Genomic DNA, 72,089 nt, shown 5'->3' on the forward strand with positions numbered 1-72,089 from the left:
TGAAAATTTATTAAACATAAACAGTGATATCTGGCAAAAAGGGTCTAACTATTATTCTAGTAGGCTGTCCATATTTTTCCCTATGCCACAATTACCCCTTTTTTCCTTTTTATCCAGTTCAATAAACCTAGAAATTGTGGATTAAAATTGGCAAAATATAGCATTTATTGTATTATTGTTATTATTATTGCTTCTTTTCACTTCAAAAATTTTAAAAAGTATGTACCTTTTGCCAGGGATGGCTAATCATTTTTTTTTTTTTTAAATGTCTATATTGGTCAAATATACTGTAGACACTGGTGAAATGATGGTGATTTAATGGGGTTATTGACTGCTAAGTGACTCCCAAATAATTCACCTTTAGTGTATTTTTATTGCCTTGAGTTTAAATACTGATGCCACAGTCATCCATGGCCAGGAGTCCAAGAAATTATAATTGGTCTTGCTGGATGGGTAGAATGGCACAACTGTGTCAAAGAGAGAGACACTAGCCAATTATGGCTGTCTGTCAGCTCAAATGTGTGGAAAAAGATTGTTAATGCTGCATGTTCAGCTGCCCTATGACGTAACATGAGCAACAGTTCTAAAAGATACGGTCACTGGCTTCATGTGTTTTGAAGAAAGAACCTCCCTAACTGGGAGCTGGCTTTTAGAATTCCTGGTAATTAACAGTGACCAAACTAAAGGAACATAAACTTGTTTCCAATTAGTATTTACTACATTTAAGTATAAAATAAAATGACACATATTAAGTAATTTTTAGTAATTTAAAACCAATGAGGTCTATCATATTTATAGGGTATAAAATATTCTCTTAACTCCCCCTTCTCGAACTGTTTTCATGACCTGAGTTGACGTCTCAATAGCGTGGAAAGAACGTAATGTGTTTTACATTTACATTCCTATGCCTCATTAAGACCGCAGAGGCTAGGTAGTGGTATTTATATACTTATGCACACATTTCTTTAGTTCATCATTTCCCTGGTGTGGAGAAGCAGGGAGCGCTGAGACTTTATTGAAACTGTGTGCCTAAGTTCATTTAGATGACTCCTTCACTGAGTTCAGGCCCACAGGGACTCTATCTGATAATGGAGTGTGAAATTAATATCCACAGGGGTAGGTGCTGGAGAATGCATAGAAGGCGAAGCAATGGGGTCCTCAAACAAGAGAAATGAAGGCCTACAAGCCAATGAAGTAGTAGTTAACATTTGGAGGCGCATACACATGCTGTGTCCAGAATTAGCATAATCATGCGTTTTGTATTTGTGCCGAGATGTGAACCGCTTCCAATGGTACATGCACAATAAATAATCCTCTTCTGTATTAGGGAACCGGGCGCTATGCAATCTACATTGCCAACTACGCCAGTGGGAACGTAGGACCACATGCTCTGATTGAAATGGATGAAAGCGCCAGCGACATGTCCATGGGGATTATTGCGCTGTCTAATGTGGCAGAGCAGGCAGGAGTTAACAAGTTTACAGGTATAACATGATATTATGTGGTGTTATGTGTACGAGAAATGGTGTATTACTAGAAAAACTCAAAAGCAGCCGGTCACAGGGTCAGTGTGCTTAACCCTGTTGTAGATTTACATCTGAACCCAGTGCTCATTGAGTCATTGAGTTAGGGACAGTGCTTATTGGTTAAAGCAGCCCTAATAGAGAGAGAGAGAGAGAGAGAGAGAGAGAGAGAGAGAGAGGCGCATGTGAGGCGCTGCTGCAGCAGCACAGTGGCAGCTTTTGGCACACTCAGCTGTTTGCTGTTCTGAAAGTCATAGGGAGGCACAAGGACGACAGAGCCATACTTCAACTCGGACTTGCTCAATGGGCCAAACATTCCATTAATCAGCACAGACTGTGAAGTGGACTTTGATTCTCTATTCAGCGCTGTTTTAGTGGAAGCAGTGCTGTTCACAGTTATGAAATGTTGTGCACTGAGTTCAGAATTATAGAGCAGAGGCCATTTTGGACATGTGATAAAAGCATGTTTAGTTTGTGTAGTTAAAATTTTGTTTTAATTTGCATTATGTTGAGTCTCAGGAACATTTTAGTTGATTAGGCATTTAAATATTTTGTTAAAGGACAATGCAATTAAATAAACTTATGTAACTGAATGCATTGCAGTAGAAATGTTCATAACGTTTAAAGATGTGAGCTTTAAACAGTCAGAGTTTTAGCATAGCCTCCGGGGTACTAAAGTGAGCACTGCAGTGAGGGGCAATATGGCTGTGGAGAGTGTATAATGTGATTGTAGTTTGTGTCAGCAGAAACTGTGGCATGCCTTCATAGAGAAATGGGCTGGAAAGGCAGTAATGACTTGCACATTGCATATGGTAAATGTGGTTGTCCCTGCAATGAACTATAGGTGGACGTGGCGTTGCAGTGGGGCCAATACTCAGTCAGACCCTTCCTGATATATTCTGTGACAATGAGTACAGCCCCAACTTTCTGTTCCGCAACAACGGAGATGGGACATTTACAGATGTGGCTGCACAGTCAGGTGAGTTGTACAAGACAAGTATTTGGACACTTGTCCACCACACCGTTTCAAAACCATGGACATTAACACAGAGTTGGTCTCAGCATTGCTGTTATAATAACCTCCACTCATCTGGGAAGACTTTTTACTAGATTTTGGAGTGTTGCTGTGGGAATTTGTGCTTATTTAGCAGTAATGAGGTTGTGCATTAATGTTAAGTAGGAAACCCTGAGTTGCAGTCAGTGTTCCTTTTTCATCTTTCAGGTATTCACTGGGGTAGAGGTGCAGGACAATGAAGCTTTTTCCAACCTTGGCAAAGCATGCCTTTATGGACCTCACTTTGTGCACAGGAGTGTTACCATGATGAAACATGTTAGGGCTGATTAGTTTCAGGGAAAATATCATGCTACAGCATACAAATATATTTTATAAAATGTGCACTACTCATGTATAGGTTTGATGAGCATGGGTGTCCACATACTTTTGACCACATAGTGTATTATTTGTCTTTATGTATACAAACACATTAATGAACAAAAAGTGAATATTTTGTCAGTAAATGTAAAAGTTTTGTGTACTTGTTGCAGGACTTGAGGACCCCATGCAGCATGGCCGTGGAGTAGCTCTAGCAGATTTTAATCGGGATGGGAGGACAGACATTGTGTATGGCAACTGGAATGGGCCGCATCGATTATACCTGCAATTAAACAATAACCGCAAGCAAAGATTCAAGGTGGGTTTGTTTAAGTGCATATATTTGCTTATTTGGATCATGTTTTTATTCAGAATGACTTACACCTGAAGCAGCATGCAGCCAAGCAGATGGGTTAAGGCTTTGTAGGGTAGCTTTAGTTAATTTTTAAAGGGTAGCTTTAGACACTTATTTTTGGCAACATAATAATATTTGTTTTGTTAATTATTTAACCATGTCTTGGTGTACCTCACTTGAACAGTATAATTAAGCCTAGATTTTCTCGTCCATTTATGAAATGACTTCTGTCACATATAGCAGATTTTTATGCACTTGTCTTCAGCTTCTCCTTTTTTTTTTTGATTAGAGCATTCTGACTGTTTTTGACTTGCACCAGACATTTAACGCTGTGACACTCCTCTTGATGCAAACATCGCAAGATTGTTACAGAATGCATGAGTTTATGATGGTTGCTGATTATGGAGTTCTGCAGATAGGAGCAGTGTTGATTATCCTAATGCTGGTGGAGAAAGATAGAGCTGATGAGCGAAAGACTGGCATCCTCAAAAGTGAACGTGTCTGAGGCCTTTGCTGTGACCACAGTGCAATTACACATACAATCAGAGGTCTACCTGATTACATCTGACTGATTAAAGTATTCAAATACAGTAGAGTAAAATGAAAGATGTGTAGAACATCTTATTCAGACACAATTTAAATCATGGCTTCGATTCAGTTGGACTAAATTGTTTGAAATTATGTTGGATTCACTATGTTGTGGTATAAATGCACCATAGTAGTATTCCTGTTCTGTTGATCTGGAAAACTAACACAGAAATAAAATAAAAAAATGTAAAGAAATCTGTTTATTTTATTCTGGTTTAGGTTGCTTGTATTGAATCTATTTTAATATCACTGATTTATCAATAATCACTTAAATCACCTCATATTATGCATAATTGCTTACAAAGCACCATAGGTCTATGATTATAAAGCTATAATAATCACAAGAGAATCTATTTATGAGTAGCAGGGGAGTTTATAGTATTTGTGCTCATGCCAGAATCAATGGTTCCTGTACAGTGCAAAATAATTGTTTGTGTCTGTGTACCTGTGTACCTGCAGGGATTGTAGATGATAGTTATCCATAAGTTCCACTGAAATAAAATAAACAAATCTAAAGGGCTTTTTATGCAATAGTTAGTTTTAGAAAGTCATAAATCAACCTGACATGTACTGTAAGTATGGTGCTGTACTAAATCCTACTATGCTACCAGAGATGTTGTCAGTACGGTTTTCTTTTTTTCTTTTTTTTTTTGGGTGAGAAAGATAAATGTCAGTAGTGAGCTGTTTTATAGGGGTCACATCCTGGGTTAATGTCCTGTGGGAGCACTTGTACAGAGACATCTGAAATGCACTGCTGGCTTTTGTGAATACTGCCATTTCTAATTAAGATGTTCTGTCACTTTGCTGAATTGCTAATTAAATCTGAAGTGACCTCGATACGCACTGGCACTGCAAACTGCTAAAGTTTATACATTAAAACTGTAAAGTAAACGTTGGTTTTTTTTTTTTTATCATATGGAAGTGATGGTACAAAATGGCAAAAAGCAAATTGTAAGAAATATTCGTCTCTCTTTTACTTACTATTTACCCCTTTTCAGTGTGAGCCCTTTCCCAAGCTGTCCATCGCATCTTCTTTACCTAGGGAGGACAAGGTCATTCTAGGGTACTCCTCACACAAAGTTTATGAGCCCTATAATTAAAATGAGGGGTAAATACTTGAGGGAGTGCAGTGCTCTATAACTCTTCACGGACTTATTGCTGCATCACTGAACCAAGGAGATATCAGTTACTTGCTCCTGCTCTTACTTCCTGCTGCTGCAGGTCTTTGAGCTCATGATTTAACTCGAGGTCTGCCTTTCATGTCAAACATACAAGACACCGGACATTAATTATTTACTTATCCAGGTGCATTACGGTTGAACTGTCAGTGCCTTTCTCAGTATTTGTCTTTACTGTGAATGTTTTTCTTTCACAGTGAATTAAGGAAAATGTGATAAAGAGGTGTGTGTGTGTGTGTGTGTGTGTGTGTGTGTGTGTGTGTGTGTGTGTGTGTGTGTGTGTGTGTGTGTGTGTGTGTGTGTGTGCATATATGAGTGCAAGCTTTACTGATACTCTCGTGTCGCAGGACATCGCATCGCAGAAGTTTTCCATGCCGTCTCCTGTGCGCACAGTCATCGCAGCAGACTTTGACAATGACAATGAGCTGGAGGTCTTTTTTAACAACATTGCATACAGAGGTCCATCAGCCAACAGACTGTTTAGGTAAACCAAGAGGACTTCAGCTCATCAAATATCTAATGAAGCTCAGTCAGAATAGACACTAAGCACAACATTATTTAATGCCAGAAAACATTCTTAAAAAAAAAAAAAAACAATCGTATTGTTAATTTATAAGAAAAGCTGGGAAAGTTTTCAACACAATGTTATTAAAACAAAATATACCTTATTCACCCATATGATTGGACAATATCCCACTGACCCCCTCAGTGATCATTTTCAATCAAGGTGGACAAAATATCCTTTTCAAAGCACCAGCAGTTATTTTGTTTTAGCCAAACAATAACAATTCATTTTATGATTCAAAATATAATAATAAGCATTCAAGAATAAGCATAAAACCCTATGGTTTTCTGCCTTGAAAAAATTTAATCAGCAACAAAAACCCAGTGCAATTGTGTTGAGGACAACTATTACTATGATGTAGATTTAAGTGCACTCTAGTGCACAGTAAAACTAAAGTGCTTGTAACAGTTTACTGCATCCACAGAGTGTCTCGAAGAGAAAATTCAGACCCACATATAGAGGAGCTGAACATTGGGGAGTCAGCTGAGCCAGAAGGCAGAGGAACAGGTAACTGCTTTAAATTATAACAGTATTGGTTATTTTTTATGTAAATGCAACAACACAATATTTTTCAAGTATAAAAAAAATTCCTTCAGGTTAAACTCCAGGTTAAATTCCTACAACCTGAAATGAAGCCAAGCAAAAATGTTATCTTTCTTTACCAGTGGGTGGCATTAGAGCTCTACTGTGGTGTGTTTCTGCTGCCATACCAAGCTGTTTACACGCATGTGGTATATATAATCAGTTACAGTAAAAATAATTACTTACCAATGAGATGAGACTCCAATCCAAGCAAAGAAGATTGATTTTGAGTGGTAAATGATTTTCCCAATTTCTAACATGATACATAAACCAAAAAGAACAATGTAAGTGACATAGTATCGCCATATGTTCCTGATTTATATCTCCATATGCTTCTGATATATAAATTATGTTATGCATGGAAAAAAAGGCTGATTTCATGACATGGCACTATCACCTGTGTTGCATTTGACATCTGTATTTGGCTCGTAGGAGCTGCAGTGACTGATTTTGATGGAGACGGACTGTTAGATCTGCTAGTGACACACGGCGAAAGTGCAGCTCAGCCTATCACTGTGTACCGAGTGAACCAAGTGAGCATTTGACTTCCAGCTGCTTATGAAACAGCTGCAAAATGCATTTGTAACTTGTGTTTTCACTCATGTAAAAGGAAACCATTATTTGTGCAATTGTTGTGCATTTTGTTCTCTAGTTACTAGTTAAATTAGCCATTTCATTTAATTAGTCATTAGTAAGCCCATTGAGTAAATACATCCTTGTAAACAACAATAAACCTCATTAATGTTGGTGTTGCTAAATGGAATTTATTTTTGAGGTTAACTCCCAGTCGTCCTATGCTGTTGATTGCTCCTTACAGGGATCATCTAACAGATGGCTCCGTGTAATTCCACGCACTCGGTTTGGCGCTTATGCTCGGGGGGCCAAAGTGGTGGTCTACACTAAAAGAAATGGCGTTCACACACGGATCATCGATGGAGGTTCTGGATACCTGTGTGAAATGGAACCTGTGGCTCACTTTGGACTCGGTATGTGCTGTATTACTATTTAATGTTTAGCAACCGTTTCAGTTTTCCAACGACAAGATTCAGAGCATCTTAACATAATCCCTGTTTGGCTGTTAATTTAGACAAATGTGTTGACTACATGAGTAAATAAAAATGGAATGTACTTGAGTTTAGGTCAATTGTTATGCCGTATTCCTTTAAAATACTATCTAGGGAATGGCATTAATAACCGTCATGGAAATATAAAGAGCCAAAGCCACAGGATATTAAATCAAGTACAAGCTGTAAACAACAATTAAAACATTAGGACCAATACAATAAATAAAACAAAATCCCATAATACTTCATAAAATTGCTCAGCTATATTAACACTGTATTAATTCTACAATAAATTTCCATAATTTCATTTAATTTCAGCATATAAGGGTCAGTGCACAGTGAGGCAACATGTGCTTTGCTTGATTCCACTCTGATGAGTGCACAGAAGTCAAGTGTGTTCATGCAGCAGTAACATAATCCATGTGAATGCCGGCATTTTTAATATCCTCACTGATTAGAAGTCTGTGATGAGATGCTGGTGTACAGGTGCAGAAGCCGGTGGTCAGCACAGGAACATGCTCACTCTCCATGGCTCAGTTACGGATGCTCTGTCGAGCGTGGCTTCATCAACTCATCAGGGAGTCATCAACCAGATTTGTACTGGTGCTAGGAATCCAGTTGGAATCTCTGAACTTTTTAAATATGCTGTGAAAATCAAAATGTTCTCAGTTATAGGTCAAATGATCACCCAGATGGCCTGTAAATACTACATGTGTGTACCCGGTATTGGGTACAGCCACGCATGCATATTTAGTGCTGGAGGGTGGATGTGTGAAGATTGTAAATCACATCGGATGACTTGAGATTCAAAGAAGTGCTAATTGCATGTTTTTGGAATAGCTGTTAGAGCACTTGATTGCTAGCCATAAAGTCTTACTTTGGATCTCCTGCAGAGCTGAAGATTACATTGCCCCCATATTCAGTAATGTACCTTGCTTTATTCATTTTCTGATGGCTGAATATTTTGCTTATGAACATTCTTTGCTGAATAATCCTGTAAGAAAAATGCAATTTTTACCCTTTAGGTGCTACATTTAGAATATTTAAGAGTAATAGTCTCATGAGCCTTAGCAGGTGAAATGTCCAGTGTTTTCTCCCAAAGGGGCACCTGGTGTAACAGCCTGGGTCCTGGCAGGAGCCCTTTGCGGATCTGTTTACTTAAGAAATGTTGCTTTAATTAAAGACTGGCAAGGCACTCGGAGCATCTCTCCATGCTTGAGTAAAAAGCGGAATGGCAGGAAATGGGAGCTGCTTGCAGTTGAGCTCTTGCCCCCTACCTTTCCATATCTGTCCCTTTGAAGTGCTGTGATCTTCTTTTGCCATGTTTCTCTTCTTTTGCGTGGATTTTCTGATGATCACCATGTCCTAGACTTTGCCATACCAACTGTTGTAGGCCTGCTTTAGCCAAGCTCTGGTTGTTGCACCACCAGCAGGGGTGAATTTGGATAGGTTGTGATGAGTTGGCGCCAGCTAAATGTTCCTTTTGCCAATAATTCAATAGAAAATTTGTGGTGTTCTGGCTTTTGAGCACAGTATACAACACAATTACAATCATTTCTAGTCTGGTGTTTGAGCACCTCTGTGGAACATTTCCTGTTATACCAAAAGCTCCTAAACTCATAATGCTGTCTTGTATGCTGTTAGTCATAAGAGTTTCACTTACTGTATCAAATCAGACAAGTTTATTCCATACTGTGCACAGCTGCAGCCCTGCACATTCTTGTGCATTTGTTAAGAGCTTGCAACCCTTGTGCCAAACCCAAGGCAGCTCCAACCTGGCTTTTGCCAAAGAGCTTCTTGGGAGGCCTTTTCTCCTGAGTGGAATTTTTCCATTGAGAGCTGTGCTTAAAGAGAAGAAATCATTCATTGTGTCTCCTAACTCTAAGGGGAGGTTACAAAGGCAGACTGTTCTCTAAGTGCTGAGAGGCTTTTTGCTTCCCTGCCATGTTCTTTGCCAACAGGGAAAGACGTGGCCACCAATGTGGAGGTGTACTGGCCAGATGGACGCTCTACAGCCAGACCATTGGAGCTCAGTGACCTGAACACAGTTATGGAGATCGACTATCCAACATCTGAGGAGGAGGTGACCCCAGCGGTCGAACTGGAGGTGTGGCCAGTGCTTTGTTGTCTTTTATGATTGATATTGATTTTAAATGGTTAACCATTTGCTCTATACTTATTTGTCTTTGATAATATGAATGATTTTTGAAATCTCACACACTTCTGATCAAACAGTAGAGCCTCCTTATGTCAAGTAAAATCATTTTTTTTGTTATGTATTTACAGCCTGTTTATTAAAAATTGTCTTTTTACTCACAAAATGAACTGAACATTTTGTTTTGAAATTAAGTCATTTTAGGAGATTGATTTTATGCTCCCTTTATGTGTGTTTTGCAGTGTGGAGATGGATTTTTCGTTAATGAAAATGGCCGTTGCTCTGGTAAGACTCGTAGGCATTACAGATCGTTGTTCAGTGCCATTCTAAGCCCGCAAACTGTGTTGTCATCTGTCACTTGGCTGTTGCAAAACCATAACATGCAATCCTTCATTCCTCTTCCCTGTAACTCCCAGATGAGGACGAGTGTACACATTTTCCCTCAGTGTGTCCCCGCGAGCGTCCTGTCTGCACCAATACATATGGGAGCTTCAAATGCCGCTCAAAGAAGAAGTGTAACCAGGGATACGAGTCCAACGATGAGGGATCAGCCTGTGTGGGTGAGTAGGAAACTGCTGACTCGGGATTAATAAAGGAAAGAACTGTCATGAGGCCTTCCAACTGTCATGCTGCTTTAAGCTTTCATGAACTGCATCATTTTTAAACTCAAACTGTGGCACATTTATGGCCAAATATGACTTCCTACAGCTTTCCCATGATGCTCTTTGTACTGTCTAACAGTTTCAGATCTTCACTAGAATGCTGTTATATTAAAATGAGTGAGAAATATGTTTTTTTTCTGCTTTCTGCCTGCAGCTCAAGTAGCCTACTTTGAGGAAAACAGATCTTCTGCCTTTAAACAGTGGCCTTCTCACTACTGCTTACTGTGTCTAACTCTGCTCGCTCTGCTCAGTGTCTGACCTGCTGACGGCTTCCTTCTTTCCTCATCATCACTCCTCCTCTGCTGTGCATTCTTTCTCTCCTGTGTATTGGGAGTCGCCTGTAAACTGAACTCTCGTTGGACTCCCAGCTCTCACCGTGAACCTTGCTGTGTCTTATTTTCTGCTCTAATACTTGTAGGATAGACAATGTGCATGCCCACAGGAATGTACAGGAGTTTCAAAGAAGAAAACATTTTGAAAAGAGTTTGAAAAAGAAAATAATAAAAAAGATTCAACACATCAAGCTTAAAGAAGAAAGGCATCATATGGCTGAAGAAATAATGATGTCAAATCATTATCCAAAGCCTGGATATCATTTAATGTAAATGTCCATATAAAATAATAATTAAAAAATATATATTTAAGGTCACAGGTTGTATTGTAATGTTTCATAAAAAAATGGACCAGCAACCAAAGTGCTGTTTTTGTTGTTCTATGAAATCTACATAAAGGCCGCTATTTATCATTGCACGGTATTTTACTGGTTAATGCATTGCCAAATATTATTTTTTAAATATTTATTTCATATATCTTATTTAATAAAAACATGAACTATCTCTCCCCAAATTATTTTTTGTAGATTTTTTTAATTTTTTGGCATGGAAATGAGAAAGTAAATTTATTTTGCTGTAAATATCATTTGCTTATAGGAAACATTAAAAGCCAGAGGTTGTTTGTTGGGTGTGGGTTGTAGATTGTCTGCAGTTTATCATTTAATAAAATGGATCAAAAAACAAATTCCTGGTGTTAATTCTGTCTGCATGAAGTATGCCAATTGCTTATTTGTTAATTAATTAATTAATTTAAATTTTTTTATTTTATTAGAGGTCAAGGCATAAATGGTTTGTCATTTATTCTAATTGTTAGGGTTTTTCTCCTTTTTCTAATTCTTAAGTAAAACAGCACAAACTGTAAACCATAGAAACAGTACACAGTCAGCATTGGTGTACGGCACACACATTATATTTTCGTACTATATCTGAAGAACTAAACGTCATACACAATTGTTTTTCCTCTTATAAAGACCCGCTCCACAAATTTCCACCAAGATGTTTTTGATAATTGTCAAAATATGCAAAAGCTACTTTTTTGCAATCTAGCTTTGGGATTTTTGATTGATCTTCACAAACCTGGTGTCAAATTACTCATTAGTACAGTACCTCCAAAATACTTGGAAAATAAGACTTGTTGAGATGCAAACAAAATGGCTGACACATGTCAATCAACCCTAACAAAATAGTACATACTTTACCTAAAGAGCTGTAACTCATGAATGTGTGTGCATTTGGATAATCTTGAATGCCCTATGGTTAATTCATAATAGTTTGCATAAAACAGAATCTATATTTGTAAACTACTATTTTATCAGATGATCATGTTTTGGGTCAAAAGGACTTAATAATTTACATTATTCAGGAATTAAATAATATCTGAAATTGATAAATGGTATGGCCAAATGCCAATGAATTCTATCAAATTCAGGTGGGATTGGGCTGGTTTATTCAAACAGCTGTATATGCTATATAATGCACTGGAGGTGATGTTTACTAAGACTGTTTGGACCCTGCACAGTGATACTTGCAATTATTATTATTGTTATTAATATTAATATTAATCATAATAATTTGTTTATCTTTTTTGTTTTCTTTGTTTAGTGCACATCAATTGTAGAAGTGGAACTGAGAGCTAAAATAATTAAAGCAAATTTCAGGTGGAGATTCACCTAATGCTTCAGCTGTGCAATGATCAAGCAAGTGTTTTTTACTACTAGCTAATGGTAACATACGGTACTTGGTATTTAAGTCATTAACATATTTGTCATTTTTTAACTTAATCTACAAGATTTATTCTGTAAATAAATATTTATTTATATTTTTCTGTCAATATTATTGAGCAGACCACATGTCCTTTAAGTTTGAGATGAAATTGCTGATCTTAAACTTGATATCACCATAAATACATTCTTTTTTTTTTTTTTTTAACAAAAGTGTTTCTCAAAACATCTAATTGTCAGGATCTTCCGGTTTCGTGGCGCGCACTTCCGGGTCGGTTTTTCCCAAGCCTCCTGGTATTTAGGACACCAAAGACTTTAGCTCTACCGGCTCCCTAGCCCTTGAGATTATTCTTGCCACCCTGCCTGTTCCTGTTAATGTTCCTGCTCCTGCTTCTGTTCCTAACCCCTGTTCTGCTTGGCTTTGGTTTTGAACTCTAGGCTGGTTTTTGGTTTGTGTTTCTGCCCTGCCTATATTGTTCTGTTTGCTGGCTTATAGATTTTTTGGACTGTTTTGGATTTTGGTTTTCCCTGCATCACCCTGTTTGCCTGTGTATCTGACCCTGGACTGTTTTGGGACTGTTTTTTGCCTTGCCCTATTGCTCAGTGTGTTTCTTTATTAAAGCCTGTATTTTCCTTACTCCCTGTCGAATCCTGCATTTGGGTCCTCACTCGCCCCAGTCACACCCGCAAGATTTCTGACACTAATGTTTTGATTTTGTTTACATTTGGGTTATTATTTGCAACATTTCATCTCTTTTGAAATGTTTTAGCAGGATATTATGTGGACTAACTTTGTTTTTGCACACTATATTGCCTGCATTGGAGAAAAGGACATGTGTTCATTTGACAGAAAATTTGCTTCTTACTGAAGTATGCTAACAGCAGTGACTCATGCAAGATAAGAATCCTGCATTCTTCTGTGCTGTTTCGTTAAAAAAAATTAAACATAGTCACATCTTATTTGAAATAGTTACTAACCTGTTACAAATTATAGAAATTGAACAGTTGAGTATGTCTAAAATTATATATATTTTTTTGATAATTGTTTATTTACTGGACTGGACAAAAGGTACTGGTCCCCTTTAAGATTTGTAAGGACACATGTGGAGAAACTGTTGGTGATTGCGTAGCATATGCTCAGCCATCTGTTTCAGACAAGGGTTGAGTGTGTAAAAACTGCATATTACAAGCACGCGCATCTCAGGGGTATTCAAATAAACTGCGTACAGATCCATTTACATACAATTCCCTTTGCACAAAGCTCTGAATAAATGACAACATATCTGAATGGTGAAGACAGTTCCCATTTAACACTTAACCATTATTGATTTGTTTAGGTAATGGGGACAAGTGGTTATCATTTGTTTTGCACTAGCGCTTCGCATTATCATTTTTGACTAACACCTTGGAAGAATTTTTTTTTACTTGAAGTAGACAGATATTGTGTCTATTCATCGAGGCTTTATGTTCTTAGCCTCAACATTTTTTGAAGCAAGCTAATCATGTATTCATGTCTTTGTACAGAACAGGGATGGTAAAACAAGACAAAATTAAATTAAATCAATAATAAAAGTCTGTAAAAACTCTTTGCTACTGATTTTCATTCAGGTATATAATAGTATATGTATAGTATAATATACTATACATAAATGTGTGTAATTTGGCACTACAAGCCACAAAAGAGAAACCTCAATAAACAAAATAGCTGCCACCTGTCAACTTAACAAGACAGCACATAATTTACTCAAAGGGCTGTAACTTGAAAGGCATATGCAATCTTGCACACACTGAAATTTCTTGTCAGAGGTTAGTGATTTTTGTCAAAGGGTTCTCCCGAAAGGGCAACCCACTGCGCACAATCAAGGTCATGCAGCAAGCTTTACGAGCCTTAGATATGCACAGAGATCCCAGGTTCTTGCCTCAGGGCCCCGTTTTGGGGGTTTCTTATCGTCACCCAATGTTAATGATGGATGCATCCCTCATGGGTGGGAGGGCTGTCATGAGGGGCTGCTCCACCTAAAGTCCATGGAAAGGGCCCCATCTCTCGTGGCACATCAACTGCCTGGAGATGCTGGCCGTGGTTCTAGCATTAAAGCATTTGCTCTCAGATCTAAGGGGCCATAATTTGCTGGTCTGTACAACACAGACAACAGATCAGTGGTCTACTACATCAACCACTAGGGGCCTGCGCTATCGCCTCTTTTACAAGCTGGCATGACAGATCCTCCTGTGGGCCCAAGGGAAGCTGCTCTCACTGAGAGCACTTTACATCCCGGAGCGGTTGAATCAATGAGCAGACGCCCTTTAAGGCAAGGGCCGAGGCCTGGAGAATGGAGGCTCCACCTGGAAGTGGTGGAGCAAATATGGAGATTTACAGAGCACAAGTGGACCTGTTTGTGACTCAAGAGATGTCACACTGTCCCCTCCTGATCTCCCTTACTCACCCAGCCCCTCTTGGGCTGGACGCCATGGTACAGCCCAGGACGTACATGGTTTCCCTCTGTGGCGCTGATCCCAGGAGTTCTGGAGAGGGTTTGCTTGGATGAAGTCTGTCTCCTCCTGGTAGCCCCGTGCTGGGCAGGTTTTCAAACCTTTTTGAACACCCTCCTTGGGAGATTCCTACCAGGAGGGATTTTCCCTTGTCAGCTGTGGAGGCTGTGGAAGTTCTTAGCCACTGGTTTCTTGGCTGAGGTCGTAGAGACCATTTTCCAATCCAGAAATCCCTTCACATTACCACATTGTGCATAGGTCACCACTTAGACCCAGTTAACTGCCCGGTTGGCCCAGTGCTGGAATTTATTTAAAAACAGTTCACCAAAGAGTTGTCTCCTTCCACCCTAAAGGTCCATATGTCCGCTATTGCGACTAATCATGCACCACTTGCTATTCACTCATCATATGAGTCCTCTGTTCTTCCAACTCCTTTCGGGGCCAGAGCTCAACCCGGGATGTGGCGGCCTCTAAGGCCTTATCCTCTGAGGTATCTCTGTATCTCAGACATTTTACCTACACCTACAGCCTTGACCTTGGTGCCACTCCTGTCCCCTCAGTCCTTCGACCTAGCTGTGACCATCCACACTAGGCAGGGATTGGTAAATCTGGTGATATTGGACACTGGTTCCCAAAGCGTTGTTGACGCAGCTCGAATTCCTGAAAGGGAACGTGTCTAGGTTACGTATGTAACCCTGGTTCCCTGAGGGAACGAGATGTTGCGTCTCCAGGCCACACTCCCTGTATCCCTGCGAGTGCTTCCTTCACTTTCGAAGATAGCGCTGTCTCTACGGCATGTGCTTTTATAGCTTCCTGGTTGTGACGTTGCGCTTTTCCGTTGGAACACTTACACACGTGATTCAAAACATGGAAACATTCCAAAAGCATTGTTGATGCAGTGTCTCGTTCTCTTAGAAAACCAGGGTAACATTCTCAAACCTATAACATTTTCACTGTCTCCCAGACAGCAACTGTGTGATTTATTTAGCTGGTCCAAATTTTTAAAAAATATAAAAATAACATGGCCATGCTGTGAGGAACACAATTACATCTGTACTCACAGCATTCCTTAAATGCATTTTATTAACATTATTCATTTTCTACCATCCTTATATCATGTTATATTGTGAGCTAGAGCCTGTTTCTCAACTCCAGCCAGTGACAGTTCTATTGTGATGTATGACTTTGGGCAGCAATAGCCTAGTGGTTCTCCAGAAGTGGCTCATGGTATGTGGTGAATGGTAAAAAAAATTTCCTGCTTCATGTTTTGATGTTTAGTTTTAGGAGCCAAAAAAGACAATGGCATCCATAGAAGAATCCAGCATTTCATTACATTTGATTAATTGTTATATATGGACTGAATAGAAAATTAATTTTTTTTTTTTTGAAGTTACTTCAGTGCATGTAAAAATTCTCTAGAGATGCAAAAATGAAGAAAGCATGTTAATTTTTTTTTTAAATCTATTAAGCAAACATTGTTCCAGGACATGCAAAAATTACTAATTAATTCTCGAAGGAGAGATAATGATCCTGAGAAATGCTGAGGTCAGTGTGTGGAATGAAACATTTCCATGATGAGGGCAGCTCAGGTTTTGAAGGTACAAGTGAATGGAGAAAGCAGGCGAGTGTGTGCTCTGGAAAGAACTACAGAGAAAACAAAGGCATAATTGCATCTAGATTATGTTTTTGTCTTTCATTTGTACTGAATAAAAGATCTGAATTTGCAGAATGAGCTGTTGCTGAATGTTTCCCCTGTATAATAAAATCTGGAATATTTTATTGAATAATGATATATAACATGTCTGTCTCCAACAATGCCAAGCGCTGGCATACATGTTGGAATGTTGAAAGTTATACAAATCGGTGTGTCATGGAGAATTTATAACAAATAATTGGAGAATCCCAAGTGTGTAGATAGAGTGTGTGTGAGAAGCTAGATTAGTAAAGAATGGAGGGGGTGTGGGAAGAGAGATTAGATCTGGAAGAGGAAAGCTGAGCAGACTTTGCCTGCAATGATGTGAGGTCAGTGTCTGTTTGTTGTCTTTGAATGCAACATTAGATTCCTAAGGCTGGGTCAGGCCCTCTGATGGGGCGATGCGTTTTGGAGGCTAAATAACGTGGGGTGCTGCTCTGGGCCATAAGCCAGGACTCCCATGGTTCAGTGCAATCGGAACATACTGCTCACACCACTGACATACCTGTTTACCCAGGTGTTGTCCTCTGGCCATTGCTGGGCGAGTGGCCAGAAAGGTAAACGATAGACGATAGACACAGTGTCTAGGCATTAAACTGAAAAATGCATGACCATTATTTATAGCACACGGTGAATCATGACCTAGACAATGGCCATATAGTTCTTTTCAAATATTGAAAGAATACCACTATCATTTGAATATGCACTTAGATAAGGATTGTACACTTTAAAGTGCCTTTTGGGATCTCAGGGTTACCTTTTCCCAAACTTATTTATATGGTTGGAATAAAGATCTGTCAACATCAAGGGACAAATCTGTAAGTAGAGTGTGTTAAAATCTTATAGAGCTACAAATGTGTTAATAATTGATTATTACCTTATAGATGTTTACATGTAAAGTTATTAATTAATAAGTCATGGTGAAAAGGAATATTGATGTTCATAGATAGTGTGCTTGAACATAAGGCATAGTCTAGTGAATAACATTGGTCCCATTGGCTACTTGAATCGAGGAATCACATACTCGAAGCAGAAGCATATAGATGAAAAAAACAACTGGGGCGAACTAGGGAAAAAGCAATCAATTACAAATCTATGAAACAAACATTATTACAGGATATGCAAAAAAAAAAAAAAAAAAAGTTACTGGAGTGATAAGGGGCATTATCTTGAAATTGAAATGTTATTTTCAAGATAAGAAGAAATCACTCTGGAGAATGAAGGGCTTCCTGTGAAAAGCGCAGTTCAGGGTCCATAGGTGAAGGAAAACATATTTCCTAAAGAGAGCAGGCAAGAAGTCTACCAAATATTTGACTAGTAAAATCTTGTATCTTTCTCTGCTGTGCAATGTTTTATATTTGAAATATTTAGACCTTTTCTAATGGCTGTGCATGCAGGTTTTTTTTTTTCTTCAGTATTTGCCTGTGTTCATGCTAACTTTTTAGTTAGACATTAGTTTAAAATAATTTGTCATTAAAATCTATGCTGAAAGGATCCCAGAGTTACGGGTACAGTGACATATACACCCACTGTATGGAAAGTAATACGTTTTTTTAGATATATTAGTCAAGCTTGTCATTGAAATTAAAATAAACAGTGAAGGGTGTTTTAGCAATAACTCAAAGACTATGGTTTGTGTGGTGGTTGCTTTCCACAGTGTGTGGTCATCTGATTATTTTGGGATTTGGAAGAACTTATTGAAGGTTATGAAAGGTTCAGGCTTTTACTTAGATACTTTCTATTATGTTATGTTATAAATCTCAGCACTGAAGGTGTCTAACAACAAAACGTACTTGCCATTGCCCTGTGTACAGATTTCTATAGGCACAAAAAAAAAACCTGTATCAGTATTTGAGGCTAAACTGAGTTCTAGCCAAGGACAACATGGTAGGCCATTCTGGGTCAAAGTAAATTTTGTGTTGTGTCCAAATGAAAAACTATAATAATAAGGCCTGCGTGGAGGCAGAGAAAGATGACTTGTTAATTATAGCTGTAAGAGAAAATTAAAAGTGTTTGAGCAATTTGATAAATGCTGTTGCCAAAAAGGGTGAACATTTGTTTTATATGAATATGTTCACTTGGCAACCAGAAAACAAATCAACTCCCATGATGAGCAACAAAAGATTCAACTGATACCCCAAGATCAACAAATGAAAAGGTTGAAAGTTTGAAACATATGTGCCTTCACCATTGATAGAGTCCTACACTGGCATGATCTGAAAGAAGAAACTTCTACTCCAAGAGTGACGTTCAAAAGCCAGACAGAAGATTGTCAGAAGGCTAAAATCCAAACAAAATTGTGAGGCTTTGGAAGAACATCCCAATTGTAAAGCATAGGCATGGAGCAAAATGTTGTGGCTTGGTTTCCTATTAAAGAGACTGGTGCATTTAAGAATAGGCTCTTTAGTCTGGCACTGGGCTCTTTAGTTTCATCCACATAACCCCGAAGTTGTATTTCCTGTAAGTCCCCAGAGTAAAACTTGATAAGTGGTCTTTACAAAGCCTTGACCCCTGGACCCCTTAGAACATTTTTAGAATTAACTGATGAAGCATGTTTGAAAACATGAGGCTCACAAACCTGACTGATTTACACCAGATCAGTTTGGCTGGATTGGACAAAAAATCTGGATTGTAGCATTGTGAAAAACTTATGAAAGGCATCTCCAATAGTTTGAAGTCCATGCAATTAAACAACAACAACACAACCAAATATTTATAAAGTGTATGTAAACAAAGAAAAACTTAAATCAATTTGTGTCAGAGCTATTAGTTTATACAGATGTTTATAAAGTATGGAAATTTAAAACTGTAATGAAATATGCAGAGAAATGTTTGGCCTGTACTGTAAATGTACAAATGTACTCAAAGATTATTAAAATGATCAGAGCTGTTCTACTGTCACAGCAGAAAAAAATCTTATTCTTCAGTTATGAGTTAGCTGATTGCCCATTGATTCATCCCAGGAATATTTCAACATGAATTATATTTTCTTGGAGTTGGAAACATTATTTATTCCATTAGGCTGTCAGTGCCTTTGGTCTCACAAATGTTGTCCTTGTTTGACACACATTGTAGAGCATATAGTCTTGCATCAGTTCCCTTCATTTGTTCCACACTCTGTCGCTTAGTGAGAAAAGGTATCATGTGTTAGAAAAATGATTATTGAATCCTGATGCTTCTACATCACCAAATATTCAGGATAGAGCAGAGCTCTACTACTTCTTGTTATGCAAGGTTAAATATTTGGGTCGGTTGATATTAGATATCTGGATAAGCTACAAAGAAATACTTTAATTTGTATGTGCGATTAAAGAAGGCCTGGTTGTTAAAATCCATTTGTCATCCATTACCATGGGAAAAAAAACAACAAAACAAAGAACGTTCAACACACGGATAGACAGATGGTTGTTGACCTTCACAAATCAGATAATGGACATAAAAATACACAAGCAGTTAAAAATACCATTAAGAACAATTAGGAGCAAAACAAAAAAGCTTCACATGTCAGAAACCATTGCCCAGTAATTGGACCCATAAGCACAAAGTCTCCACACTCTCTCTCACACATATACACACACACACACACACACACACACACACACACACACACACACACACACACACACACACACACACACACACACACAGTAAGAAGGGATGATAAAGAAAGAAAATAAAGTCTAATAATTAAAGTTTGAGAGAATTCATGATATTGTGTTGCAAAATGCAGTGCCTGGGCAGATAAAATAAAAATAAACTGCAGCATTTTTGGATATCAAAAGGGATTGCATGCAAGTAAAAATATCTGAAACCCCACTATAAAATATAGTAGTAGACACTTGATACTTGGACATTATGAATTATGCTAAATATCAGGATACTTCAGCACAAAATTGATCACTTCTGCCATGAGGTTTATCCTTGACCATATATGTACTGTATATACTTCTAAAGAAAAACAAAAAAACAGGCTAAATAAATAATTTAGTGTTTTGCAAAAACCATCTCAATCTCCAAATTGGCAGAGGAATATATACATGTGGTTTAAATTAGAGTGAAGTCCACTTGGTAAAGAAAATGAAGAATATGAAGCAACACAAAATGCATGGAGAAGAGAGACCAACAACATATAATTGTGCCAATCATGAAACAAGTTGTTGAAACAAGTGTTTTGTATAATTTATTCCTCTACACTTAATACTTAATTTACATTAAGTTGCCAGTAATTCCAGGGTTACTGTATCTTTTGTATGACTGTACCAAGTATGATGTGCATCTGAATATGAGAAAGAGAAACAGGCTCTATCATGTATAAAAGAGAGCCTTCTCTCAGTTAGAACAGAGCCACTGTTGTGTAACAGAGTACTAAAAACACTGGACGCTCTTGTCAGATGTCCTGAATTCCAGTAGTGACCTTTTGCTACAGGTGTGTTGTTCCTATTAGAGCACCCAAATCTGTTTCTTTAGGGTCACATGACCCCCCGAGGCTTATCTCAGCACAGCTTATGAGAGGGCTCTGACTGATGAGTTGCTTTGTATTTTTCACTTTCTTTCATTCTGACATTAAGGACAACAGAACTCTCTGTCTTAACTATTTCAAGTAAGTCTGTGGATAGAAAGTGTCTTTTTATCCTCTTCCAAGATTTAATCTCCATGGTAATGTCAAATCACTTTAGTTCTTTTTGCCATCGCAGACACATTTTTAAGGTTTTCCTCCAATCACACTAGAGATAGGCGAACGTCTTCTAAGCCAATGTTCTGGAAGAAAACTGCTCATATGTCGTCATTCCGCAGAACAAAAAGCTGTTCCTAATGCCAAAATCATAAATGTAACCTTCAGTCCCTGGCATGGCATACACAACTGTCAGATCAAGGACAATATCATTTCCTTTCCAGCAGAAATATATTGCTTCCTCCCTCGCCAATAACCGTGCCTAATGTCAGGGAGAAGATTCTATTTTGGGGTTGGCTTGATTTTGCTCTAAGGCATCTTGCCTATAGTGTGAAAGTGTCCCTCATAACATAAGGCACATCACCAAATACGGTTCCTTTCCATGCACATGCAAGTTTCAGTTGCTATTCTAGACAGTATCATAACCAGCATGAATCATAGAAATACTGCAGAGCAACAACCATTCAAAAGCCTTTTTTCTGATGCAATTGTTTTGAATAAGTTAATAATAAACAACAAAATCAAAGTTGGTGAAAGATATTGGATATTTTAATATGCTTATGTTTATGATTAGAGTCTTACAGTCCTACTAATGAAGACATAAGCATCTAGTCGTTTGATCGTTCTAGTTACTTTAAAAAAAAATTTTTTTACTTCAAATTTGTACTTGGACTTGTCTTCCTCTTTGCCATTGGTCTTATTAAATGTGGTCTTAGTCTTGATCATGTAAAAAAAATTTAGTGTTGTCCTTTTTTTCTGCATTCAAAAGTTTACAAAAAAGTAATTCCTTCTTCTAGGAACTGTATCCTACTTATTGGCATGATTCTGCTAAAAAAATAATAATAATAAAAAAATATTTTGCAATATTGAATTTAAAAGTCTTAACTCTGTTTCAGGTATTGTCTTGGTCTTGCATTTGTCAATTAATGTCTCTTTAGTGGCACCTCTAATTAAATTATGTAAATCATTATACTACAACTTAAAATGTGCTACATACAGTAATATACACAATATACTGTAAATCTATAGGTAAAATGTTAGTTACTGGTTACATGCACATCACTTCATTAGTGGCATAGTAGTTTCTATTCAAAGGCCAACTGCATTTTGATAATCCAATAATAATTTTTATTTATTTTTCAATAAAAGACAAATGCCAGTAACATTGTAGACATTCACTTTTTGTTTTAGAAATGAAAATTTTCATAATAGACATCATATTTTCTTAAGACTTTAAAATGTATTTTTTACAATAGAAAAAACAGCAAAGAACAATCTATTGCTACTCCAGAAATGGGATCTTTCTGATTATATATAAAAAATAGCAAGTCAATTTTTGCAATTAAATCCTTTTTCAATAAACATGCAAAAATGCAATGCCCTCCGCTGTATCTTATTGACATCCACAATATTTCTACATAAACATTAATTCAACGAGTGATATTGTGACCTCAGTGACATTGCTTACATTTTTACCACTAAACACTTCGCAAAATGAGCTATTTTACAAATAAACATTTTATACAATTTGTATTCCTTTTGAAATAATAACTAAGTCTCTTCCATGTCTAATGATGTCTAATAAGAGAAGACTTGTAGAGAGATTTTTTTTTGTCCACATTTTCTCCAAGAACGTAATTTCTATAATTAGTTTTGCATACATGGATTTCTCTCTTCACAGGTTTTCAGTACCTCTGAGAAGTGAGATGTACATTGCAAAACACTTATTTGTTTTTTCAAACCTATCACAATTTATTTAGAAGTTTGATTTGCTCATCATCCTGTTGCCATATCTATGGCCAAGAGTTTCTCATGTTAAGGGTTAAATATATTTAAGTACTTAACATAATTAATGATACCATTAATCTTTACCAGCCTCCATGAACTACCTGAGCAGCCCCAAAGCATCAATGACCCGCCACTATATTTTACAGTGGGATATCAGGTGCCTTTTCTGGTATGCAGTCCACTTTTTTGCCAAACGTGCTGATGGTCTGGCCTGAAAGACTGTATTTTATAAGAAAATCAAGAAGGTTTTTATTTGTTTCTTGCAACATCTCTAAATGCCTTGTTATTCATGAAAGTTAACTGTGAAATTTGATAACTACAAGAATCATAAAAAAAATATTAGGAGTTTTAAAACAGTGTTCTTTATTCTTTTCTCCCTCCTTACTGTGTGGGAAGGCAGAGTGCTCATGGGTTCAGTTCCTGCCAAATATCCTTTTTGTTATGCCACAAAATGTGCTTAATGTATTTTTAAATGTAAGATATTTTTATATCCATTACCTTATTTGTGCAGGTCAATAACCATCTATCTTGTGTATGCTGAAATTCTTTTGTGTTTTTCCAAGGTAATGGAAGACAAAGCGGTTTTACATATGTGCAACCGCAGATTTATATCCCAGGGAAACAGGACATGGTTAAAGGTAACAAAGAGTTCCTGGAGACTGTGAATGAAAAATAACAGAAAGACAGTTTTAATGTATTGCTTAAGGTTGTAGATCATTCTGGCACATTACTTTTTAGGTATACTGTTAATATAAAATAGCCTTATTAGATTTTTGTGGTAAAAACAGAAATAAGTAGTGTCTATCATTAATGTGTGTCAGGTTTATTTTATACTTTTTATACTATTATAAGATAATTTTGTGACGGATGCCAATAATTCAGGAGGGCACTGGATATACAAACACAACCACACGTGCTACACATGTATACACAAAATTCAATTCTCTAGATTAAGCACAAGGAAGACGTTTTCCTAACACAGTTTTCACTTGATCACTGAAATGACTACTAAAATGACTACTCCAACAGAAGGTATCTCATGCAGCTATAGTGCAAGTGATGTATTTACAGCCAGCTCGCTGGCTACCAGTTGCTCAGCACCAGGTTGGGTATCTCCATAGTGATGAAACATGAAAGCAGCAGGCACAGAAGGGTGTACAATAGAGCATTAGTCGTCGAATGGCAAGCTTTGAGATGAGCACTGAAGTTGTGGTTTTTAAAAAGAGGCAAGAAACAATAGGCAAGGAATGTAGAGTGGGCTTTAGGGTATACAGGTGAGAAATAGAAAGCGATATAGAAATGAACGACAGATATGTGATATACTGCAAGTGATACAGCATCAGAAGTAACCCTGTACTTAATGTCCTGAGGTAAACATGATGACATCATGATTTTTCATACATAACTGGCATTATATGCAGCTCACCGAAAGCACTGTTGTAAAGTTTACAACTCTATGAATTGGCCCTGGCAGATATTGTAATGCTACATTTGTTGCAAATACAAAGAATTTACTCTTCCCAACAAAAGAAAGAAGAATCATTGTTCATTTATTTTGAACTTACCTTCAGTAACCACTTCATCAGGGTGCTGTTGGATCTATAGCCTTTTTTGAGAGCACTGGGTTCAAAGTTGGGATACTCCCAGGAAGTCAAACACAGGGCATCACACACTTTTATTAAAACCTAATCCTCCTACTGGGATGCTTGCGGGACAAAGAAATAAACTGGAGAACCTGGAGGAAACATGAATAAAAATGAGAGAGTGTTTACAGAAACTGCACACAATAAGTAATCTAAGCTCAGGATTGAACTAGTGATCGTGAGGCTCTAAAGTATCAATGCTGCCTGTCATGTCACAAATACATGAATTAAACAAATTATTTACATGTTCACATTTTTCAGAAATCGCACAGTACTTCACTGTGATTGAGTTTTAGCCGTTTGACTGTTGATTTATTTCTATAATTAAATTTGTTGCCATTTTGCATGACCCAGGTTACAGACAGATCTCTTGACATTTAGCTATTCTTCTTTAAAAACATCTTCTGACACAACTAGTACAACAGTGACTACAAGACAGCCTTACAAATGAAATTATATTGTGCTCCTTAATGTCTGCCTAAAACATTCATCTCATTTATCTGCATGATATTGTTTACATATATTGTTAATAATAATTGTGTAAAACATACTAGTGCTCATCAGTAAACTACAGATGCTCATACCTACTGTAGCCTTTCTATTTATTTATTTATTTATTTATTTATTTATTTATTTATTTATTTTATTTTATTTTATTTTTTGCATTATGTTATTTTTTATAATAAATCCGAACATCACAAATAAAATCAAGTGTGTGATACTGCTATCCTTTCAACAGTGTGTGCATGTCCTCAGCTTTGTCCCACTTGTAATAGTTATGGTGCTGAATCTTCCTGGACCCATTTATGGGAGTAAACCCACCTTCTGTCAAATGTGTCCCCAGAATAGGCCTTTTAATCCATTGCAACCCAGATTAGGATAAAGTGTTTACTGAAGATAAATGATTAAATGAATTAATGAATAAATGAAGGAAAGAAAATCTGGTTTTATGCCATTTGTGTAGGAAATCAGCTTCTCAGTAGATCCCTTTGCTTTTTAATTAATACATTCCATATATCTATACACCAGAATTGAGAATATAAACAAAGAGCAGAAACGATGAAGAAAATTTCTAATGCAATTTGCCTTACCAGTTTCTTTTCTGAATATAATCTAAACAACTGTGGTTTATATCAGAAATTACACCATGTCTGGCTTCAACTTTCTATAAATGGTGTTCACAGAGCCTAATTCTGCTAAATAACAAACACATTTATATCCAAATCCATTAATATATTCCACTGTATATTTTATACAGGACGTAAATGTATGCAAATCACAATGAGTTTATGACGGCTTTCATGATCAAGCTGCCAAGTATGTATAAAGACATATATAAGATGCTGTGCAAATTTCAGCCTGGAGCTACCATTAATGCAAAACTGACCAAGATGGAAACATCACACATGAGGCAGCTGTTTTGTTGGGGAGTTCATATTAAGCAGCTGCTGATTCAACTTCCTCTGAATTTTATTAGCTAAATGTAGCTTATCTGATGTCCACATACACATACATATACCCATTCATCAACCACAGCTCAGCGGACAAGCCAAAATTACTAGTAGCTTTCATCTTATGGAGACAAAAGGTCCTCGATGGACTGAAGCTCGCTTGCATACCCAATGAGCTAAAACACAGGGAGAACTTGATCTGCCTGGGCTCACTGCCCACATAACAGAACAGCAAACCACTGAGCCACAGGTGAATGCCAGAGTTAGCCAAGTGAACAGAAGCCTCAAGCACTGCACAAGATCAGCAATGGTAGTGAACTGTTGCAATGCTTCTTAAAGAAGACCAGACAGGAGAACAAGGAGGGCTTGGCCATCATCCAGCACTCAACCCATCTGCCAAATACATAAAAATGTTCAACTGACAGGAATAGACAGAAATTGTAACAGGTACACTTAAATAAATATTTTGCCTGTAATATATACTGTATAAATAAACTCCTGATCTCTATTTCTGTGTCTGTGAGGCATGGTATATGGAGCTTGGAGATCATGTGTGTTGCTAATGAAAACACAGAAGATGAAAAAAGGATGGGAGTGAAAAAGCGACTGTGTGCATACTATGTGAATTATGTTATAGCAAAGAAAGAGGGGAAGAAAAGTGTCTTTGACATCCTTTTGATTCAGAATCTGGTGCTCTCATGTTTCAACATGCGAATCTTGGTGATCCCTTTGGCCACTCGGTACCCGTACCCCTGGTGCTGCTCCTCCAGTCACCGAGCACTGCTGCCAGATGCCGAGCTGCCACTGGAACTGGAGCCAGTGGAGCAACGATCCTCAAAGACAGAGATCTCTATCTGAACCATTACAATCAAGGATTATAACAGCACATCCAGAATTATATGACCAGCCCTAAATGCTGGATGTATATAACATGTAATTAAAACACGTTTATCATTTGCTTTATAATAGGGGTTATGGATAGGTGTTACAGTATATTCAGGTATTTAACCCTGTGCCTACTTGAATAGAAATAATAAACAAAACAGTGTGCTGTTATAGGATAAAAATCAAAGCATGGTTGCTTGGATTATAATTCTTTATTTATTCAGTAGCACTGTGTCATGTTTTAACCATTTATAATTAGATTTAACAGTATAGAACGTCTGAGAGACAATCTATTAGCATTTACAGCCATTATCCCTCACAAGTGAAAGTGTAGAATTTAGCAGTACTTTGAAATAAATAAAAAAAAGAACTATAATAATTTTGTTACATTTGTTAAAATTGGAAAAAATCTGAATTTATTAGATAAACTGAACTAAACTTTCTTAGAAAAAAAAAGCTCTCTTTTACAAAAACAAGCCAACATCGTTGTCTGTTTGAAGTTTTAAACCCTGGTGATGAGCTGTTGGTGGTTAGTGTGGAAAGTCCTATTCTAGACAGTGGGAACTGTGGATATATAAATTGACTGCACTGCCAGACATGCTTGATGGTCCAATGGAGAGACTGTCATCTCTTAACAAGTCAACCCAAGTAAAAAAAAAAATTAATCAAAGAAAAGTTTCTAAATGATTACTGGCACTTTCTGATTTAGGAACTGCTCCTGGTGTCCAGGATTTCAGCCACATCGTTCTTTATAAGACAGACTCTGCTTAGCACATCACGTGATAGAGACGAATTTAGATCATTGTATGTCTTGGCTGATATACTATTAAATAGCGGTGCAATATTTAAATAATTGCAGAAATTAATATTATTGCATAGTTAAATATGCAATGTCATATATTTCAATCAATGAAATATATTTGCATAAATTAATTAAGGTTGAGTTTTTCAGTTCCTCTGTCTGGAGCACCACTGTCTCAGCACAAATCTCAACATGCCTCAAAGGCATCTGAGTCTGGATTCTTACCAAAGACAGCTTATATTGTTTTAGCAAGGCCCTTTGGGCATTCATAGATGAACAGCTTGCCTTTGCAGATCTTGTAATCATGTCATCTAAAGATCTAGGAGATTTGTATCACATACTGTATTATCAGGAGTTCCAGGTATTCATTATACCATGACTACAATCCTGTAACTCTTCTTTGCTCACCCTATCAGCTTACACTGTTAAAACATTGCTGACGATCCAAAATGTTACAACATGTCTGCCTTTTAATCAACTAAAAGTACACGCTACATCCTTTTCATCTCTTTTGGCTTACAGAAGCTCTTTGCATAAAGTTCATGTCTTTGGTGCATTCCCTGAGATAGCCATAACTATATATAAAGGATACCACTCTCATGCCCCTCTCAATAGGGTCAGTGATAAGAAGTCCTCGAGGTGCATAGATGTTCTCATTCTGCTCCTGAATGTACATGGAGATCTTTTTTAAGACCTGAATAGTGACAAAGACAAGGCAAGGACATGAAAAACGAGCAAACTGAATCACATTATAAAGATTCTTAAGAGGAAAATATCTCCCTGGAAGATGAGAGGGTTTAAGCTTGATCTGTTTTCTATGGAGCTCTGAAGAGATAAAACTTTTTGTTTGAACACACATACTTTATAATATATGATATGTGCTCCTTTTTCACTTCATCAAGTAATCAAGGATTATTCTATCAAGGAGGGAGAGAATCATTTTTGTCTCTGATCAAATTAAATTGCAGCAGTTTGTAATTTTTAGCAAAGCTATTTTGGGGCATCTGGGAACTGGGAAGCATTTTTTACAGACTCAAATATTGTTAAGCACTATTTTAAACACCAGTAAATCTGATGTGTGTTTGTGTGGGTTTTCTTGGGGTTCTTTGGTTTCCACCCACTGTCCAAAAACATGCATTCATGCATCAGGATTAGCTCTGCTGGCTTAGCCATAAGCATGTGTGTGTGTGTGTGTGTGTGTGTGTGTGTGTGTGTGTGTGTGTGTGTGTGTGTGTGTGTGTGTGTGTGTGTGTGTGTGTGTGTGTGAATTGGAGTTTATCCTGTGTCATTTATTGGCATTTGGCATGGATTCTCATGCCTTTTACCCGTGCAACATGATAAGTTCAGGATTCAATGTGATAAGGATAAATGCAGTTACTGTAGATGGATGAATGAATAATTTATATAGCCTAATGAGGGCTTGGTTTAGACTGTATTAGCATACAATTTTGGATTTATGTAAATAATGCAGCAGCTGCATTACCTGTGCTTTCTCACTGCAATGAGGTAAAACTATATACTGTGCCTTTTCACTCTTCATAGCTGTGAAAAAAAGCAAGGTTCTTCTCTGATGGTGCATCACAAAAACATAATAAACTGCTTAAATAAGTTGAATGAACTTGAGCATGAGCACTGCTCTAATGAGGTTCATAATGAACAGGTTGATGTATATTTGAGCTTTGGCTAAAGCCCAGAAATAAGAAAATTAATGTCACTGGACTGTATGAGGTCAATGAGATTCTTGCAACTTTTGTAGAAAGCTCTTTTTTCTATTTATATGTTACATTTTGTTAGAACTTTTTAATAAATTTGAACATTATGCAAACAAAATAGATAAAACTTATTCTAGCGCAAAGGGGTCTTTTTAAATCACATTCATAAAAAAAAAAAAAAAAAAAAGTAAAAGTCCAGCCTGAGCTCTGATTGAACTCTGATCAGTTTGCTCATATAGCTACCACATCTATAAAGATGTTCTGAAATTTGTTTATTCATTTGTCTTTTGTTATGAAAAAAAAAACAAGTATATGCCAGTACTAAATGAAACATTATGCTTTACTCATGTGTTCCTGTAAACCTGATTAAATGCAATGCTAATGTTAATCTCGTTCTATGCCCTTATTAAGTTTTGAAGTTTAGGAGAAAGTGCTCAGATATCAATGATCCATAATTAATATAATACTGTGAGTGAATTAAAGCATTGTTGTTGTTTTTTTAAACATTGAAATAATTAAATACATTTTCTTAGTTCCTGAAACTTGCTCCCAGTCGTTTGTCTTGGATGAGAAAGATGTTTATCAGGCTAGATTTGAGCATACGTGCCGTCCTTCCATGTCTATTCATGTGTGGCCTTCTGTCAGCTGAGGCAGCAAACAAGAATATTCTTCATGGGTGGCAGTTTATCAAAGTTTACTTCTAAAGTGGGTTTGATAAACAATGTTGTGCATAGGTTAATGAGCTTCAACAAAAGGGAAAATCAGAACAAACATAAACAAGAATTGCTTCTGAAAGTTCTAAGGAAGAGAAAGGGGATGAAAGAAAGCGGCTAAAGAAACATGCTTGTAGGAACAATGTGTTTGTTTCATCTCGTTTCCATCTGAATAAGTGGCAGGTAAAGCATAACTGGACAGGTTAATTAGCTGCCTTTTAGAATCGGCCATGGAACAGAACTCAGAAATTCAGGTGCAGTGACTGGCAAACAGGTGCAAGTACTTTAGCGCAGAGTCACAAAGTGAACTTAACTTGCACGCATTTGTAAGCATGGCAGATCTGAGCACATCAAACACCAGAACATCTTTTGACGTGCGTTCATAAACAATTTCCGTCTGCTTCTGCTCCTCTGAATACATGCGTGGCTATGGCTGAATGGAGTAGTACGTCAAATCCGAATTCAGTCTTTACAAAAACATTGCAATCTTTTGATGACTGAGGTTTCTCTTTCATCAAAGCTGGCTATGTGCAAGAACTTTAGCAGAAAGATGGTAACTGCTGATTGTAGTGTAAATGGGATAAAGGAAGAACATCTCAATACCTTTTCGTATCGTGTCTCCATGCAGAGGAATATGATATAAGCTGACACACAGGCCAAGCAGCCCTCCAGGTAAGATTGACCACTGATCTTCTCGGCTTCTGCATAGTAGTTATTAAGCGTCTTCACAGTGTCCTCAAACAGAGTCCGCTCGATCTGCAAAAGAGTGAGAACAAAATATGCTGTTACACCTCAAGCCAAGCGAATATCCATGTGTACAGATAATAGATACTTTTACTGTTTTAATACATGAACTAGAATATAAAATACAGCAAATGAATGAATAAATAAATGACTTAATTAATTAATAAAAACACACATAACCTCTGGACCAGATTGTCGACAAATGTCTGCTGAGGTCATCAATGGCAAATTCAGTCATAAAAACACTGTAGCCCCTTTTCAGCAATTGTGCAACTCTGTCTTTGTGTGGAGCATTTATCATCTTTGTCATATTTTATGATCACTTCAGTGATTTCACTCCAGTGTTGACATGTGTAAAAGTCATCTAGCTTGTAAATATCATTTATCTTTGCTTTAGTTGCTACAGTTGAGATACTATTAGACATATAAAGACAGTATACTTTTTTGAAGACTTCAATTTTCTCACATAAAAAAATTGATAATGTAATTTGTGTTTCTCGCACTGACAGAAATGTGTATGAGCGAATAGTATTTTTAGTAGACTTACATGATACGTGCTTTCATGATTGTGATGCCTGCATACAGTCCCCTTAAACATGTATTTAACCTTTCACAAAAAGGGTTTAAATCATCTCAGATCTCACATCTTTTTTTCATATTTTGCAATGTGGCTGCATTTTGCTCATGTAACAAGACGAACAGTGATTTTTAAGTAACAACGTTGAGTTGTTTTGCTTTATTTATTTTTTGCATAGACTTAACTAGCATCTATATGACATGCCATTCAATAGCACAATATATATAATAATGATAAAATCTTTATAACATATAATGGACGACACACTGAAAGGTTTAATGGATAAAATGTTAATACTATATTAATGTATACATAAAAAAAAAATAATAATATTAAGCTACACACCTTTTAAAATATTTCCATACTTTTAAAATATAAAAAATATAGTGGGCTTGGAAATTGCATGTGTTTTTCTTTATATATTTTAAATTCTCATCTAACAATGCACATGAGGCTCTAAAGACTTAAAAAAAAAAAACTTTATATTTGTAAATATTTGACAATGGCCCATGCACATGCATTCATGCTATGACCCACACACCCGGCTGTTGAGTTCTGCCGGAAGTTTGGTGTGGAACCTGCAGACGGTGCCATCGCTGTAGTCCCTCTGAATGAACACCTTGGTTGCTAGTGAGGCATTATGCCTTAGATCCTGAAGGTTCTGGAGCTACAACAAACAATACAGTACACATACTGATTTGATTGGATGTAATATTCTGTACATGCAAAGTATAAATCATCATTCATTATTTTTAAGTCGCTTAAAAAAGAATTATGAACAGTTTGACTTGGAGTGTTCTGAAGATATCCAAAATATTGAGTGTTTTCTAAACCAATAACATATTCTATTTATTCCTGAATGTGTACACAAGATTTTATCCTACAGTATGTATTAAAAGATGTTTGTATAAAGGATAAGCACAATGTAATTCACAAGTGTGACCATTTACCACAACAGGATGTAGGAGAAAACTAATATTTCTGCATTGAATTATTCTAACAGTGGTGGCTGCAGGCAGATTTGAATAATCCCATACATTATGTATAAACTGTCTGGACTTTTAATCTAGAATGACTCATTCCCAGGAGTGAGCATCCCACACTGTACATATTATAGCATTATAGAACTATACTAAATCATTCATAAAACAAAAAAATACTAATGTGTAACCTTTTCTTGATCAAAGCACAGCTATCCATATTCATTGTTAGAATATAAAACAAGATTAAACTGCACTATATGCTCAACTTGTAACTAAAACCACTTTTAGCTATACATAAGTTCTTAGTTGCAGTATTAATACTACCATTAAAATGAGCCCGATTTCTTGCTAAAACACTGCTATAAAACCCTTACGCAGCTTTATGGAAGTTTTATGAAATTGTCTAATGAGTCAGCAGATAGTCTGACAATATAAACTCTTCCATTGAGCCAGGATTCTCTTCATATACTGTTTGTGGTCCAGATAAAATTAATGGCTCATATAAAGAAATTTTTTTTTTTTTTTTCGAAAATGCCCAGCTTATATTAAAAACACAAAAAAACAAAAAAAAATTTCTAAAGACATGAGGTCATAAGCGTAATGATTTTATAGATATAAAGTGTTGCAGCCGGTCTGCAGATAACGTAAAATGGCTACAAGTGTGCTCATGTGTATTGCAGACCACCCATTCACCAAGCATTCAGCACCAAATCACAGATTGGCATGGTAAATTCATGATGAAGCCAGCTGAGAATAAAATTGGCACTAAAACTACATTCTTTACTTAGAACCATTGCGGCCATTACTTTTGAGGATTTACACTTAGTAATGTTAAATCCACGGAAGCCTCAGAATCATAATACAACGGCTGACTCAGCAATGGTCGGTTAAATCTTTGCTCCTGAATGTTACAAGTATTGAACGGAACTTCCTTAGGGGAATATAATCAAGAGTAGCAGTAAGCACCTGGACAACTACTAAATTTTAAAACGGATGACTGATGCATTCATGTGGTTTGGCATTGACTTTCTGGTTCCTGAGGCATCAGTGGGCAGCAGTAGAATACACATGTTTATATAATATTAGTCTGGTCCCCTCTAAATGTATCTGCTAGTGATTGGTATTCACACACAATTATATATTATGTTTGTTCATTAGCATATTTGTACTGTGCATGTGTGAAGAACTGTGGTCCAGGAGGACTGTGTACTGTAGCGGCTGATTAAAATGACAATAAAAGCCACTTGATTTGAACCCTTCTTTACCATGCAGGTTAACAGTGATTACACCCTAGAAACAGATGGTAAGTGGTTGTTAAGGAGTAAATATTTTGGATTATTCTCCAAAAAAAATATTTTAGAATGAAGTGAAACAGTCTAATGCCTATATGTCATGTGTCATTCAGTCTATCAGGTGCAAAGATGTTTTCACTACTAGCTATATCTCACTGCAATTCTGTGAATGCACACAACTTTCTGCTCCTATAAGTTATAACGTCATCAATAGGCTTATTATTTTTTCATGAAACAATGATTCCTCATAAAGCTAATTATCAAAATTGTTCTACATATAGAGTAATGCAGCCTTACAGTCTAATGACTTTAATATTGGTGGTTATAGAAAAGTGGTTATAGGCCTCCCTGACTTCATTCCATTAAAGATAAAATCTAAGATTTCTTCATTTTACTAACATAAAATAAATGAGTTGATGATGGGGATGAATGCTTAAACATGGACTGTAGTCTACTAAGAGGATATATAGACTTATATATATAGACTAATATATATAGACTTCTTTCACATATTTCACAGTGATTCCAGAATTAACAATTGGACCCAAGAAAAAAACACTTCAAAACATAGAAAAGGCGCATGTACTGAAATATGCATGATAATGATGTGCTGCACTGCAGAATATGAGATATAAAGGCAGCATTGACATGAACATAATGTAGGACAACAAGATCATAACAAGCCTAAAGCCAGAGTGTAAAGTATTGCTTATGACAGCTGAGCTTTTTTTTCTAACAAATGTCCACTTGCTTTGAGCTATGAGTGAACTTGAAGGCATACATGCACACATCTTCAATCATTCATCTTTAGTAATTACTTTATCCTTGTCAAGGTTGTAGTGGAGCCTATTCCTGGAATATTGCATGTCAATAGGGAATAGGGAATAGGACCTAGGTGAGGTGGCTATCCATTGCTAGGCACTTTACACACACTCATGCACATACTCATTTACTATTTAGATTCTGTCATATTTTGGGAGGTATGAGAACCCTGGAACTCTAAGTGTCTGGAAAACAACCATGTGTACACACTGTGATCATGAAAACTAATCAAAAACAACAGTGACTAGACATTAGGATTGAATTGAGGATCCTGGGGCTGTGACGTGACATAATGCTACCCACTGTGCCACCATACTGCCCTGCATACATTTGTAAAAGCTTAAAATAAAGGGATAAAGTTAGATATACTGGAAACTGAGAAGTCAGACATAAATATAGGCTGCTTGGTTGTGCACTGAGTAGCCCTGGCACCTTACAGCTCCAGAGTCACTGCTTCAATTCTGAGCTTTGGTTATTATGTGAGCAGGTTTTCACAGTTCTGAATTCATTCTCCTGCCTTAGGTCCAGTGTTACACCTGAAAAGGATAAATTAATTAGAAAAGATGAATAAATGAATAGACGATTGAATGAATGAACATAAAAAAATAACTTTGTGTGTGTATATTTATTTAGCCATCAGCAAAATTTTAACTTGGCATATACAATACAATAATACCTGAATGTTCTTGAATGCTTAATCATCACAACCATATGTGGGCTTCTCTCAAACTTCCCCAATCCAAAAAAATAAAAATAATTAAAAACACACAATTCTATACAATGTCTTGTATGTTGTAGCCATGAAGGTTTGCTAAGATTGGAGTAAAAGAATATGTTTGGCCATCAATTAACCTGTAAACTTTTATGCACCACATTTTAATACACCCTCTCACTGATACAGAGTCTCACAGCACTAAAGTTAACTTGATAATAGATTAGAAATGGGGTTTAATTATCAGATGCATGATTCATATAAAAAAAGTAGAGGTGGGTTGGCATCAGATCCATACACCTCCCTAAACACACAGTTATGTAATGATAGTATGAGTAAAAGCATCTTGAAGCATCTTAAAATCTTGATGAGTAAATAAATAGAATTTTAATTCCAATGCATGTAATAATGGTCATGTGGTTGTTTATTTATTAATTTTAGTCTTTCTTTGTTAATATAGAACATTTGTCAATTTATTACTTACTCATAGAGTATATTAAACCTTGATCGATGCTTCGGACAGAACTTCCTGTGGTGCATCCAGTCATGTGAGAAAAGTCAAAACTTTAACAGTTGTGCATTTTATGAAAAATAGATAGACATATCTCCTTTTTTGTAATTGTAATTGTAAATGTAAATGTAATTCAAGCACAATCAGGCTGTACACTTTGGCAAGAATATAGAATATTATTCTAAAATATATATATATATATTAGAAATGTATATCAGTTTTAATTTCTGTAGAAGAAACAAAAACATGCAATAAAACCGCTGTCCACAGTGCTGACAGTTAAATCTCAAAGGGTTCCTTAGCCTCAGCTACTTACACATCACAACATATACACACCATCATCCCATATCATTATATGAGAAATGTTATTCATAATTTATTTTATTGAACAAATCTGGTGAGATCAGTCCTAAACTGTGCGGATTCTAACGGATTACAACACACACACACACACACACACACACCTGATACACACCGCTTCCTCGGTCAGCCTAACAGAACATAATGCACTGAAAACACTGCTGTTGATACCGATAAGGGGTTTTCAGGGACCGCAAGAATCAAAGCATACAGGTGTGTGTGCGTGCACGTGTGTGTGTGTGTGTGTGTGTGTGTGATAAACGGTATCTTACCTCTGTCGCCATGTTGCCATGAGCCGGACTCAGAGCAGCTTGAGCGACTCGCGTGAGGATCAGCTGAGGATTGAGTCAGCCAAGCGCGCGCATGGTTAAACCTAGACGGCGTGCGTGCGCGCGCGTGCAGTGGCAGCACAAGCAAAAGGTAATTACAGCGTATATTTTAGGTCCTCAAGGTAACACACACACACACACACACACACACGCGCGCGCGCACACACACACAGTCTCTGTAGGATTACTCGTAAAAATGACACATGGCTGCCGAGCATACACACCCTAAATCCCCGTAGTACTTTATTTTATGAGTGTGTTGAATGAACACCCACACAACTGAATGAACCTTTAAAACTGACCTTACTGCAAATGTTCATTGAGCCCTGGGAGATTTTGCTGTGCAAAGAAATAATAAGCTGCAGGTGATCTATAAATGTCCTATAAAATTGTGTTAAATAATACAGCATCCAATCTACTTATAATTCATAAAGCCTACTTTCATGTTTTTAGCACCAACCATGAATGAATCAGCATAAATGTGTGAAATTATCTGGAAAATTATATGCAGTCTGGTCTATAAATATTTGTACATTGAGAATGTTATTAACTGTAGAACACAGTAAAACACAGCATTTAAAATGAAATCCATTAATATGCGCTGTAGGCATCCAGCATCAAGCTGAGAGTATTTCCATTCAACTTGCGTAAATGTTGTAGGAATTATAGCAGTTTTTATTATGCTGAATGTTTTAGGGGAACAAAAGTACCTGGACAGTTGGCAGCTTAGCCGATTCATTGTTCCAGTGGATTCTGAGTAAATAGGATTATATTATTTGCTCAGATTCAGCCAAATGTTTAAAAACTCATTGGATGATGCTTCACACTGCAGATGAACAATAATCTAAAGCATATTTCAAAAGCAGACCAATACTTTTATTAAGGCAACAAAGTGTTTCGAGAAGACATTAGTAAACGCTTGGCAGAACATCACTATTAAAGAAAAGTAAAAAAAAGATTGGGGGTTCGGTTCATGTCTGGTTACAGGCTGAAAAATATTCATCTCAGACATTCATTGTTTGACCACAGTGAGTATTATATCCACTGAGGCTTTTTCAATTCGATGTCCACAAAGATTTCACAACAGTATTTTCCCATCGAAATTTCACACATTTTTACAATTTATTGTACATTAAAACTCACTAATAACTTAATTACTGCCAAGGGGCAATATAAGTCAGTTAGCAGAGAAGTTGTGTGAAGAGAAATAACAAAACTACTCATGAACTCAAAATTGGTAAATGCATTAACAACATTAACAGCAATACTATTAGTATGCTATTACTGCTACTCCTCCTCCTCCTACTACTACTACTACTACTAATAATAATAATAATAATAACAACGATAATGGTAAATACAGCAACTGTTGGTTCTGAAATGGGTTCTCTGATAATAATATAAACAAAACAGTTTCTTAAAGTTTTTTTTGTTTTATATGCATGAGTGAAAGCAGTCATGAAGAAAAAAAAGAAAAGAAAAGAAAAGAAACCCAAAACAAACAATATTAATAACTACATGTATACACTTTCTACACAACAGAGAAACACTGCACTCCTGGTATGAATTATTTTTAATAGAATGCAGAACACACAGCGATTATTGAAGAATTTTTCTAATTATATGAAATACTTTCTAAATTATATGAAATTGTTTGTAGCTGTCAAATGAAATTCCACAAGACTGGGTGTAAATTAGGCATTTGGGAGGTTAGGGGTGGGGGGGGGGGTTTGCTGAAGACAGGAGGACAGTGGGTGGATACTTTATAGATAATGACCAAAGTTAATCTGTGCCATCTGTGCTATGATCTTGCATTTCAGCAATATGATTCCACCTGGCTGTGGATTTCATTCTGATTAAGTTTGAGCCAAGATACCTTCCTCCAAACATCTGTATAACTATAGTAAAAAAAAAAAATTAGTCTATGAAGTGTGTGTGCGTGTGTTTGTGTGTGCACGTGTGTTTGTGTGCGTGTGTTTTCTGAGCATTCTACCACATCAAATATCTTCTGGCTATCTGTTGACTTAAAAAGATCCAGCCAGTAAATGACAGTTTTAAAAATGCAAAACATTAAATATCAATTACATGGAATCGCTGTGTGAACAAACGGACAAACAAAAACAAGGAAACAAAAGTTCAGTATGGTATATTGTATTTTTCATGAACGTATAGATCACTTGGAGACAAAATATGCTACTCTACTCTAATACTTTCTCTTATGTGAAAAACATCCAGCCATTCAGTTCATGTTAAAGTACCATCTATTTATTTTTGAAAAAAAGAACAATCAAAATAAAAAAGAGGGTCTCAGGGTTAAAACGTACACTATACATCAAAATAGGACATTGTGGTACAGGAAACCATTCTCATCTGTAAAAGACCAACTTGGCAGATGTGTAAGGAAATGTTGCAGTCATGGCCTAGCTCATCTGGTAAGTGAGAGAAAGGATGAAATGGACAAGGGATGACACCCTGTAAACCAAAAACAGCAGTCATTCCAACACTGTGTCTGGGATGATTCTGGTCCAGAGGCACTGCACTTCATAAGGATTAGTTTGGGAAGCGATCCGAATCTTAGTGGTATCAATTTTTCTTACAGATATTGCAACTGCAAATCATTGCTCTGATTAATTGACTGTGGGTTGAAGTGATTGCAAAAGAATCCTTGGGCTGCACTTCTGGGTGGTTTTGCACCAAAAAGACAGAACCTATTTTGTCTGAGATTCTAAATATCTGTAGTTATGGAGAGCAGAGAATGTGGAGGCTCTGGTGTATCAATCATCTTAAAAAGTGTATTAATAAATAGGAACAACAGTACATATAAACATTACTTTTCGAACTATTTACAATCAGAACACATGTACACATGATAAGGGTACCATCTTGATATTATGATTATGTTTTTTCCATACCATAGGAAATATATCCTATAAAAGAATGACATGTAAAAACAGGTTTGGGTTAGAATATAAGGCTTATTATTATCGTTCCTTAGGTGTGCTGCTGCGATGTGCAATCAAATCAGTTTCTTTCCTCTTTCTTTAAAAAAAAGTGTGGAGGTGCATTGCAGTGCCATGCCACATCTTGCTAAATCATTATCTTATAAAAGTCACATTGCTATTTTCACAGTCACCAGTTGGCTGTAGTTGAAAACATGTTTTTCACATATAGATTAAGACTTGAATACAAGTGTAAGCATTTAATTCTGAGATCCAACAATCAGATTTGAAAAATAAAGTCTAAATGTATATCATAAAATATATTAAACAAACAAAAGCCTAGACATACAGACAGTAGAGGAGTTTTAGTAGAGTTCTTCTGAATGATTTACAACAAATATTAAAAATAAAATATAACAAAGATTAAATATCAAAATGGTTCAATATATTTTCACTTCTGTTGCACTTTCATAAGAGATATTACAAAAAAGTTTGCATAAAGGGCTCAGGCCCTAAGGAGCAAACCAGGAAATGAAATTATAAAAGGTAGGAGAGGAGGGCTGGGGTATTCATTCCTAGAATTCATGACATGATTAAGCATGTAATGTTAGACTATGCAGGTGCATTGATGAGTAGCAAGGTGGAATTCTATTGTAGGATAAGAATCACATGCAAAGGCTTAAAATCAAGAGGAATCAGAGTAGTTGGTGTCACATCAGGATTTCATGTTGGAACTATATCATACATCATTAGCATATGTACAACAACCCAAGTTGTCTATGATAATCATTATATTTCTCTTTTACAAAACTGCTCTAGCTTAGGATGAATTATATTATATAGGTATTACATATGATAGGAAAAACAGATGCTAATAATATTTGTTTATTGAATTGATTTAGATGCCGTCCAGTTGTTTTAAGAAATATTGGCTTGCGGTTAAGTTCATGATTAAGACGAATTTATTGAAGAATCCAAAGTTAATGTGTCCAGTCACATAATTAAACAACAATTCAGTGATGCATGCAGCATGAAAGTAGAATTCATGCATAACTTAATCTAGCTGTATAGATTTAAAAAGTAATATTTTATAAACGTGTATAAATATACATATATGTGTGTGTGTGTGTGTGTGTATGTGTGTGTGTGTGTGTGTGTGTGTGTGTGTGTGTGTGATACAAAATTTGGAAGACATTTAATAGCATCAATTATACAAAAATGAAGCATATGTCAATTCAGAAGTGGAGTTGAATGTGTAAATTTGCACACGTGTTATTACTAAATAATTGCTTATGTATCATGTAAGTTATTATCCTTTAGCACTGCATGAATCGAGCCATCATATTTTAGGGTACAAGGAAGGCAGGCGTTAATGCTTTTCTTTCTTATATCACCTTGTTGGTGAAATGCATTTTCCTATGACGTCTGAACAGCTGGGGATATTGGTTGTCTTTCAGCAACAAATAAAGAATACTTAAATTAGCACTTTAGCACAAATAAGTTATATATTTAGAAGAAAATCTGTTTTTCATATTTTCTTTTCAAAAAGAAAATGTTATTCATGCTGCATTACTTTCCCAACAGGCTTTTTAAAGCTCATTGTACTCTGGCACAGCCAATCAATTTTTTAGGTCAAGTGACTTGTTGCTACAGAAATGAACACATAAGTACATAAGCTTACACAAAGTGAAATAAGATGTGCAGAGGACTACATGCATGCAAATGCTATAAGACAGTACAATAACTGATAAAACAATAAGCACAGTAAGAGACTGCAGCACAAAATACAAAGGTACAACCCAAAGTACCATAACAAAGCATAGATATAACAATATAATAATAAACATGCTGTGGAGGTAAACATACTGTACTAAGACATAGTATTTAACATATAAGCTTGTACCTTATGTAGATGCAGCAGTGATTTGGGTTGCAGCCAGGTAGAAAGTCTGTCAAAAATGTAAAAAAAAAAAATTATGAACAAAATCTTTATAAATATAAATGAGCCAAACATAAATTAATTTAACCAGTATCAGGATTCCAAGCATTTCTGTAAGTTACCTTTGGAGTTAGTTAAATGCTGTTATTGTAAATGTCATATAGTGTTGTGGCATTGAACATCACACTACCATTACTTAAACTTTTTCCCAATGATGAAGTCCTTTGCTGTGTTAGCAGCGTGTTTCAGCTCATTGTCTTGCTGCATGAATACATTTCTCTAAATAAGATTGACTCTGTAAATTAGCAAACTGAATGTTCAACTTCTGAATTCATTCAGTTTCTATCATGCATTACATCAACAATAAAGATTATTGAACCAGTTCTAGAAGCCTAAGCCTTAAAAATACCTTCACTGTGATTGACCACTAAATAAGGGACTAAGTGCATCAGTATTATTGTATCTATGTATTGACTATCCACTTTATTATCAATACATGCAGAAGACCATGCTGGGTTTCACTCCTATCAGACAAGAACAGGAATTTGAATCTGCTGGTTCACAAAAACAAAAACATATCTTTTTCAGTTTTGCACAAACAACAGCCTGTTTGGTACGATCAACCTTGCCATTGTCAATGTCACTGAGATAAAAATGTCTCTTGTTTCTTCCTTGCCTAATGTGAATTTTACCTGAAGTACCTTGCATTCATTTTTATAAATTGATGTAATTAATCTTTCACCCTTTGTTACATTTGAATTGTAGACTAAAGCCAGACAATTTGCCTAAAACATAGTGACATGACTAAAATGCTAGTTATCAGTTATCAGTGGTCATTTTTACCTTTGCATTTGGCCTTGAACGCATGATCAAAACTGGACGCTGTTAATATATAATAATCACACCAGAGCACTCTCAATTCTCTTTTCCCTGCTGCGTCCCTTGGTGTGCTCCATGAAAACCAGATGTTTTGGTGAAGCTACTGCCATCAGCCAAGAGGAGCCAGCAAAAACATTTCCGTTCAGTCAGGGTCTACGATGTAGGATCATATACTAGCAAATCTGATGAAAGGAAACTCAAATTCCTTTGAAGCCGTCAGGTAACCAAATACATCGTCATTTTTCAAGGTGCATGTTGAAACTCTTTCCTTTTGTATTGTTTCATGAAGTTAAGAGGGGGGTGGAAAATTTTGATTATTCATTCTGAAAGGTTAAGATAAATACAGTATATGTCAGGGAACCACCGGCCACGCCCCCCTCGGCACTCAGCACACTCGCAGCACCTCGCCTTCATACTAATCACCTTCACCTGTCTCCCATTTACACCCTCCCTTTATAAGGCTCCCATTCGCACTCACTCAACGTCCGATCTACGGTTCATTCTGGCAATCATCCCCGGACTACCTATGTTTCGGAATATACCTGTTTTGTTTGTTTCCCAAGACTTATAAACGTCCTATTCGTATTCTGACTTCGTATTCGTATTCTGATGTATTCGGCTTGTCAGTCTCCAGATATGGAACCTGCTACCCCCTCTCTCCATCTCTTCCACTTCGGAGCCCGAACCCATGCAGGTCGGATCCCATCGGCTGTCGGAGAGAGAGAGCGTCGCCTCGCGGCCGGAGCATGCCTGTATTGTGGTGATCACGGCCACTCCATTTCCCAGTCTCCAGCCAGACCCTCACTCCCTAAACTGATTCCACTAGCGGCCACACTCATGGAGAGCCCTACGAACTCCCTGGAGGTGGAGATTCCCCCTGAGTACCGATCATTTGCAGACGTATTCAGTGAGCAGGTAGCGACCCGCCTTCACCGACCTGCTGTTGTTCCATCACGTCTTTCAGAACTTCAGCCTCCCCGAGGAAATTATGTCTGACCGGGGACCCCAGTTCACATTCCATGTGTGAAGGCGTTCTTCCGGCTCCTGGGAGTCATAGTCAATCTGTCCTTGGGATATTACCCTCAGACCAATGGACAGACGGAACCGGCCTAACCCGTGCTGTGCTTCCAGCCACCATTGTTTCCCTGGACAGACGAGCCCTCCAATGTTCCAGCGGTGGACTACTGGTTCCGGGAAAGGGTGTGTGTGTGGGAGTTCAGGTTCGCTGACCCTCAGAGGTCGGAGGCCCCCCCCTTACCAACCAGGGGATCAGGTCTGGCTGTCCACCCGAGATTTGCGGCTCCGCTACCCTGTAAAAAACTCAGTCACCGTTTCTTTGGGCCATTCCGGATCATCAGGCGGGTCAATGACGTGGCATATCAGCTCGACCTGCCTTCTCGGTACCACATCCATCCAACCTTCCACGTGTCTCTCCTAAAACCCTTTACATCCCCTACTACCGAGCACCCTGAAGTCACCGTAGATCCTCCTCCGCCGGAAATGCTGGACCAGCCATCAGTGTACTCCGTCCGGGAAGTTCTAAACTCACAGAGTAGGGGTAGCACCCTGGAATACCTCGTGGACTGGGAGGGGAATGGACCCGAGGAACAATTATGGGTCCCCAGACAGGACATGCTGGACCCGGGACTCCTGAAGGAGTACCACGCCAGCCACCCCGACCGCCCCGCACCCCCCGTCGAGTAAGGGCGTTGAGAGCCGATGCTTGATCAAAGCATGACAGTATAACAGGTTTAAAAGGTATTTTATTTAATGTCTCTCTATTTAATTCCATTCAAACTGCTTCCAAAAGCCCCTCCTTGCAGACCTCTACAGTGTTAATAAAAGAAGTAAAAGGAAATCAGAAAATATTATGTTCAATTGAGGCAGATACAGACCTATTTTTAAATCAAGGTTTCCATAGATTAAGGTAGCTAGTTGTTGAACTGATGTCAATAGCTTACCAAAATTTTGTGTTTTTGAAAAGCTACATCAAATATACTCAAATATAATAGAATAATAGACAGCAGAAATCTATTAATTATTAGAGGTCAATACTGGTAAAATTAGCTAGTTATCTTTGTTTTGGATTTTTAATACATAGAATATATAGGTACCTGTTTGGATGAAGCAAAACATAAAGCCCTGTTTATTTAGCTTGCACTACAATTATGTAAACAATTTGAAGTATGCAAAACTCACAATTTTAAACTGTAAAACAAAACAGCCCAATTTGAGCTGCATTTGGGAAGTAGGCTCAGTATCCTGTCAGCCTCCTCTGTGATTGTTTTCATAAAATATATAAACTCTGCCATAATTATGGTCTTGTCTCCTATTCCATCAATTTAGTTATATCCTTCCTGTTCATTTTTAACCTACCCTTATACAGACTGCCTCAGTATTTGCCAAATAATTAACAGACATGGAGGAGTCTGTTCTTGCCAAGAAGTTTTCTAATTGAGTCCAGGACAGTCACAGAGATTCCGTTCCCCCTACAGAACATCTATTTGAGTGAATAGTATCAGCATGTAAAACAGTTTAGGCAGTGTATTTAATCCCTTAAATCCTTCATAACAATTTTACTCCTCATTAAAAAAACATTACACTCTGACTTCACTGTAAACTCCTTTCAATTAGTCTACTGAAGTACATTGTAACACACATACATATACATACAACTTTATGTTCCATGAAATCAGGGCACCAATAAATTGAGGCTTTCACGGGGCCCTGGAGAACCTCTTGAAAGGAAGACAGAGGCTAACTCCCCTTACTCAAAGGTTTACATTTCCATTAAGGCAGGGCAGAGTGCGAAAAATGTTTTTGTTAAGAGTGTCCTCTTCATGCCCCTGCAAGAAAACACTGCAATGTAAATATCTACATAGTGAGGTATTGCAACATGCAGCTTAAACAGTTGCTATGGTTTCATGGATTTTTCATACTCATAAAAATAAGAAGAGATGAAGAAATGCACATGCTGAAAATAGAAGGCTGTATAAATAACTAATGAAGATCTGTGATTCACAAATACAACCCAAATACTACTGGTTAAATCTAGCTTCTATACTCTATACAATAATGTGCAAACGTTTTAGGAAGGTGTGAATTAATGCTATAACCATAAACATATATTTCATTATTATATTGTTTATTCTTATCAATTTGCAAAATGCAAAGTGAAGGAACAAAAGCAAAAATGTAAATAAAATTAATGTTTGGTGTGACCACCCTTTAACTTTCAATTTTACACTTGCACAGGTTGTACAATCAGGAATTTTGTAGAATCAGTGTCAGTTGTATGATTAAACAATAATACCAGCAGGTGCTGTTGATTATCACTTTCATATGTAGGTTGAAAAACAGTTATTAACTTTAATAAAAACAGCCATCTAGGAAGCTTAAATCTGGGTGAGGAACAGCCAAACTATACTATTAAATAATATATATTATTATTTATATATATAAATATATATATATATATATAAAAAGCTCAAATACCACTGACTGACTCACTCACTCATCACGAAATCTCAAAAACCACTGAACGGATTGCAATGAAATTTGGAACATACCTTCCTCTTGGGTCTTAGGTGCTCACTAAGAAAGGGTTTTGAAAAATTCACCCTGGATCGCGGCTAACTCGCGAAAAAAACGATTTCTCACGCATTGTACATTCTTCGAAATAACAGTACGGATCCTAATGAAACTTAGTTCATTGTTTCTTATTAGATGTTAGATGCACGATAAAAAATATTTTCAAAGTAGTTTGCCCTGTATCGGTACTACAAAGGGGTAGTACGTTATTTGTTGACGTTACGTTCTGATCTCTGATCATCCAGTCCTGCTCAGTGCTTACTGCTTATTGCCATATTGCTTAGCGTTCTGCCTTCTGTAGCGAAGCACGGGTAATTTCAGCTAGTTATATATATATTACTATATATAAATAGGTGAGGTTGTAGCAGAAACTATGGCAAGACTGAAAACAGCAGCAAGTCACAATGCAGTTTTACTGCATCAGCAATGTCCAGGCAAATATTTTAAAGCAGGCTGGGGTTTTAAAATGTACTGTTTAAGCTATTTTGTAGACACACAAAAAAATGACTAATGTTGATGACCATAGACGCAGTGGTCTGCTAAGGAAACTTTGTGCAGCAGATGAAGGATACATCATGCTTACATTCCTCCTGACATCAGACGAAGCAGTGCCCTACGGCAATTCGGTGGAAACCAACAGGAATAAGGTACATCCATCTACTATCTGGAGAAGTCTGTTCAGAAGTGGTCTTTATGGAAGAACTGCAGCCAAAAATGTCATAACTCTGTCATGGAAACTAGCGACTCAACTATGCATGAAAACATATTAACTGAGGTGTAGAAAAATGGCAGCATTTGCTCTAGACTAATGAGATAAAAAATGTTGTAATGTTGTAAAAATATTTGGCTTTAGCAGGAGGTAAACTTTTTGACAAATTGCTGGAGAGTGGTACAATAATGACTGTCTGCAGGCAACTGGAAAGCATTGTGGAGATTCCTTGTAAGTTTGGGGCTCGATTTATGCTAATTGAGTTGGTGATTTGGTCAGGATTAATGGTGTTTTCTAAGATGTTTGGAACAAACTACCTCCTGAGCTCCTGCAAAAACTGTGTGCAAGTATTCATAGAAGAATAGATGCTGTTTTGCACGTAAAGGGTGATCACACCAAATGTTAATTTAATTTGTATTTAACTTCTGTTTATTTAATTTACATTTTGTTCATTTATGTATTCTTTTTATATATCACAATAACAACATTTGGTCCAATTAAACCCATGTGTTCCAATTAAAGTAGCTTGCGAGTGTTTAAAGGTCCATACGTTAGTGATTAAATGGGTCATCTGTAAGCCTCATTGAAGAAAGACATGCCTCTTGTGTGGCGAGAGCTACAGGCAGTGTGTATGTCAAGCGGTGAGGTGACGACGTAGGACAGTGCTATTCAGCCCACAGGAATCTTTAGACACTATGTCCTCTTGTGATCTTGGGATGTTCCTGTGTTTCACTCTGGTAGTTTGCAGCACACTGCTGGAAACACTGCTGTTTCTGATTAACTGAATATGATTACTTCAGTATTTTTCATTATATTTGAGGCAGCATACCAATTATGTTGTTCCAGTATGAAGCAAAAACAAGAGTGAACCTTACTTTGTTTAAAGATCTTTTTGAACCATTGTACATAGATAAATATAGTGATGAAATATACCTAAAAACAAACAAAACAAACAAGTATTTATGTGTGTGATATAAGGGGACAGAACTTCAGAACATAATCATTATGACTTTTTTTTTACATATATATATATATATATATATATATATATATATATATATATATATATATATATATATATATATACAGTGAGGAAAATAAGTATTTGAACACGCTGCTATTTTGCAAGTTCTCCCACTTAGAAATCATGGAGGGGTCTGAAATTGTCATCGTAGCTGCATGTCCACTGTGAGAGACATAATCTAAAAAAAAAAATCCAGAAATCACAATGTATGATTTTGTAACTATTTATCTGTATGATACAGCTGCAAATAAGTATTTGAACACCTGAGAAAGTCAATGTTAATATTTGGTACAGGAGCCTTTGTTTGCAATTACAGAGGTCAAACGTTTCCTGTAGTTTTTCACCAGGTTTGCACACACTGCAGGAGGGATTTTGGCCCACTCCTCCACACAGATCTTCTCTAGATCAGTCAGGTTTCTGGCCTGTCACTGAGAAACACAGAGTTTGAGCTCCCTCCAAAGATTCTCTATTGGGTTTAGGTCTGAAGACTGGCTAGGCCATGCCAGAACCTTGAAATGCTTCTTACAGAGCCACTTCTTGGTTATCCTGGCTGTGTGCTTCGGGTCATTGTCATGTTGGAAGACCCAGCCTCGACCCATCTTCAATGCTCTAACTGAGGGAAGGAGGTTGTTCCCCAAAATCTCGCAATACATGGCCCCGGTCATCCTCTCCTTAATACAGTGCAGTCGCCCTGTCCCATGTGCAGAAAAACACCCCCAAAGCATGATGCTACCACCCCCATGCTTCACAGTAGGGATGGTGTTCTTGGGATGGTACTCATCATTCTTCTTCCTCCAAACACGTTTAGTGGAATTATGACCCAAAAGTTCTATTTTGGTCTCATCTAACCACATGACTTTCTCCCATGACTCCTCTGGATCATCCAAATGGTCATTGGCAAACTTAAGACATGCCTGGACATGTGCTGGTTTAAGCAGGGGAACCTTCCGTGCCATGCATGATTTCAAACCATGACGTCTTAGTGTATTACCAACAGTAACCTTGGAAACGGTGGTCCCAGCTCTTTTCAGGTCATTGACCAGCTCCTCCCGTGTAGTTCTGGACTGATTTCTCACCTTCCTTAGGATCATTGAGACCCCACGAGGTGAGATCTTGGAGCCCCAGTCCGAGGGAGATTGACAGTCATGTTTAGCTTCTTCCATTTTCTAATGATTGCTCCAACAGTGGACCTTTTTTCACCAAGCTGCTTGGCAATTTCACCGTAGCCCTTTCCAGCCTTGTGGAGGTGTACAATTTTGTCTCTAGTGTCTTTGGACAGCTCTTTGGTCTTGGCCATGTTAGTAGTTGGATTCCTACTGATTGTATGGGGTGGACAGATGTCTTTATGCAGCTAACGCCCTGAAACAGGTGCATCTAATTTAGGATAATTAATGTAGTGGAGGTGGACATTTTAAAGGCAGACTAACAGGTCTTTGAGGGTCAGAATTCTAGCTGATAGACAGGTGTTCAAATACTTATTTGCAGCTGTATCATACAAATAAATAGTTTAAAAATCATATACTGGATTTCTGGATTTTTTTTTTTAGATTATGTCTCTCACAGTGGACATGCACCTACGAAGACAATTTCAGACCCCTCCATGTTCAAATACTTATTTTCCTCACTGTATATATATATATATATATATATATATATATATATATATATATATATATATATATATATATATATATATATGCTCCTGTATAGGCATAGGTACCAGCATACTCAACTGAACTCATCCGATTAATTGTTAACAATTAGAGCAGGGAAACATTGAAATATGTAGTGCAAGCAAAGTGCTGAAAAACTACTTATACACTTTTGTAGGGATTACATTAGTGCTTGATCAAATCCAACAAATCAGCTAAAGAAGTGTGCAACGTGTTTAATCACTGTGTGTCCTAACCACAAGCGGCTTTGTCGCTGGAAGTTTGTCGCGAGTATCTGGCCAAACATTTCATATTATGAGCTGTCATTTGGCTCATAAAGTGGTTCCAACAGCCAGTGCAATCCATGCTCAGTCCAGATTATGAAGCCATTGCTTCTTTAGGATGTGCTGGAACAAGAGTGGGTATTTTGTAATGCTGAGTATTATTTCTCTTTGGAAGAACCACATTGTAAGAAGAAAATACGGAATAATTTTAATTTTTCTTTTGTATACACATTCCTTTTTCTATAAAAGTTTCAAAATAGTCAAACAAAAAAATATGGGATATTTCCTAATTCAATCTGATTTCACGTCTTAATTTTAGCAGTCATCTTTTTGACTTGACTACATACTAGTGTTATATACACTTACTTTTTTACTATTCATGCTGAATGTGTCACTAAAGTGTAAAACAATCTCAGTGACACAGAGTGAAAAACGTGACATTCTTTTCCTGTCATATGGCAGGCCAGATGGCCACACCCTCTCTCCAGACTCTGTGAAACCTGCTAACCATGAAATACACTAAATGGCAAATTTCCATCCTTCCACAGAGCAGTGAGAGCAAGAGCAGCCTTGTATGATACATTTATCACCTCTATGAGCTACTCTGTCCCTATGCAAGTTGTCAAATTAAGATACTTAGATGACATCATCAGATGGGAGCTGAGAGTTACAATATTTTGAGTTTATGGAGCATATACTGTAGGTCAAAGGGGCTTTTTAGAAACGACCAGTGGAATGCCCTCTGGTGGCCACTAACGGTGGTTACAAGAATATATGCAACACCTAGCAAGGGAAATCTGGCAACCTAACAGATAAATCACAGAATCCTCTTACTCCTCTTAATTTGAGTATAATGACATCAACAAATATAAAATGTCGAAGTCAAACGACCGGACAGTCATTAAGTTTTAGTATTTAAAAAAAGTTGAAATATTATCATGCAGTACCACTTTAAAGCAATGCCAAATACTGTTTATTAGGATTCATTTGATCATTATTAATCACACTCTTTAAACAAACAGTTAACATACAAGTATAATTAAAGTTTATAGATTGTATCTTATCTATAAACACTCACCAGCCATTTAAACATTTTAAACATAGGGACATCTGTAACCCTTGTCACAGATGCAAGTATCAGCCAATCATGTGTCAGAAGCTCCTGGGAATTTCACTCACAACAGTCTAAATATTCTGGAACATTAAGTAAACTGTAGTTCACAGCCAGGTATGTCTTGTTGGTGTGAAGGGCAAAGAAGATTATATGATTTGAGCTAATTAGAAGCATATGTTGAGTCTAATCACTGTTATTTACAACACTGGTGAGAAGAAAAGCATTCAAGTTTTAATGTATTGAGGCAGATAGAAACAGAAATCTAAGGCAAACCAAGAATAGAAGCACACTGATTTCAAAAAAGAAAAAACAATTCCCCAATTTAATGCAAGACAACAGGAGTTGATTAATTTAGAAAATTAAGACAAAGATATTTATAGGATAAGACCTAAAAATTTTAATATAAAGAACAACAAGTGAAAAGCATTTAAGTGTAAAAGGCAATACATTAATAAAGATTAAAATATTGATGAACTTGATAAAGACTATTTCCACACTATGGATGCCTGGTTTACCTTGCAAGCAGCAGCAAGGCTGAAAAATGGCTGATCCATGCTTGTTATCAAAATTGTTGTAAACCTTACTGCAGTGGAAGACCACAAAATACTGCAGCTTTACCAGAAGTAAGATGACTAAAGAATAAGCAGCGCAAGCAGCAGGTTCTAATATAAAAGGTGGTTTATTGCATGCACAAAAACAACTTGGATGTTATAAAGTCTATTATTATTAAACTGGGTATGGACCTGTAGAGCCAAATAATCTATTAGTTCATTAAAGGCAAAGCAGAATGTGGTGTCATTATCTGAGTAAAATATAATGTTTACATTCCTGATGATTCAAGTTTAAATCTCTTTGCAGCTTCAAGATTCAATATCACTTATTAGTAAGCAAAAGCTCTAATGTACCATTTAGCCTTTTATATAATAAGGAGTTGAGTATTGCATGGAGATGTGCATATTATCATCTAAAGAGAATAAGAAGTATAGCAATAAACATTATACAGTATACAAATTAATCTCTATGACATTCTCTAACTTATATGGCACTGCTTGTATAAGTAAAATGAGTATGATGGAAAGAGTCAAGGAAATCAATTAAACCTTGACTGTCACCAGAGATAAAGGAAACACAGCTGTGTGAATTGAGGGTGTTGAGATGGATGTCAAGAAATTGAAAGCAGAATCATCAGTAATGAGGTTCCAGTATGACTTTGTTCCTTGCTCTCTTTTCAAGTCTTTTATCCATTCCTTATAAAAGGTGTAAGTCATGGCTCATTACACCAGCAGTGGATGCGATATTATAGAAACTATTAGGACTGTTACGAGAATCTCACACAGCCAAGACTTGTCCTTGTTCTCGGAAGCACAGATTCCCTATACTCTCACCCAATCACTTAGAGGTGAAGCCTAAGGGCATGCTTCAAATTAATCTCATTGTGTAGTGGGAAAAAAGAGAATTCCAGTCCCTTAAAGCATTTCAAAGGTGAAAAGAGCACATATCAACACTATGTAAATAGTAGGGGGAAGGGAGAAATGGACAGGGCCCAGCCCCTTTGGCTCCATCTTTAAATTCATTTGTCAGACATTTCCCTTCTCTCTCCACTTTCACTTTCTTTGTTCCTCTGTACATTGTATGGAAAATTTGCCAAACAATTTAGGCTTTGAAGTTATGTCTGTTTTCCCAACTGTAAGAGCACATCACCCTATTTTGGCCAATGTCCATGGTTGGTGTGCCAAAATCTGGGCGGCCTCATTATGGCAAAAAAAAAGGCTGATAATCACAGCAGGGTGTGCAAAAGAGAACCATTTCCTCATTTTGGACTGTATTAGGACACACCCATGTTCTGTTTCACCACTCAAAGACTGTTGCTGAAAGATAGTAACATAGTAAAGATCTATTAGTTTCCACCAGTTCATCAGTTTTTCATTTCTGTTCATCATTAGTTACGTGAAGAGGCCAAGATTTTATATTAATAATAATAATAAAAATAAATAAGGTTTCCAGGCTGTTTTGTATCACTTATAAAACAGCTGGAACCCCAGTAAGGTAGAAGGAGGCGAGGCTTTGAAGGTAATCCTTTCCATGTGAATTACTGTTCTCAGGTACAGACATAGAAATTATATACAGACCAGTAAATCAAAGCCAGGGATTACTCTTTGTGTACAATTTTTCTTTCCACCAAGGATTCCCTAATGTGTTAAGACATATTGTGCCAAAAGGTCAAAGTAAACAGGTGATGCTTGCTTATTTTCAAGGATTCTCTAATCAGTTTCAAATGCTGGCTGTCTTTTAAGTAGCTTTTTTTTTTATAGATTAAATGAATTTTCCAATAAAATGAGGTTTTATGTGTATAAGAGAGTGCAATGAAACCCCATGTGGGACCATGTTCTGAGCTGATCTTAACCAGGCTTATAATCTAATCAAATCTGCAAACCAGGATATGAAAAAAAAATGACAGAACTCATTTTAAACACTAGCACATCCGGGAATGGAACCAAAAGTAAAGGCATTCAGTGCGAAAATGATGGTCTTCTTATTCCAGGCGTGGGGGGAGATGAACTCACTGACTGCATAACGGGTGGTTCAAGGCCCTTGCTGTCACCACTTTTAAAGATGGACTCATGTATGATAAAAATTAAAAGGGAACAGCTGAACTCCTATCATGTGTAATAATCAGCGAAGATTGTAATAGCCAGATAAGATCTTACTTTCACAAGTGTGTGTGTGGCGAGTACAGATAATAGAGTCAATAATGAAGATTTGTATTTAATCAGGAATGAATTATTATTGGAGCTTAAAGCACTAAGCAAATGTCAAGAAAGGAATTGAGAAAGCTAACCGCATTTCCTATTAAGCCTATAACTGATCTGTTGTGACTCTTCTTGTACAACAGCGCAGCAAGCCAACGGAATAATGCTTTTAAAAAGAGTTTGTCTTGACTATGTTTCAGAATAGCATTCGTTCCCTTGGACAGTACATCTGCACTGAAGAAAAACACATTAAACATGAAGAAAGGAATGACTGTTAGTGACCTTGGCTGGAAATGAATCCTACTGAAAATCCTACCTGTTAAAAAAATATAAGTAACACACACTTATGACAAAAAATGCAACTCATGAAAGGTTTCAAGTTGGAAATGTTTGGTAAAATGTCAGATTATTTAATATAATGCAGTCTCTCCTGAGTGGTGCAACAGTATGGAGTTTGCGCTTTATCAAAAAAATTGTGGACACCAAAATTGAGCCCAAAATTAGCTACGCTCTTTTTGGGTGGGACAGCACACTCTATCTTTCATGTCAATCACTGTGAGTCTGATGTCATCCTATCAGTTTGAGCACAGTGAGGGCATCAGGTCATCAGTCTCAGGTAATAAAAGGTAATGTGCCCTCAAAACAGAGTAAGAAGAGATAAACTTTGAGGCAGTGGAATCACTCTTCACAGTGCTGCTATTTGGGACATTTGAGCCTCTCAATTGGCTCGGGGTTCATTTTTATCCCACGGCCCCTGTGACATGGAGTTACAACTTGGTGGTACCTGCTTTATTTGATTAAAGACAACAGATGGGTTAACATTTTCCTAAATGTGAACATCTTCAGAGGATAAAGCAAGATTTTTGATAAGATAAGCATACTTTCAGAACAAGTACTAGTAAATGATTGGAAATAATGGTCACTATGCCTTGTTGTGACTCTAAAATAAATGCGAACCGACACTCATTTCTTAGACATCCTGCAGCTTTTTTTTTCTCATAGGCTAGATATAACTGATATACTGATAACCCTTTATTCTCTTCTGAGGGATGAACCTATTCCAGACTATGTCAATTTTCCAAGCAAATATAAGATGCCACATTTATCCGATGCCACAGATTTCAAAGCTGGCTATATTAGATATCTCTGCTATCTTGTCGACAGGATAATGCCCTAGTGCTGAAAGTGGGTTAGACTGACATTGCTACCGTCCAACATGCCATATTCCTGTCACAATATCCAATTCTTGCGATTTATTTATCTTTCCACAAAATATTTTGTCATTTTGAAATACCTCTCAATTTAAGAAGAAGAAGAAAAAAGTCTAGAAGAAGAAAAAAAAAAAAACATTTAGCCAGACATTGCACAATCATGTGTGATTCCAAAAACGTACTGGTTTATGTTACATGTTAAATATTGTTCTAGATTTGTTTACTCTGGTGGTTTAGTAACCTCACTATCCGACAAGCATGTCTGTACAGCTCATGTAGCAGCCACTGGTATTTACATTTCGTTGCTGCTTTTGGAGCGTCCTGCATTTTGAAAAGGAAAAGTATAGTTCACACATTTCGCTTACACACGCCCAGAGACTAGGACACTTCCTGCAGAAAATACAGGTGTGCCACCTGGCAGTTTCAGCACGGACCTACGGGAAAAAAGGTACATATTTTCTTTAAAAAACCTTTCTGTCATCTGTGTACTAGTCATCAAAAAAGTTCATATTAGAACTATTATCATGGTTTGGTGCAGGTCCAGTTTCCTGCTGCTGCCTGAAGAAAATGTGCTCTGAACACAGGTCTCATTTCATTTCTCCTCAATGTGTCTTGACCTCAGCAGACTTGATTACACAGCAGCTGTGACTGATAAAATGTACTGTGAAAGCATGCTGCAATTACACAACTTCGTTCATGTATTGATGTCTTGTTCTGTTCCATATCCTCAGATTGGAGTTTGTCATGACTGAATAAACCTTTACAGAGCTGAGTTCCCTTGGAATGTTAAGCAGTCCTGAACAACTTCTTGCTTTATGCAGACATAAAGCCTAGTGTTGCAAGTTTAAATCGATAGATAGATAGATAGATAGATAGATAGATAGATAGATAGATAGATAGATAGATAGATAGATAGATAGATAGATAGATAGATAGATAGATAGATAGATAGATGATCATTGGGGGAGGTGCCAGCTCAGTTAAAGCATTGGATTTGGTTCGGAATTGGATTGGAGGGTCACAGGTTTAAATCCCGCTACCACTGCTGTGCCCTTGAGCAAGGCTCTTAACCCTCCCCTGCTCAGTTGTAAGTCACTCTGGATAAGGGTGTCTGCCAAATGCCGTAAATGTAAATTATCTTTAAGATAAATATTTTTTAGCTCAGAAAACAGATTCCGGTAGCCTATCAGCAAGTACAAGTAATCACATCAAAGTGCGGTAGATTGAAATAGGACCCTATGATTCTTTTTTCTATGTTTGGTATTTGGAGGAATCACAGTATGCAGGACATTATATCCTATACTCCAGCAGAGATCCCCTCCTCTAAATGCTAACTATTCCTTCTTCAGCCATCAAATACTGTACTTCATGTTTACAGATGGCATAGAATAATTTTTATTCAGTCAGCACAACATCTTGCAACCTTTTGAGCCTTGCATTTTTGTGTGGTGTTCATTACCTTGATGTTGAAATCAACGGCAGGCTCAGTCTTATATTGGATTCACCCTGTGTCTGTCTGTTTATAATATTTTGGGGGGTTTGCACCATGTTTCAACTGCTTTTTAATTCTTTTTGTTTGTGAAATAATGAATAAAATAAATAAATGTCATTTTTTCTCACCTTCTGAGTCTTGTACTTTATACTTGCACCTTAAACTTTATCTGCTATAAAATGTGTGTAATAATCTGGCCCACATCCACATTATTAGACCACAGAAACTTTGTGATATAATGCTCTGTCATGTCTATTACTTTACTGTCATGCCAGATTTTAATCTCTCAAATGATATCTCTACTATCATGACCAGCCATCACACATTTTGTTCAAGCCAACCCTCTGTAACTCCACTGTAACTCCATCTTGTGGTTTATATGGGAGATGAAGTTTGCCTTCTCTTCACTGGTCCTGCTTTTGATTCTCAGAGGAGTCAAGCTGATTGCTGCAAAGAAAAGCCTTAAATCCAAAGCCAAGGCACGTTTCTAACTTTTACATATTCCCATTTCCCTGTGCTCCCACAGCAAAATTTCTGTATTTTACCTGCTGCTGCAAGATCAGATAAAGAGCAAATAAATAAAAGAGAAAACAGTAATGAAGCTCTGTCTTTCTGATGAGTCAAGCCAATCATTTTCTGTCCATGCTTTTATTAACCCTGAAGTAAGAGAAGCTAAAGGTGAAAAGGAAACAACAATCAATTTATAGGACTTCATCCCAGATAAAGTAGATTGCCTTAGATTACACTCTATTGTGGAAGATTCTAATTACCCCATATAGAGAAGATTGTATATCTAATAAATTAATATTGAGATTTATTAATTTATCAATAATGAGATAATGAGAAACTTATATATTTAGTTTTTATTATTTACAGTCTAAATATATATCTCAATATAATAATATTATCTAATGTATTTTATATTATGAAAAAAATAAAGTTTCATCTGGTTCAGCTGGTGTCATTGTGTTTATATTATATTTAAACATGACCAAGTAGGAGTAATAAAAATAAATCACCCCTCTAACTACCAAAAGTATGACATGATAAAGGTCAAGAGCTTGTTCTATATCTAGGAAACTGACAGCACAGATTAACAAATATAACACATGATTAATCATTATAGATGGCAGGAGAGCATGTATTACGCCATATGTAATATGCTGTGTTACTGCTCTTTTGTGTTGGCACTTTGCACTCTGTTGGAAAGTCTCTTAAGTAGGTGAGAAGAAAACAGACCAGACTTATAAGTTATCATACATTATCAGTATTTCTATACATAATAAAGAGCCTATATGACATGGAATTTAAAAACCAAACTAAGAAAATGCTAATATAGCAAGAATCTGAAAGACAACAGGATGTTGTTCAACACATTGTCCAGCCAAGTAGACAGAGAGAGAGAGAGAGTGTGTGTGTGTGTGTGTGTGTGTGTGTGTGTGTGTGTGTGTGTGTGTGTGTGTGTGTGTGTGTGTGTGTGTGTGAGAGAGCAAGAGAGAGTGAGAGAGGGGACTCTCTGTGTAAATACATTTTTTATGTTGTTTAATTTTAAAACCAATTTTAAGCCCTAATCCAGAAAATAGATTAATATTATTATTATTATTATTATTATTATTATTATTATTATTATTATTATTATTATTATTATTATTATAATACAAAAATCATATACAATTTTTTGTTGTTATCTTAAGCTCTATAATTTTTTAAGTTTGTCTCATTCAACTTGTCCTCCACATAAAGAAGCTTTACCATGACAGATTGTTATGGCAACAAAGGCCAGACCCACTTAATAGACCACAGTGAAAAGGAAATGAGAGGGAAGCAGTGTTCTTCATCTGCAGGCCAACACAGAAACTCCCAGGGAAAGTCTGCAGTTGTCTGGATCGCTGTTTTGTTTCTGCTCTGTTGCTGATTTGGGAGTAGGAGAGTTGTATTTGAATATAAAATTAAAAACTAGCTTCGATTTGATTGACATTTCTTGGTCACTGACTAATCTCATGTGTGTTACTGTATTCCAGTGTTATTATAACACTATTATTATCATAGCATTGTAAAAAATAGAAAAAAGTGAAGCGCTCCTTTGATAATAACACAATCATAAAAAACGATTATAAACAAAAGCATTAGGCACACACAAAAAAATGCACACACTAGCTCTGTGATTTTATTACTATGCTATCGCATTTCATGCAGAAATTGCTGACATGGTAACCCACAATCGTGCTTGCCAAGTGTTCTTGCTCTCCCTCAGATGGCCTATAACATGGCAAGATGGCAGTTTTTCAAGGCTAAGTGTAATATTTATCACGATGCCTCTTAATAAATACTTCACAGTTTGCTTTAGCTCAACATTTCGGTTAATACCTGAAATGTTACTAGAGTGTAAAACGTGTGCAAAAGAACATCCTTAAATGATGGATATAATCCACATAAAATAACTCCTTTGAATCATCCTGAATATTTGCATCTCTGTATTGATGGTATTTTCACATGTTTTATTGCTATTCTCCCTCAGTACACTTTGATCTCCCATAAAGCATATCAGTGGAAGTTTCACATCCTCATCCAGATTAAGGCTTCAGAGACATACAGCCCTCGGGCATCCTGCTTCTTGCCTGAACCGAGGGACGGCTCCTGCCTTTGAGGTCTTTCTATTCTCTCATCTGTCTCATTGAATTCTGCTCCATGACCATGATCATTTCAAGAGTCTTTAAACAAAACTGAAATGTGATTGGAGGAAGCACAATCTGTAGTGAAGTGCATTGACCACAAGTACGCCTGACTCCAAGTTACCATTTATGAGTGCTGACCCTCAAGACCCAAAGACCCCAAAGTCAATGAATATTCCGCATTTCCTTGGAAAAAGGGTTTGCATATATATATATATATATATATATATATATATATATATATATATATATATATATATATATATATATATATATATATATATATATATATAACATATTCATGCCCAAATAAATTTGTTTAATTAAAATGATTTAATCTGCAAAAAAACAATACAAATACAAAATAACATTGAAACTGAATTGAACCTATTTAAAACAGTTGCTAATATTTTTAATATTAAATATTAAAAAATATATATTTTTTAAATATTAATAAATAAATGTTATCAAATTCATTATTTTATAGTTGTAATAAATATTTTACTCAAACAAAAACATTTAATTGAAATTAGAAATTCATTCTAATATAACATTTTAGTAAAAGAAATTATTTAAAAGGGAAAGAACCTAATAAGCTATAGGATGTGTTATTTTATTGATCTGAAGTGGTTAATGGCTTTTGTCAATATAAATTGTATTTTGATGGTCAACTCTTGAATTAAATTTAATCCAGTAGTGAAGCTATAGTAATTAATTAAACAGAAGAAATGGTATTAATGGTAGTTGGTAAATGGTAGTTTAATTGCCTTTTTTCCCCAAAACAATGTATAGAAATCACTGTACTAAACAACTGGTCCCCTGGTGGTCTAGTGCTGCAGCGCTGCAGCGCTCTCACCGCTGAGACCCGGGTTCGATTCCCGGTCAGGGAACCATCCCCAGCCACTCTCAGTGCCGGTCCCAAGCCCGGATAAATTGGGGAGGGTTGCGTTATGAAGGGCATCCAGCGTAAAAACATGTACCAAATCAAACGTGCGGAGGATCTGCTGTGGCGACCCCTAACTGGAGAAGCCGAAAGAAAGTTTTTTTACTGTATAAATACAGCTGGGGGAGGGGTTAATTCAGTGGGAGAAATATTCAGTGTGTATGTTCACTCATCATCCAGCTTAATTTCTACTTACTACTTTTTTTGCTGTAGTCATTTAAACCGTTATGGAGAGATGGAAGGTATAGTAGATAGACTTTGATATTATTAAATAGCTATCAATATATAAGCTGTAATATAACTTTGACTGAATACTTGAGATGGAAGATTATAACAGTAAAATTCTGAACCAACTCAACTTTTTGTACTTCTCTTTAATCAGTGCCAGAGAGAGCTGAAAAACAAGGTAAAAATAAATATAGGTTTCTGCTGATAATAATAATAATAATAATAATAATAATAATAATAATAATAATAATAACAATAATAATAATAATAATAATAATAATAGGAAGAGAAGAAGAGAAAGAAGAAGAACAATAATAATAATAATAAGAAAATAATGTTTTTTTTAAATCTTTTTTAATCTTCTTTTTTAGTAGTTAAATACATTTTATTTATATATTTACATATATAAATAACAAAATAAAATACATTTATTTATATATTTATATTACATTTTAAATTATGGGCATTTTCAAACAGTTAAGAAAGCTGTTATATGAGCCTCTTTTACAAAACAGTATAATCAATACAACAGACAGTAAGACAAATAATCAGTAGTCCAGATATGTTCTTCTCAACCTCATGAAGTAGTGTTTAAAACTCCTTTAGAAATCCTTAAAAATAATCTTCAAGTATAGGCACCCTAATTTTGCTTAAGTTTTGCTTACTTTACCCACTTACACACCTCTTGCATGATTGTTACTAATGCTTTTCTGAGTGTGGCTACAAGTTAATGATGCCCTGGCATTTGTAGTCATTTCACAAAAATCTCACTATCAAGCAATGATACATTCTATGAAGTTATATTGAATAATAATAATAATTTCCCCCTTCTCTCTTAATTTAGAATGATATCACACAGTTGTACCTGTTCCAAATACTTCATGGGCTGACAATAAAATCATCTAAATATTTGCCCTGATAGCGTTTGTTATCCTTACTCAAGGAGAACAGGACTCCTTTAGAACTGCTGCCTCAATTATTGATTTTCAAGGAGCAAAGGTTGAGGACGCTTTTTCAACTAGACTCTGACACTATCTGGGCAGTAAAGCGAGTTTCCATCAGTGAGAAGGAGTGACTAGAGCAGAGGGATTTGGAGTGCTAGCCAAGCACCATTCCCTTTCAACTGAGAGTGCAGAGGGAACTCACGTTTTATTAAGTTGTCCAACTGCGATCCACTAAGACACAAGATAACGGTTTTGAATTTATAGTGTTTTTTGGGGTTTGTGTATCAATATGGAACAGTACCTGCAGCTTTAAACAGTTTAATGCTGTAATCCTTTATCTCTGACAATGAAGTCAATAAGAATTCTCAGGATCTTTAAAAGAAAATAATTATTTTGTATTATTTATATAGCCACAAACTTATAGAGCAGATGCACCACATGAACAAAGTTTTTTAAAGTGCGTAATTGCTGAAATAATGCTTTGGCTGGATTCAGTTCTGTGTCCGCATTTTTATAAACTGTAAGATATATTGCTTGGTCAGGTTTATCTGGATAATAAAACATCACCTGACTTTTATCTGTTTTTTTTTTTTTTTACTGTTAAACTGTTAACGTTTAATAGTTGTTAAATATGAACGGTTCATTTGATGTACATTAGCTTGACATGAAAAGATGGAGGACAACAAACATTTCTGCAGTTCTTGTGTGAGGTCTATCAGTAAGACTGATATTATAAACTGTTAATGGTTAGTTGGGAAGGGCTACAATATAGCTGTAAGGACCCCTGCTGCTAAGTGCTTGCAGGCTAATGTGTGGGATCTGTGTGTGTGTGTGTGTGTGTGTGTGTGTGTGTGTGTGTGTGTGTGTGTGTGTGTGTGTGTGTGTGTGTGTGTGTGTGTGTGTGTGTGTGTGCGTAGGCCGCTGATAAAAGGTGACAGAGAGAAAGCCTGACTCTATTCACATCCAAGCCTGGCATTAGCATATCTCAAATAGCATGGCCAAATGTCCCTGACCACCTGTAGCTGCACTGAATCTCAATGCCTTTCTAGAAAAGGTACTCTTTACACACCATGTCTTAAAAAATGGAAAGCTGAGAAAAGAATGTGTGCATGTTTGTGTATGTGCATGAGTGTATATACATATGTAAAGAAGAGCAACAGGCTGAACACACTCCACACACAACATACATGCTTTTTTTTCACTTTTCACTCCCAGTCTCAGTCACACACACACACACACACACACACACACACACACACACACACACACACACACACACACACACACACAGTTTGTGCTACAGGCCAGGCTGTGTGACTGTAGAAGTGTGTTTGGGGAGGTGGGCTGTGGGGGAGTGCCAGTCTATTCAAGAGTGCCGCCCACTGTAGAGCAGTTGGCTGTGGTCACTGGAGGCGGTCTTATTCAGCACAGGAGAAGACTGTGGAAGGTGGAGTGGACTTGCAGCTTGTTAGGGGGCTGTCGGCTGGTAAAGCCAGCAACCCACTCCTTCATATTCCTTAGGTGCATCTTAGAGAGCCTAGAAAACAGCAGAGGAGAGAAAGCTGCAACTCAGCCCTCCTTGAAGAGCCACCTGAATCATTGAAGTCAGGAGATTGCAAATACTGGAAGATTAACTGGTGCAACACTGAACAAGGGAAGGAATCGCAAACTATACTTTGACCATTGATTTTCTATCAACAACTTCTATTTAAGAGGGAAAAAGGGATTACTGTATTGCTGCCCTCTTTACACCAACACTGATAAACTATAGAACTCAAGAAGCATGGCTGTGCATAAGAGGCAGGTGTGTGTGGTTAGTTCAATGACGTTAGCACTGGGACTGGTCTTCTTCAGTTCAGCCACATTGGCAGAGGAGTACGACTATTATAGCTGGCAGTCCGACAACTTCCACAACGGGCGCTTTTATGCTAAGCAACCACAGTGCGTGGACATCCCGGCCGAGCTTCGTCTCTGCTACACTGTTGGCTACAAGAAGATGCGACTTCCCAACCTGCTGGACCACGAGACCATGCCTGAGGTGATGCAGCAGGCGGGCAGCTGGGTACCCCTCTTGGCCAAGCGCTGCCACGCTGACACACAGGTGTTTCTTTGCTCACTGTTTGCTCCGGTGTGTCTGGACCGGCCCATTTATCCATGCCGCACTCTCTGTGAGGCCGTCAGGAACAGCTGTGCCCCTGTCATGGAGACCTATGGCTTTCCATGGCCAGAGATGCTTCAGTGTGAAAAGTTCCCCATTGATAATGATCTCTGCATCCCTATGCAGTTCTCTGGGAATCATGCCACTCAAACTCCAGGTATGATTAAAAAAAGTTCGATCATCTATTTTTTTTCATATAGAATAACAGAGACAAATGACTAATTAGAACAGTGCTGATTACTGAAAGACTATGTATGTTATACACCAAGAAATAAGCCAAACAATATAACATTCCTGACAAGCTCCTAAATCCTATTAAACCACTTGACTGCTTGAGTCTAAGTGACAGTCAGTAATAATTGTTATTTAAATAACATTAGAATAAATATACAAACAAAAGCTTCATATGTAAAATTTTATACTTTGATTTAGTGATAGCTAATAAATAGTGATAGTATCACATATACATGTCACATATACAAAAACTAACATCAAAATCAGTTACATTGCATACAACTACAACATTTGGATCACCAGCATTAAAATCTTTAGCAACATTTCTATGCTTATTCATATTGTATTTAGCAATGCAGAAGCAATGAGTAAATTACTGTTTAAAAAAAGGTCATATCTACTTAGACAAAAAAATAAAAAATCATATGCAGTTCTGCTTACTCATTCTTTTCTTTTCTCTTTATTAGCTGCAAGTTCTCAAAAAGTGAAAAGCATAGAATTAATCGTACACTTAGAAAGACACAAAGTACTTTGAGCCTTCGCTATCTAAAAGTACAATCTCATTTGGAATGTGAAGGAGCAACTTATGTTGTGTCTGGCCTTTCTCGCTTTCTCACTCATTTTTTTGTTTAGCCAATTAGCCAGGGAGCTAATTACCAAAACATTTATTTACAAACAATTAACCACAACTACTGTGGGTCAGTATTTAGTCTGAATTACCATATATTAGTTAGCCTCATCGAAGATATAAGGGCCATCCATGAAAAAAAGGTGAAGTAGAAAGAAAAAGGAATGTGTACAGGGAGGGGAGTGACATTAAGCAATCATAGGGACTAAGGGAAGAAGCATGTTCTTTGTCAATATTCAGATCATTTGCACAACATGAAAAAACGAAGAAAATAAGGGAACAGACAAAATGAAAGACATACACAGTGCATTCTTTCCTTGCCTTGGGAGAAGCAGTGATGCAAATTCCTTCAACTTTTTTTTTTTTTTAAGAATTCCAAAAATAATATTCAGAAAATAGCCTGACTTTTAAAATATACTGTGTCCACAGACTAACAGAAACACCTCCCAATCATTTTCAGGCATATTATACTAATTAATAATGTTTTAATTAATTCATTCTTTAACCCATGTAAAGGTTTAAGTGTAATAAACATGCAGAGTAATATCTGCTTATTTAGAGAACAAGATAGCTTGGCGACACAAGCACACATGATTTTGATGGGTCTGGCTTTTTAATGGCCTGCCGAGAGTTCCAGTACACCGTAAGCAGTGGTCTAAGCAAGGTAGAGGGGGATTTCTTCTGTGGTCTAAGGTAAAATCCTCCAGGGCCAGTTCACAGCCAAGATCTGAGTTCCTGAATAGGTATCTGGAGAGTACCATGCCTAGATGATGGATGCATGGATTCTGGTAAATGGCATTTCTACAGTAAGGGAGCAATGTGGGTGGGTGAGGGGCTTCAAACATTAATTACAATAACAGAGGAACATTTTTCATGTATGAGGCATGCTCAATTCTCTCAAATCTAATGCCAAACTGACAGAGCCAAAAAAAAAAAAAAAAAAAAAAAGCTATTCTTCTTTTAAAATATGGTCATGGTTTTCAAATGTTTTATGTCATTTGTGTTTTATCTTGTACCTTCTTGAGATGAATGAGCGATGCATTTAGGAATGAAAATTTTAATGAGATGTTTATACAAATGTATGACGGGATTATTTGATAGAAAAAAAGAAAAATAACAACAAGCAAATTGCACCTGAACTACTGACTTATATGAGTTCATATTTTGAAATTGACTACAATTAACCAGGGATTGTTTATATATATATATATATATATATATATATATATATATATATATATATATATATATATATATATATATATATATATATATATATATATATATCATTTATTCATTTTTTTTTTTTTTTTTTTTTTAATTCTTAGCTTAGTCTTATGTACTAACTTTTTTATGTGATCCAATCAGCCTTATTCACTTGTAACTTGATTAGCTGAATCAATTGCGAATAGCTTGAGATGCTCTGTTAATGTGAGTCGATCACTAAATCCACACAGAAACTCAGTTTGCAGAAATCCCAGTGCTACATGTAGCTCCTTAGGCACATGCTTTGGCTTTACTTCAAGAGGGCAGTCTGCCAATAAACCACCCAGCAAACGTGAATAAATTACTTTGCAGTTCAAATAAGACAGTGCAATTTCAAGAGTGTGACTGTCAGACAGTGTTAAAGGCTGAAGACATTAAGTAAAATGCCACAGTTATCTTTATTCAGATCAAGATTGTGTGAGTGTCACCAGCTGAAGCAAAGTCTAGAGTTCTCAGGGAATGTATAGGAAATTTGGCTGGATTGTGCATACAGCGGGGTTTCCTCACCACTCGCAGACCTTTAACTTTTTTTTAAATGATCTGCCACAGTGGCTGAGCTAGTGATTGGGGTGATAAACTCTGACCCTAATTTTTCAACCTGGAAAAAGGAATCAGAAAAGGGGTGGGTAGAATCATGTAACTGCTTAACCCCAGGCACTTTTGCTTTCTTATGTTGTTTCTAAAAGTTTTGATGATTGGTCAATGAATAGAATACAGACAGAATATATAACATGATCATAAGGATTTAAATTTTATTTCTGAAAAAAAAAAAAAAAAAGTTTTTCCCCTAAATTCTGTTAATAGAAAAAATCAAATCTGCTACATTTCTGCTTTGAACGCTGATTCTAGGTACGCACAAATAGATATTTTATCGCTGCGCCAGTGGATGTGCTAGCAAGTTGCCAGGAAGCATTTCTACTGCTGGTCACCACAGTAACTTTTACTGTGTGATGCAACTACTATTCCACTTTTGACACCAAATGAAAAGACGGTTCATATGCTTTCTAGTGTTTCACCCCCATAAGAAGAAACACTTCTCTCAACTTTGTCATGTCACTGGACAAACCCACATCAAGTCTGTAATTGTTGCAGTTGATCATAATGCTGCATGCATAATGCTTAATACAAGATCTTGTTGAAAATGTATGATCTTGCTTGTTGCTGTGACTCACTGTATGAGTATGTAGGGGTATAGAAGCTTGCAGAAAACCTGACAGAAAAAAAACTGAGAAAATTATATACTTTGCTAACAATAGAAGAAATAAAAAAGCGTTACACAAGCTTATTAAGTTCTTATAAGCGTTTTTATTTTTTTTTCCTGAGAAATGCACAAAGAATTAAATTTACAGTAAAAGCGTGATTTATTACAATATTTAATAGAGTAATAGTATTCTTAAAACTACAGTTGATATAATTATACCACTATAGTCTATCATACTGCAATGATTTAAGAGTCCATTGAAGTGTGTTTTTATTTTGTGCTTGTGTGTGTCAGTCCTTGTTAAAATCAGGATTGTTCTAAAAGTCTGCATGTAGTTTGCTCGTCGGCTATTGAGTATTCTTTTTCATTAGGTAAACTGGCAGGCCCATAGAGAGCATTACTGTAACACGTTCACATTCATCGAATCATTTATAACCACATAGAACTTCATTTGTGGAACAAAACTGCTTGAGTTTGTGGAAGAAGTCTGAAGTGACTCATTGCAGAGGAAATCAAACATCCAGTTGCCTGGAGAATTCCCTCTCATTATTATTCTGAAAGCTATGGATTAAGCACTATTAGCCCTGGCCTTTAGCTCCCTTTTTTTTTTGAGAGCAGCAGCAGTGCACTTTACATGCCTCCCTGTCTCTCTTAAAAAAAACGAGACTCCATTAGAATGCACATACACACATAAGGATTTCTGTGAAAGTACAACAGCCTTTATGTCTGTAAAAGTCATGGCTCAGATGATATATTATACATTCGACCTATGGTAAAAAAAAAAGGGCTTTGATATAATCTTTTCTGATTTGAACTGCGATTGAGCAAATACTGTTTCCATTCTTGCATTTGTCAGATTTGTTCTTGTTAGAAGAGAAGAGAAACATATGAGTCCAGTTGTCACTCAGTAGCTGCCTGGAAAAAAATCAGAAAAGAGCACTTTTCTGTGGTATTTTTTTTTTTTTTTGCCATGCTGGTACACTATAAATATACACATATCTAAATTCAAACATTTTCATCACCTTAATTGCAATGCAAACATTGCACCAGACTCCTGTTCTGTGTATCCTCCCCACAGAAAATAGCATGTGACAAGACGAAATTTACAAACTGTTTACAAAGTGGTCAGTGCTTCTGTGAACCGGACTGTAGTCCCACATCCCCCTGTAGCTTAAGTGTACAAGACAAAATATTGTGTCTGTCAAGCATGAGGGACATGAACCAAATGTGTTAATCAAATCATAAACTGCCATATCATTTTTTTAAATGGTAAATCTATCTGTCAAAACTTTTTTTTTTTCTCCTTTTCTCCTGGCAGCTTCAAAAGCATGTCCACCCTGTGACAATGAGCTGAAAGCCGACACAATAATGGAGCACTTCTGTGCCAGTGACTTCGGTAAGTAAGAATCTAACATATAACACATGCACACTGACACTCATACTCATATTCTCACACCAGTAAACCAAAAAATGAATGAATAGCTATTTTAGATTTAGGCAAAAGCTTTAATAAAAAAAATTATTTTCCTCATGAAAAGCAGCTAAAATCCCTACAGTGTCACACGCACGCACGCAGGCACGCACACACACACACACACACACAAACACACACACACACACACACACAGAGAGATAACATATTGATCAATCTCATACTACTGAAAAAAAAGCACTATTCAGAAAAAGAGTTGTTTACCTGTTCAACTAATTTCCCCCAAAATAGGAAACATACACTATGTGATTCCTCAGCATTCATAGGCCTCGTGCTTTTATTTTTGTGGGAAAAAAATCTGAAATGTATTACGGTTGATGTGACTGGATGTAAAAGAAGCAAACAATATAATAAGATCAAATGAGCAAAGCTATGCATATAATTATATACACCATATTAATATATATTTTTTAAACTATGTAACACTGTGTTCTCCTTTACATAGTGTAAGGAGCAAAATCTCTCCTCAGTACTGGTTGAAGGTCTTGAAAGTTTGTCTGAGCCTCCAAAATGTCTGGTACTGACCTATTAGCTGTGGATCTCCTAAAAACTGTATTTTTCTGTTTGGAGTTGGCTGGAGAAAGGTTCAGAAAAGTCTTTATACAGTGAAGGCCATGAAGTGGCTTCATTCTGTCAGTTGTCTTTGGCTGTGCGGTTTGTTTTATTTGGATGTAGCCGCCTACTTTTGTATATAATCACGTTTAAGTATGACAAATTGCTTGCACCAGTGTGTTGAGTAGGAGGATTGACTGTTCTTGCAGACATTTGGACAGACAGCAGTCATATCAAATACATATTTCTAAATATTCACAAGAAAATGTTCAGGTTAATCACTTACTTCAAAAAAGGCCTAATTAATAGTGCTATGCTCACATTTCTCTGTTCCATATTGCCATTTAACATTGCATTCACTGCTATTTTGATAGATTTCTTTGGTGGTCTGCAAATAAATGTGGTACAGTATTATGTTTCATAACTGTATGGTCTATTTCATTTACTTGGATATTATAAAAAAAGTTCTTTTTTTTGTAGTGTTGCTCTGAGTTACCACAAAGTCACTAAATTAACTAAACTAAGTGAGCCAGCACAATTATTCTTAAGAAGGATATTCACTTGTTTGACTGTCTTTATTGGCTAACGAACAACATTCTGACTGTCTTGTTTCATTTTGTAAGTTTGAGCCTAATTATAGGACTTAAACAGACCTCTTTTAATACAATTTTCTTACTATTCAGAGTGAGACACAGACTTCTAATGGGAAAGAAATATTAATGAATTAGACCAGTGAAAGTGATGTTCAGTGTACTGTAAATCTAATGGAGAGAACGCTTCCAGGGTTTAAAACATTTAAAGACAACCAAAGACATTCATGCAGGCTAAAAATAAAATTAGCTTTAAAGCGTGTTTCTGGTCAAGTAAGCTGTTGTGTATTTGTAGTGCTGTCCATCTCAACAACAAACAGGTAAAAAAAAAAAATTTTCTGTCATAAATTTACTCATAATAACTGCAACGCACATAGCCAAGTTACAGTATGAGTTTACCTACAATGGAATCACTGAGATCCTCTGTTGCACTAGCTTTCTTTATGCTCTGAATATGTTAAAATAAAAGTTGTGTAAAAATACTAACTACAATTATTGTGCTAAATTTGAGTTTACATGTACTTATTTTACTGATAACAAAAATACAAATAAAACATTATTCAAATTTATAAAAATTTAAACCCAGAATAGATAATTGTAAAGTAACATAACAATCAAATTTCCCAAAATGAGTCAAGTATAAATATTCACAGGTCTGCATTACTTATTTGCTATCTAGTAATTCATAAACAAAAATTAGGGGTGGGGTAAAAGTGAGTTTTTTTTTTACTGTAGATACAATACTACTGTTGTCAGTTTGTAATGCATTATTAGCAATAGGCTCGGAAGATCACCGAATTATTCTTCTAAATTATGTATATATATTTTTTATGACCTTTTTTTCCTAGTTTTCAGGTAAGCAAATAAAAAAAAAAATGTCATGTAACAATTAAATATTTTTGGTGACAAATAAACTCTACTGATAAAAAACAATCAAGATTTTGGACATTGGCACATTTGCTATATTTACTAAAAAAAAAAAAAAAAAACCTTTTAAGGACCTGTTTCTGCTCAGAGTGGATACTTTTCCCTACCTGCATTCATCAAGCCACTCCATCAAACCAACCAGCCACAATTTAAACCAGCTCTTGTTTAAAACATAAGTTCAGCTTGTCATCACAATGTTACCCAGACATGCTCATACTCACCGAGCATTACAGCTGATGGGCAAAAATTATAATCATAGCTTATGTATAGTTAATCTCTTGATTTCACACTTCTTCAAAATGCAGCATAACTATATGATATAAGATAGCAGATAGCATTGTTTTATTAATGTTTCACATGATTCGTGGTTATTGTGTATTTAATACTGAGCTCAAGTTACTCTTTATGTGGAGTTCCATGTATGTTCTTTTAATGTCTGCATTGACTTCCTCTGAGATCGCTGGTTTCCTTCCATCTCCAAAAAAAAGGGAAATTCTGGGAAAAGATTCCTGTAGATTTATGTTGAATTGCCCCTAGGTGTGAATGTGTCTACATGGTGGTCTGCAAAGGACTGGCATCCCATCAGAGATGTAAACTAATGTATATGTATATGAGTACTAATAGGATCCAGACACTTTTACACAGATAAAGATAAAGTGGTTGGTGAAGATAAAAATAAGATAAGACCTGTTCGTTCTTTTGAACAGGATTATTATCTGAATGATTTCTCAGAACTCATCTTTTTGAATTTGTCTACCAAAGCGTAATGCATTTATTATTATTATTATTATTATAATTATAATAATAATAATAATAATAATTATTATTATTATTATTATTATTATTATTATTATTATATTTTGAACATTATTTAATTTATTATTTAATTATTTTAATTAATGTTTAAGGCCTTCCTCCTTATGTAAAAAAAAAATGCATTAAGCCTACAATCAATCTTATGGTACATAAGTTTCATGATTTTCATGGACAAGACTTTTTCTTTACTGCTTATGTAAGGTTCGTAGCTTAGGCTCTGTAGAAGCGCAGTGAATGAGGTGGGAAAGTGCTTTGGCCACTGTAGGAGTGTTTCACATCTGTCTTTGAAACTTTCCATTCAGTTCTCTGTACTGTCCCGGGTGACTGCAATTAATGCCATGCATGGCTAAATGATGCTCCTCTGGGGAGGTGTAAACTATTCTGCTGAATAGGATAGCCCAGGATGTTCCTGTGTGCTTGTTGTGAAACGTCTTGCTGCTTGAGAAAGTACAAAAGAATGAAACCAGTATGATGGTGGGAGCCCTAAAAGGAATAAAGGGGTTTCCCCTACTTCCCCCCCCTCAAGCGTGTAAATTGAAAATGACAGCACGTACACTCGCACACTTTTCTACTGACATGTTGACATTGTTATTTTCCACTGAATGAAAGTAGTTTGTTTTAATACATTTAATTATTTTATGTCTCCTCTAGCACTCAAAATGAAGATCAAAGAAGTAAAGAAGGAGAAAGGTGACCGCAAACTTATCGCTGCTCAGAAGAAGAAGAAGGTTCTCAAGATGGGGATCTTGCGCAAAAAAGACATGAAGAAGCTGACGCTGTACATCAAGAATGGTGCAAACTGCCCGTGTTCCCAGCTCGACAACCTTGGGAGTAGCTTCCTCATCATGGGCCGTAAAGTGGACCAGCAGCTACTGCTTATGTCTATTCACAAGTGGGAGAAAAAGAACAAGGAACTCAAGTATGCCCTCAAATACATGAAGTCTCAGCAGTGTCCAGCATACCACAGTGTCTTCCAGTGACTGACTGTATAACTTAACTCTGCTCTCTCAAAGCTTTCCAAATCCCCTGCGCAATTACCGCATACATTTTATTTAGCAGTTGCCTTTGGGAAGCATTCATTGCTAACGGATTGATACTTCAGCAGTCTTCATTTTTTATATATATATAAATGTATTCATTTACTTTAGGTAGAGCAGAGGATAAAATATCATTCCAAAGAACAATTTAAGTAAACTGACATTTTTTTTATGGTTACCGATCCCACATCAGAAGCGATAAGAAAGCTGTAGGAGCCAATTTGATCTGATCATGTTAATGCCAGAGTAAGTAAAAGAACAATCTATAAGTAAACATTAGCTTAAAAAGACAAATAGCTTTTCTGTTAAACTATTATTTTGTAGATATGAATAAAAAATATAATGGTGCACCATAAATCATGTAGATAAGATTATGGTTATGAAATGCTTCAAAAATATAGGGCCAGATCAAACATGGTTCATTTCGAGAATGACGACTTGATTGCAGTTATTTGTGATTGTTGGTCAGTGGGATTATAAGTGGCACCTGCATCACTTCCCATTTCTGAGAGAGTGTCTCATACCAGCCAGTTGAATGGCA

The 72,089-nt window shown here is 36.6% G+C and overlaps 3 protein-coding genes and 1 long non-coding RNA gene across 9 annotated transcripts in view; 2 read left to right on the forward strand and 2 right to left on the reverse strand.

Moving 5' to 3' along the window:
* Positions 1-11,061, forward strand: part of crtac1b (cartilage acidic protein 1b) — an 18,969-nt gene extending 7,908 nt beyond the window's left edge. For 4 of the 6 annotated variants that reach the window (XM_083539701.1, XM_083539700.1, XM_083539702.1 and 1 more), the window contains exons 5-15: positions 1,328-1,484; positions 2,368-2,502; positions 3,069-3,214; positions 5,364-5,500; positions 6,006-6,088; positions 6,596-6,696; positions 6,981-7,149; positions 9,189-9,334; positions 9,625-9,667; positions 9,799-9,942; positions 10,199-11,061. In XM_083539701.1, coding sequence (XP_083395827.1) covers positions 1,328-1,484; positions 2,368-2,502; positions 3,069-3,214; positions 5,364-5,500; positions 6,006-6,088; positions 6,596-6,696; positions 6,981-7,149; positions 9,189-9,334; positions 9,625-9,667; positions 9,799-9,942; positions 10,199-10,302 — 1,365 coding nt within the window. In that variant the 3' untranslated portion in view covers positions 10,303-11,061. The remainder of the gene's footprint in view (positions 1-1,327; positions 1,485-2,367; positions 2,503-3,068; positions 3,215-5,363; positions 5,501-6,005; positions 6,089-6,595; positions 6,697-6,980; positions 7,150-9,188; positions 9,335-9,624; positions 9,668-9,798; positions 9,943-10,198) is intronic. The other 2 variants (XM_083539705.1, XM_083539704.1) reach the window with 1 other exon arrangement.
* A 10,996-nt stretch (positions 11,062-22,057) lies between these two features.
* golga7bb (golgin A7 family, member Bb) lies at positions 22,058-36,447 on the reverse strand. The gene is made up of 5 exons (XM_083540575.1): positions 36,220-36,447; positions 31,809-31,934; positions 30,550-30,702; positions 28,114-28,215; positions 22,058-26,688 (listed from the first exon to the last, which is right to left on the reverse strand). Exons 1-5 carry the CDS (start codon positions 36,229-36,231, stop codon positions 26,605-26,607), a joined length of 477 nt encoding a protein of 158 aa, XP_083396701.1. The 5' UTR covers positions 36,232-36,447; the 3' UTR covers positions 22,058-26,604.
* Positions 36,448-46,837: 10,390 nt separating this feature from the next.
* On the reverse strand, positions 46,838-49,301 carry LOC310725403. The gene is made up of 3 exons (XR_014533351.1): positions 49,267-49,301; positions 47,209-47,266; positions 46,838-47,100 (listed from the first exon to the last, which is right to left on the reverse strand). It is a non-coding gene; the product is annotated as an uncharacterized lncRNA (long non-coding RNA).
* A 12,764-nt stretch (positions 49,302-62,065) lies between these two features.
* The window catches only part of sfrp5 (secreted frizzled-related protein 5), a 10,206-nt gene continuing 182 nt past the window's right edge, over positions 62,066-72,089 (forward strand). Inside the window, exons 1-3 of the mRNA XM_083539495.1 lie at positions 62,066-62,962; positions 67,453-67,530; positions 71,163-72,089. The exon at positions 71,163-72,089 is cut by the window's right edge and continues 182 nt beyond it. Coding sequence (XP_083395621.1) covers positions 62,431-62,962; positions 67,453-67,530; positions 71,163-71,491 — 939 coding nt within the window. The 5' untranslated portion in view covers positions 62,066-62,430 and the 3' untranslated portion in view covers positions 71,492-72,089. The remainder of the gene's footprint in view (positions 62,963-67,452; positions 67,531-71,162) is intronic.

Source organism: Silurus aristotelis (assembly GCF_946808225.1).
Source record: "Silurus aristotelis genome assembly, chromosome: 4".
Lineage (NCBI taxonomy): Eukaryota > Metazoa > Chordata > Actinopteri > Siluriformes > Siluridae > Silurus > Silurus aristotelis.

Bases quoted from the DNA above. Each gene is read 5' to 3' on its own strand.
- golga7bb (XM_083540575.1), bottom strand. The intron at 30,703-31,808 runs GTGTGTGGGTCA...ACTCTTTTGCAG, and splicing joins CGGCAGAACTCAACAGCCGG to ATCGAGCGGACTCTGTTTGA. The intron at 26,689-28,113 runs GTATCCTTTATA...GTAATGGTTCAG, and splicing joins TTGAGAGGGGCATGAGAGTG to ATAGAGATCTCTGTCTTTGA.